The sequence below is a fragment of the Pagrus major genome, chromosome 14, assembly GCF_040436345.1.
Source record: "Pagrus major chromosome 14, Pma_NU_1.0".
Classification (NCBI taxonomy): Eukaryota; Metazoa; Chordata; class Actinopteri; order Spariformes; family Sparidae; genus Pagrus; species Pagrus major.
This window is the reverse complement of record NC_133228.1, coordinates 20020069-20092157: the sequence shown is the minus strand read 5'-3', so window position 1 is coordinate 20092157 and position 72089 is coordinate 20020069. Positions and strand designations below refer to the sequence as shown.

Below are 72089 nucleotides of genomic sequence, written 5' to 3'. Positions count from 1 at the left end.
CTGTGATGACCCAAATCTTTATTAGGGATTTGTTTTCTTACCGCTCCGCTATCATAAACGGTGTAGAGAGTGTCAGGAAATGGGAAACTGCTCACAATCATTTCCTGCTGGAATTGAATTTCGTGTTTTTTATCTTCAAGATTTTGGGAAGTGGGATATTAACTGGAATTGCTCTCTCAGATTACGGCAATCAAAACTTGTAAATTGGATCTCTCCGGTGGCTCCACGGGGGCCGTGGCGGGGCCAGGAGGACCGCGCGCTGACCGTCTCTATGTGGGTCATTTGGCTCAGTTCAGGCCAGAGCCGCCTGTCACCATCGATGTGTCAAATCAGCTGTGGCATGACAAGATGGGCCGCGGGGCTGAAGCCAGGGATCTCGCTGGCGAAGAGACACAGCGACAATACCGAGTTTAGAAACTCTTTCACTCAATGTGATCATCACCTGCATCATGGCGGGCCTTATCTGGTGCATCAAAATCCACTTTAAGGGCACGAGCAAAAAGCCTGGTTTTGTTCTCTCTCTGGGAACAAATTGGCCTCGGGCCTCCCTTCATTTCATCTACTGAAGGGAGGCATGGGTCTCTTTAGGGCTCAGATGGATGTGTTTTCTCTGCCAGTACGACACCCAACGGGCCTCCCTCCATCACGTGATAGCGCACATTAAGAGCTGATGTGGGAGACCAATACCCCCGCCCTCTATTGCTCTATGTTGGGGCAAATGTAAGATATGGATCGCCGGATGTAGCCGCACAATCCCCCAGCTGACCGCAACAGGTTTCAGCGTGTGTTTGTTCCATCCGGGAGTGATAAAAGCGGCAACACATCGAAGGGTGTGTGATGCACATAATTCACGTGATAAATGACCCGATAGCCGTGAAGTGGACATAACAGCAGAATACAGAGCCCACTTTAAAAGATACACGAGATGCGCTTGTGTTATCTTTTTCGAGTCTTTGTGTCCAGGTAGATAAGTCAAACGCACCCAATGCTGGTTCAAACGTTCGCCCTGCTTCTCCTGACAGGCCCTTTTTCTGACCCCAGTGTTAATTACCATTCCCTTGGCAGCACACCTCACAATGATTTGAGCCTGTGACAATTCTGCAAGATTATATTCATATTATTATTTTTTTATCCTAGCTGCAGGGAGGATTTGAATGATATAAATCCCCATTGCCAGAAAAAGGATTGGAGCTTTTCGCCTGACTTAAAGGTGTCGAACAGTCCGCCACGGCAGTAATCCTGTAATCTGGGCAGTCAGCAGCACTGCAAAGGTCCTTACTACGGTATGTACGACACACACAGAGACACACGCAGACTTCTGCAGAAACACTGCCATTAAGACTACAGCTGCCACCAGCAACACCAACACCCACACCTCGTCTGTCATCATATCCCGCCTCGCACTGCTCCGCTTTATTCTTTTGTCCTCGGCCACTGTGAGAGCTCAGCAGCAAAATGTTTGTTGGTGTTCTCTACTGGACACCGTTTCCTTTTCCATTTGTGTTCTCATCTTACATTCTTTCACGTTGGGTTGCGTGCACTAAATACGCAGTGTTTACACAGGTGGCGGACCGTCATTTGCGGGATAATTACGCGATTATCATGATAATAAAACATGTCAGAACAAACGATAAGGCTGGATTACATACATGCTTTGTTTCCTTTGAGTCTCTCATGTGGAGGAGTGCAATATGAATCCAGCACGGGTGCCAAAAATCACTGTACAGAGAGGTACTGTGAATGAACGTGAATACATTGAAACAATGCAGACTATAAATAGTATCAAAAATGAGGTCTGACTTCATGCAAATCTACATGAATTTCATAAAAATACATAATATGTAGTAAAGGTATGTACATTCATCGTATATATCTACATAAAGTATATAACCTCCTAATACTAATTCAACAATACTTCAAGTAGTATTTTAGCGTTCCTCTAAAAGTGTACTTTGTTGTAAGTATATTGTAAATTGTTCACACATATACTTCTAAAAAATACACTATATTGCAAATACTATTCACGACTCGACAAAGACTGAACAACAGATCGGACTTAAACACAAACTAAACTATCGGGGGGGGATGAGGTGCGGCTGCAGCGAGGCGGAGGAACACAGGTGAGGGTAATGAGTGGAAAAACACTTGGAACAAGGGAAGGAGTTGATAGGCTGGAAAAAACAGGACGGGGTTAACAAAGGAGATCCAGTGCAGGTGTGGAGGGAAAATCAGGCTGGTGAGGAGCGACAGAAAGAAAACAGGAAGGAAACGGAGCGAAAAACTCCACAGAAACACAGAAAACACACATTAGATGAAAAAGAAACAACAGGAGCATGACAAATATGTTACACGTTACTTATATGCTACTTTAAAATACATTTAATATGGACTGGACTCTTGGCAGACTATCCTTTGGGCTTTAAAGAGATAAAAAAAATCTACAATTACACCCAAAATGTACGGGATGCTAAAGAAAAGACGCTAAAATATCGTTTACTCAGACCTGAGTTGCATCATCAGTATTAGCTCCGCTGTTAAATGTCAGTGGAGCTCCACGCCGACATATTCTGTGGTCATGACCTGCTAAAAATGACTGAGTTTTTATCAGCGTGCCTCCTTTGAACATCAGCATCTTGTTTGCAGCGGCTGCTGGGCAGAAGTGAACGCACATTCCTCCCGGTAACCAGCCTGTCCCCTCCTACTCCCTTATGTATAGGTTAGAAGAAAAGATTTACAAGCTCGGGAGGGAGAGACACAGACATGTTGCCGGGATACCAGAGGGCTGAATACATTGATCGCATCTTACGCTTAAAGATGTACACTGAATCGGATTACGGAGGCTGTTTGTACCTTATTAGTCTGACATTTCTACAAGAGGAGGACGTGTCCCCAGATGACTCAGAGAATTGGCTGCATTTAAATGTCAGACTACAAGGGCTAATGATTTTTATGTCTTGACATGTTTTAATATGCTTATGACAGCGGAGGGAACAAAAAAAAAAGAAAATCTTAGATTGTTGGACGAGCGGAGGAACTGATAAGAGACCTTTTTTTTTTTTTTATCGCTGCGGTTCCTTTCAAGAAGAGGAGACGCAGCAAACTCTTCAAGTGAAGCCCCGACTGAGTGCATTTGATGATAGCAATTGCATAATGAGACTATCCTGAAGCTTGGCTGAGTTTTGTGACTTTGAAAAAAAAAGACAACAACACAGGTTTAGCGTGGGCGAGTCAGAACAATGCCATGTTTGAAGTCTTTGTTGTGGTCCCCGTGTTTTTTGTTGTTGTTTTTTTTCAAATATTAATAACTTTGCGCTGGCCTAAATCTAATGAATGTCACATCTAGTTGAAGGAGGCTCCTCTGCTCGGAGCCGCTTCCTCGCTCGCATCAGAAAAACACGACTTTCTCTGAACAGCAGCGTTCCTTTTACATCTTACACAGCGGCAATCATTCAGGATTAAGCCTCCACTGCATAAATACGACGGCTATAATGTCTCCTATAATATGGCAACCATCTGTACTGACTCATGCTGCTGCAGGATTGGACTTGGCTTGCGATAAACCACAGCAGGAGCTATAATCAGCCATCGATCCGTGAGCAGAGGAGCTCTTGGTAGCTGTATACAGTCAGGCCTTTTTCGATTTTGATAAAACAATGATGTATGGTGGGTGAACGGTGGGGGAAACGAGCTGAGATAATTGTTTTGTTGGGTGTTCCCTCCCTGACCACGCTGTGCCCTCACTGAAGGTCATGCCTTATTGAGCGTTTGGCAGCACTTGTGACCATAACAGTGCAGTTACGTGGAATAGTGTTATCGATCAGAACCTGTTTGTGGCTTTCAAATTGCATACAGCGTTTTTTGTTTTTTTTACGTTCAGAAACGCTGCATAAATATACAGAGAGAAAGGATCTTTTGAAATCTTAAAGGTGGCGCATCCATCAGGGGGGAATGAATTGTAAGGTCTCATTATCATGATGCAGACAGGCGGACAGGTGGAGTGGAGATTGAATATAAGGTCACAGGAGTGGTAGCTCTGAGAGAGACAGAGACATCATGAGCTTCACAATATTGGATGGAAATAGAAATAGTTTATTTTAATGTGTAACCTTTGAAAGAAGGGATAACCCAAGCCTACTCTTACTGTTTAAAAGTTGAACTCATATTCAACGAGAGTAGAATGGCACTCAGACGAGTGCATACCTCCACCAAGGCCCAACAGTCCCCTTTAATTCAATTCAATATCAATAAAACATATGTTTGTCAGATGGATCCATATTTGTATTGGGATCTACATATAATTGTGCTCACACCTACGTAAATACACCTGATTTTTTTTTTCATCAAAAAAAGTTTACGAAAATGTCAAAAAATCACCACGTTAAAGAAAGTGAGACAAATGTCCTGGATCTGTCCCTTCATCCAGATCCACACCAAAAGTTAAAGGGGTCCATTCTGGGCTGAGACCCATCCTCCATCCAATTTTCGTGGAAATCTGTTCAGTAGTTTTTGTGTAATCCTGGTAACAAACCAACCAACCAAAAGAAAAAATGGACACGGGTGAAAACATAACCTCTGTGGTGGAGGTAATAAAACTTTTCCCACTTCAATACATTCAGGGGTTGTGTTGCTACAACCTTACATAGCCTGGTGTGATCAGCAGTTCATGGTGGCTAATGTTAGCTAATGTAAACTTTAAGACAGATATTGACGCAAAACTGACATTTTTTAAAACTACTTGGTTTGGGATAAAAGAATTATGTTAGTGACCTAAAAGTTACGTTACATACATTATGTTAGTGAAGTCCTGCATCTGTTCGACCCATGTCTTCCGCCCCAGCCTCCTCTAGGTTATCTTACTACGTCACCTGACTTCCTCCTTTGCTCCCGTCATATCTACGACAGCCACTAGAGTTCGCCACCAAACAATAACCGTAAATCGGTCACACAAAGGCTATTTTCCTGTCAATGTTTAGTGGCTGTCCAACTAAAGCTAGAAATACAGATAGAAAATAGATTTGTATTAAAATATTCGACAAAAATCCCAAACAGTCTTTTCACAGTAGTAACAGTCAGTTCTTATAAATTTGGCAGTGGGAGAGAACTTTTTATTTTTTGGCAGGTCTTCTTGTCTTTGTGTCTTTCTCACTTAATCAGAGTCCTGCCATACCCCTCTCCCAATCAAAAGCATATCAAATGTATTTAATTTTAAACCTGAGATCAGTATATTGTTTTGATTGGTGTATAGACATACAGTAAAAGCTGGACAGTGCGATAGAGATTAATTGGGAACTGACTTCCCCCTGATGTCTACCATGCTGACAGCTTCCAGCCTCCTCACTGTGAGTGATATGCATGATCTAGCCAGCGCTTCGGTCAGTTGTTTGCAATCTGTCAGGCTCTTGTGACTGATGGTTATAGGGTGTTAAAGGTCAACAGAGTCTGGCCTTACCTGCTCCGACTGGGGCTATTCTCAACCTCATTAAGTGGAAATCACAGAGCTCCTCTCGGACCAGACGCATTCTCATCTGTATGCAGGGAGACACTAATACAGACATCGATGTGGCTGGCGCTCTGCTCCCGTCTGCTTGGCTAAAATTGACCCAAATAAAACACAAATGAAACACATATCACTGCAGCTGCCTTGCTTGGGTGATTTTCCACATGGTGCCAGTTATAAAATGCAACTCGTGAATGTAAACGAATGCTGCAATCAATGTTTATGCAGCCTGATGCAAGCCAGAATACAGTGAAAGGCTTATTTTTAAAGAAATTTGTTTTAGAGGGGATTCAAAGTGTATAAAAGATGTTGCATGTGTAGTTAAATTTTCAAACCCACTCATCCAATTACAATAATGGAAACAATTTGGGAGGCTGCTTTGTAATGCATCGCATTTACTGCTCGCTAATGAGAACACAGCGTTGGTATACCTTGATGATAGATGAAAACTCATCAGCAAGCATTAAGCAATGCGCTCTGCAATGCAATGGCTAATCCTTCTGCTTTATCTCTGCGAGAATGTCCATTTCCGTCCACGACAAATGGTTCGCCGCCGAAGCACGTGCCCATTGAGGCTGCCGCATGTGACTTCATTAAAAATGGATGTTAATCAAAATGAGCTGAGAGTATTGTGATCAAAGTTAAGTCCCTCTTTAAACAGAGTCTTGGCTGTAATTTGAGCTGGACGTCTGTGTCGCTCTCGCTCTCCCTCTGGCTGCTGTAGCTTCCTCTCAGCATCATGATCGAGTCTTATACGTTGATGAATGTGTCTCTTAATAACATACACGACAGTCAAGTTAATCAAGATTGATTACATTTTTTTTTTTTTTTTTTTTTTTAGCGAAGGGAATAAATTGGAAAACTGCAAATCAAATACTGCAGTTAGACCGGAGCAAATCCACAAGTTTAATTAGAAGACTGATAGCTCGCTACAATTCCCTGCTGTTTTTGTTTTCAATAAAGCTCTTCATGTTATGAGTATGAGAGCTATAGTGTGAGGAGGAACATAAGGACTCTGGGGCTTACAGACAGCTCATTGCAGATGGTCCGAGCCGTGTTGTCAGATGGACTTTTATTTACTTTACCACCTCCCGGATTGACAGTGAGCACCTGCAAAGGGCAGGACCAGCGAACGCTAAGCTGATGTGTGTTTACACGCTTGGCCGACTCGGAGAGAAAACCCACAACTGGAGAAATGAGGCCGAGGGGCCCCGTGCCAATCACAAACACTTTGGCCGTCTTTGCTAAATCCCCCCCGAAGAAGAAAAGAGTAAAAAATCAAGACAAAGCCGTGGCTTGTGCATACGGTCCCTATCACCCAGATGCTGTCTCATTACTAAAAGAATTTCTCAATCTTTTTTTTTTTTTTGGAAAGCCGGAACAGTTCCGGCCGCGGTTGAATTGCAGCTGTGACTCAACCTCTCTCCTCAGCCCTCTGGCGAGGTTGCCGGTCGTAATTTGTTTTCTCATCGATTGGGACTGCAGGCAGCTTCCAAACACTTGACAACTGGTGATCAGCTGGAGCGAGACAGAGGTGTTTTATTGTGAGGATAATGACTTCTATCTAAATCCACTTTAAGTACCACGGGTGGGTCATCTTTACAAAGCACGCCGAGGCGAGGAGCACGTTGCGTCACACAGAATCGGACGCTTGCATCAGTGCGGCGTCGACACAAAAAACAACTCCCATCATCACACGAGGGTCAAGAACACCAGGTATGGATGTCCTCGGGGTCAGTGCTGGCTTCCTTCAGCAGTCCCTCGGAGGAGGAAGGTTCAGCTTCTGGTCACAGAGCTATTTCCCTTCCTTCTTTGTCTCAATCGGCAGATAAAAGGTCTGATCAGTGCCAAGCAAACAGGCCCCAGCCCACTGGCTACAGACTAGATGACAGAGAACAAATCAAACAGAAAGACGAGTGCTCCCTCGGGGGCTCAGGCTCCATCAGTGATAGCAGCGATCCCTGGCAGTTTTTATCCTCCGCTCCCCTGCCTTTTTTTTCCGCTACTCAACTTGGCACTAATCCTATTGTTATAGGTGACTGCCGGGAACACCGAGGCGCTTCGAGAACAAGTACAGAGCTCTGTTTTTTGGGGAAGTTACTTTTACCGAACTGGGCAGATGATATGTCATTTAAGTTTTTCTCACCCTCTCTCACTCGGGCCCTCATTCTGCCTCTAGTTTTGTTCACAGCGATTCCATCACAAATTGGCTTCAAAGCTATTGTGTACCAGGCATAAGAAATCCAATCAAGTGCCCACTTTCTTTCTTTTTGAAGATTCGGTTTGTTTTAAGAACCGAAAGTTGTTGACTCATCTTTGAGACCGCAGATATCAGGAGGAGTGTATTTCATGCTCAAGGTGGAATGAAAAATGGAAGACTGTTTCTTTCACCACAGATCAAATACCCAAAGGGCAGAGAGAGAATCCATAATCCCAACAACAGTTTAGAACAAAATGCCAGAACTACGTGTCTTGTTTTTTGACAAGTTCTTAAAGGCAGACAGATTTCTGGACCACACTTTTTGCAGTGTTGGGGAAGGTACTCTACCTACGCTACCAATTGCTTCACACCGGAAGAAGTTGAACTACAGCAAAGTTGACCTAGGGAGAAATTGCGGTATTATGGATGACACTACTTTTCTTGCAAGACCGGTCCTACTCCACCTCTGATGGATTGCCTTGATACTGTAACTCTGGTAATGTCTGTTTTGCTTGTGGTTCTGATACAGCGCTATATGAGCTTGAATATCCAAAGTAAACACACCGACCTCTTCGACCTCCTTCCCGGTCTGCTGCGGCCCCTTATGTTGGTCAGCTCTGCCAAACTAGCAAGCTAACTAGCCCAGACACACTGCTGCTACGACAGCCAAAGAGGTTGGTGTGTTTACCGGGGGAACTACAGCTCATCATCTGCTGTATCAGCCCCGCCTCTGGCTGTTTGTTTTACAAACACAAACACAACCCATTAACACCAGGCAACCACTGAACATACAACCATAGAGAACAAACAAACACTTTTCATGGTAAATGCAATAACTGTCAGCTTTGGTTTGGTATATAAAGTCCATCAGTCAGACACCTGCCTTCAAGAAACTAGAGTCCAGGTGGGGTTACTGCACCAAGCAGCACTACTCAGTTAGCAACAACTTCAGAATCAGAATGCCTTTTTTGTCATTGTTAGCTAAGCATACAACAAGTGCAACTCTCTTTGGTCTCTGAACATTTGTTAATTAAAAGCAGTAATCAATACTTGAATTACTGTAGAGAGGCAATGGTAAAATAAAAAAATAAATATAATCATTCCTTTCCTTATATGGCTCCAAATTATTTGAAGTTTCATTACTAACTACACAAAAAAGAAAAAAAAAAGAAAAAGTAATGTAACTACTTGAACACCTATGCAAATATAAACCCATGTAGCGTCCATGTAGTTAAACTACTCCCTTTCACTGCCTTTTTGGCATTTTATCGCCTCATGTTGGGCTTTTGAATTTACTCATTTAGCAAATATCAAACCAAAATAGAACCAGCATGGCTCAAATCTGACACACGTTCTGGACATTTTTCATACTTGCAGACCAAGACTCCCCTGCCCTCTACAAACTTAGTTTGCCCTGTGTCTTTCAGTGTCTTTCTCAAGTTCATAATTTCCGTTTGAACTATGACTTGAAGCTTTTATTCATTTTCCTTTTCTGTCATCATCCTTCCTACCCGATCTCATACTCGATTATCTGCAGCGCACACCATCAAATGACTACAAGATGGATCACGTACACTTTCTATTTCCAATCTAATCCTTTTTTTTTTTTCCAAAGAAAAAGACATTTTATAATCTTTCTTCTGCACTATAGAATACGATTGAAAAAGCCATTAATGAGAACATACACAGGCCATAGTGGAAACACAGAATTAAGCCATTAGAGATTAATGAGTTTTTGGGGGGAAGCGTATGGAGGCAGATAAACGCTGGGCGACGGGGCCATGACTGTCGGCTGGGAGACGAATCGGGGCGAGAGCTGTTTTTCGTCGACGCTGTCACGCTCCGATGGCCACGCTGGAGTGTTTTGGCTCTTTCAGATTAATTGTCAGTCATAAATTAAGTTCTGCGGTGTTCAAACAGGACGGCCAGGATGGGCTTTCACTGACACGGTTATACATGAGTACAGCAGAGGACATGTTTGATTTATCTGCGTGAAGCTGCATTCAAATTCAGCTGGAAAACTTCTGAGGCATTGTACACAACAAAAACGAACCCTGTACTGCATCAGATTTCCATTTGTGTGACTGGCAGGAGCTCCCGCAAGTCTGACACCCTGCACCCAAGAGTCACTGAAAACATGACATCCTCTCAGATCCGTGGGGATCACTGGCTTCCAATGCAAGGGAAGCACATTATCATACAAAAGCATCAGGCTAATAAATCAGCATTCAGTCATTTTCAGTCTGATTATCTCGCTAATCAATACATTTCCACCAATACGCTGCTGATACTGGAGGTGTTTGATGACTAATTAGCATCAAATGGATTTTAAATGGAGATTAAATACTGCATTAAGGCCTGAATAACAAATGCAGCCGCAGTCGGAGAGGTATACCTTTTGTTCTTACATTGTGTTTCGATGACAGTGTGAAAAAGTCTCGCCTGAAGTTGCTAGCCGCTCAACAAAAACAGAAAAGGTAAACACGTCGACCGTATCCCGCAGGGACTGTCGAGGACGGTCTTTGGAAAGTAAAAAATCTCTTTACTTTTATTAGCTAGGGCACAGGCATATAAATATTAATATTCATCTGAGAGCTTATGCTTTATTAATGAAACCGAGCTTCTTGCGAAATTAAATGGACATAATGGGATACCGTTCATTACCTCATGCTGAATAGATGAGAGCCATAAACTTCATCAGGTTATAAAGGTTGTGCTTTCATAAAGATTCGTGATGGAATCGACCTGACGGAGGTGTTTGTGTTGTGCTTTTGTTTTGTTAGAGTACGAGTGTGTGCAATTATTTGGTCCGATCGGGTCCAATGAAAGAGGAGCAGGATCAAAAGGGACGTTAAATTTCTACTTCAACCCTAATCAATGTTTTTTTTATGGTAACCATGGATCAAATGCAATTTTAAAAAGTTGTTGTGTGTGCTGACAAACCCACAGGAAACTAGCCTGAGTCTGCTGTTTCCTTCAGCTCTATGTCGTGTTTCAGCCTCCTCTAACTTATTGTTCTGGTTTTCTGGCCCACAGCTTTACTATTACTTTTCAACAACTTGTTTCCACTGGCCCAGTCAGATATTTCTCAACAGTTGGTAGAGACCAAAACAGCCAAAATCGGACTTACAACAGGGAAGATGGCTCAAAATTCACCCAACTTTGAATGTATTTGTACAACATCCCTAAATCACTGAATAGGTTGATTGCCAGTGACTCACAAAATGATGATCACCGTTCCCAAACCCCACTGACTGTTGCAGTGTCCAGAGACAGGCGTATACTGGACCTGTGTTGTGCTGTTACAGTTTGAGTAGGTTTAGGCACTGAAACTACCTGGTAAAGGTAGCTTATCTGACGTCACTTAGCTACGTTAGTAAGTTAAAATAACTCACCGTTGACTTTTCTTTACGCACTGAACGGGGCAGTGGACTCCTGTGTTGATTTCTGTGCATTTTATCCCATCCATCCATTCTCAGCCTCCTCCTACGGGGACGTTTTGTATTTCTTTGTTTGTACTTCTTTGCCCGACTTCCACCTTTGCTACCGTAATAATGACAACGACCACTAGAGGTAGCTGCCAAACAAGAAACTTAAATATGGGTAGTGATAGGCTGCTATCAAATTCAACCTATAGGGTTGTTTTTCTGATGAGGATGGGCTGCATTTAATGTATATAAAGACAGAAGACATTTCCTTAGAAGTGTCAACATCACGCTATTAATCAACATTTAGAAAGTCGATTTTTGACGATTGTGAATAGATTCTGATTCGTAAGAGATAAGAATCCAGATTCTTATGCATCTTTTGTGTGGAGGACGTGTGTGTCAGAATCGAGGGTGTTGTACGCTGTACAGACTGCAAAAAGCCCTCTGAGACAAACTTGTGATTAAGGTCGACATAAATAAACTTGACTTGTTTCATTAGGTGTACCGTTGACAGCTGGATACAGTATTTAGCCGGATGCATATTTCAATGGCGGTCACGGCCCCACAGATGTTCAGTGTGTGTGCGTGCATGTGTGTTTTGTCCTGTGTCTGACATGACTTGTGGCCTAGCGGGGGTACGTCCTGTTAATCACAGTCTAGACATTTTGTTCTTGCATTCTGTCCTCATGCACTTTGTATGATGAATGAAAATAACAGTAACAGAAGTTTATATCTGCCCTTGATACAGGACGATCTTATGATGGGGTTTTTGAGTGTTTTGTATGATTATCTTATATCTGAAGAGTTTTTGAGCGATTTGAGAGGTTGTTCTGAGGCACAGTTATTTCCCTATCCTTCTCCTACAGTCATAAATTCAATCTCCATTTCCTCCGCAGACATGTTGCACAAATTGAATACTACTAAAGGTGTGGAAAAATGACTTTTCTGCCATTTCCTGGCACTCTCATCCGCACAGATACTTTGTGGTGTCTTTTGTCAGGGAACGATGGGGTGGAGAGGCAGAGCCGGCGGAGCTGTGGTTGAAAAAAAAAAAAGGACTGAGAGAAAAAGCCATGGCTGACTTTCAACAGGCTGATTTCATTTGGTTTCATCAGACTCTCACCGCAGACAGGCCCAGTCACTGCCGCCTTCTCAGTGGGCCGCCGGTGGACATGTACTCAACGAGCAGGGTTAGCGGGGCTTAACAGCGACTTCATCCCTGGCTCTGTTCGGGGCTCATAATGACAGCAGCCAGTTTGAAGTGAATAAAAATAACGAGGTAGCCGTTTGATTCAATATAAAGATCATATTCCGCTCAAACCCTTTTATAGCTGTGTAAACCGGTTTTCCGAGGCTCCTTTCGTGATTTCGGCACAACAGAAAAAATCAACTCTTGGAAGAGGCCGTCGCGGATCCTTTGTGCATCATTTCTTCATCCTCCGTCACATCTTATTTAATCAAATGAAAGAAATGATATCATTGGAGAAGCTCCTTGCGGATGGCACTAAAGCATATCACACACTTAGAGGGGGGGGGCTGGCGTGTGGTGCAAATGGATGAAATGTATTATTAATGAGTTGAATATGAGACGGCAGCAGTGGAATGGTATATCCTTATCAGCAGGGGGTATGAGTCATACTAATTACTGGCCATCACTGGGGTCGACGCTGAAATCCCCAACAGTGCAACATGATGCTGAACATGTTGAACTGCAGTGCTCGCTCTGTTGCAGATGCAGATCTACCTAACGACCAAGGGTTGGGAAGCACGAATGAATAAAGGGCTGAAGTGCTGGGTATTTATCAAAGAAAACTTATTAAACTTATGTGAAAAGTGGAGACCGGGGAGACTTACGTTCCTCTGAAAACCTCCTGCTTTTTGATGCCACGTGTGCACTGAAGCGATCCTTCAAATTTCTCCACTCCACAGTGTTCGACTGCTTGTTCTTGTCCGAAAATCAATGCCTATATTTCGAGTTTCTGCCTTAATCTGAGACTTAAGACCAGGACATATCTTTTTTTTCTGAGGCAGATGCACCAAACAGCCTAAAGGCTCCATACTAATGAATCCATTATTTCGCCGCTGGTCTATTGCTCACCATTTCTTTCAACTTACCACCTCTTTGATGACTTTCAAAACAAGAGTTCAGTTGCAATGCTTTTTGAACTTAAAGTCTGAATACCTGTGGCTGAGCTGCAACGTGAGGTCTCGCCCCTCACCTCTTCACCTCTTCACCCCTCAATCATCCTGTTTCCTATCAACCTGGAAGAAGTTGCACAGTGTGATTATACTTGAAAAGCTGATTTTTAGACTTGAGACTTGGACTCAAAAGTCTTCCATCAGAAAAAGTTGGTATTGGTTTGGATTTGACGGATATGAGACTCCCCCAAGACTTGAGGTGAAAGCAAAATCTTGACATGAAAACAAAGAAAACAGCAACAGGCCTTGCTTTGCACAAACATCTTGAACTAAAGGTTAAAACTTTTGTTCAACTGGGACAAATTCATCTTCTTCATTCACGTTGATGTGATGACGGCTTGGTGTGGTGAGATTGGTTTCTCAACTGCTGTTTTCAGTGTTGAGAATGAGGTTGGCACCCCAAATTTTAGGACAAATGGTCAGGATGGTCAGGTCAGGCACACATAGACTTTACTTGGACGGGCCGCCCAAGTATATTACCAGCAGCCAAAGTATATTTGGCGATCCATTTGAGCAATTTTCACTTTTATTCCGTCATTCATCCGAGATAAAGACCCCACTTCCCGTTCGATTACTTAATGGGCAATCTGCTTTCGCTCTACCTCTTCCATTTACAGACATTGGCACTTGCTCTGTGGAAAAACACAGAAAGAGAGTCAGTGAATATAATGAGATATATGTGATATGATCAAAAGCTCCAGAACAGCTACCGAGCTGACCGCAGAAATAATCTTTCCTCAACTTTTGACCCAGCTTTGAAAGGAAAATGTTGAAATTCAGAGTCATTACATCATTCAGAGAGTTAGCCTGACCCCCAGGCAAAATCTGCGAGGTCAAAGTTTCATTTGCTCTGACAGATGCATCTGACCCATGGATGTAATAAAGGGAAATGTGGATACAGCGTCGGAGACAGAAAGTTCAACTTCCTTGGTGTAAAATTAGCTGGTTTTTCTGCATAGCTCCTGTACTGTCTGGCTCATAGACGTACAAATCGATCCAATTCTAGTCATTACTAGATATTTTGCAGGTGCTGTGAAGCTGAAAATTACTACAACGCCAACACAAACAAATCTCAAGCAGTGATTCACACTAATCTTTGTATTAACAGTAGTAGCTAGCTAGCTTTGCTAATCTACGATTAAATGGGAGCTGCTGTACACGTCCTGCTGTCACGTTAACTAGCTCAGCGCTACGTCACACCCTTCGTTGCTCTTTGGTCGATACCCTTTGATACGCCCCTTGCAAAATAAAGTTCTTGTCTCAGAAACTTGCAATTTGCTTATAACTACTTTACTGTTTTCCCTCCAGCAGTTGCAACTTGTTAAAAAAAAAAAAAGCTGAGACTCCGACTTGTCTCAATCGAACCTTACTTACAAACCGCTCTGGTGAGAAGATTTGAGTATGAGCACCGAGCACAAAGTTGACCATTGGGGACCATTAATGCTAATGTTTGTCCCTCTCTTTGAATTCATAATGTTGAGTCTCCATCACACTAATGGTTTTTGAATGTGCTTCTGCCTATAAATGACCATTAAAGTATTGAAATGGTGCATTATAATCACATTGTGAGCGGCTCTGAATAGCACCTTAACAATGGTCCCTGGCACTTAAATGGGTTATCTAATAATTATGAGCTAAAGAGCAGAGTTTTTGGCACCATGAGTATTTTTTGTTGTATAAAGTGAATTTGTGCCAGGCCGAGCCAGCAAAGAACAGCCTTATAAGGTGAAATATACCGCCATTTCTCTGTGTGTGGACTACAGAGAGTTTACAGAGGCGGTCTGACATCAGTATTGTACACAAGGCTTTGTGGACAGAACTAATGGTACACTTTATTGATCCTGTGTGCTGTAATCTGTCAAACCCGACTCGTCCAGCCGCGGCAGAGTGCCAGGCTGCTCTACAGGGTCATCTCCAGCCATCTGCCACTCCAAACACCCTGAGAGTATCCGCAACTTATTACCACACTCCCTCTAAAAGGATATCTGGCCACAAATGAGAGCAAAAATGGATCAAACCAGAAACACGAGAGGAAGAGACAGCCTAACCGGCAGATAGCTGTCCAAATGAGTCTCAGGTTTAATTATTTAAATTCAAGTTTGACGATTAAAAAGGAGCCTGATTTTTTTTAAAAGTTAACGGTTACTGCTGGTTTCTAAAAGTTTTCAGCATGTTGACTTTTTTTCTGCTGACAAATGAGCCACTCAGATTTATAATCAAGGGGGAACTGTGGTGTTTTGTTTGGGGGCTGAAAACGATTGGCCAGGTAATCAATTAGCCGAACAAAAAAATCAGTATCGGGCAAGTTATTTAACAAATGCAATCAATCAATGTAATCACTTAAACTAACGGGGTATTCATTGAAAAAAGTAATTACCAAATAATCATCAGCAGAAGTAATTAGTTACTTTGATTACATAAATAGTTACTCAACACAGTTCAAACAAAGGTGCCTTTGAACAACTCCAGAGCTGATTACTGATTATAGTTCTTTACCAGTGGCTAACATTAGCAAGCCAGCTAGCACATAGCATGGTTGACTTTTCACTATTTTGGAACATTTTTAACTAAATGTTCAATCTAATAACAGATTAATCAACAGTGGAAATAATGGGCAGTTTAGTCCATCATTTTCAGATAAACTCTGTTGGCAGAGCGGAGAGAGGAACTGAGACGAGGCACTCGAGAACGTGCATAAAGTCAAATCTTTTGGACTGTCATGGAAAATCCGACCTTCACAGTCCTTCACACAGAAATCCAACAGACTGGCAGCAGTAAACAACTTAAAGAAAGACGGGGAAGGTCTCAGTTTTTATGTCATGTTACAATCCGCTCACAAATGACCAATAAAAGAGGAAAATACATGTAAATTGCTAAAAAATGATACCTAGTGCCAATTTAAGTTGTCATAGAAAGGGGTTATCTTGGTGATTTGCATGTAGAAACTTAAATCAACAATTAAGAGACCACATCATATGATCAGATGTCATTCACTGCACACAGGAAGCATGTTTTTGCAGTGCTGTCCATGCACAAAGCTGAAAAACAAATCCAGTGCCCAGCTGGTGCGTGTCAATACTCTATCGATTGACTGTGGCCACACTCACTTTTCCATGGATCAACATGGTATTTTATATAACTCTGTGGTGTGACCGGGCTGCTGCTCACTCTGTGGGCTCATCCGAGGCTTCTGCAGCCGCACTTTGTTGTCGTGTTCGCTTGCACCTCCTGAATATCTCCCTCTCTGTTGGCATTTGGATCAGTGTCTCTCACTGTCTCCCTTGTCTTGCTGTTTATATGTATTTGTGCCTCTCCTTTTTTCTCTCTCAGCTCTTTCTCCTCGTCCCCAAGGATCTCCCAGGCACTTTGGCTCTTAACTGCTCTCTCTCTCTCTCTCTGTCTCTCTCATTCTCTTTCTCTCACACTCTTCATCGTCCATCTCACATCTTCTCTCTGGTGTCTCGGTGAGTGCCAGGCAGGGCGTCCCTGGAGTGACCTTGCGGGTAATGAGCTCCTGATCACGAGTCAGGAAACCCGGCATTCAACACCCACCCCACCGCCACCACCACCACCCTCCCCTCACCCCATGCAACACACACCAAAAGGGAAAAAAAAAAAAAAAAGAAACTACACAGCTATCGTATGCTCAGCCCACAAAGAGAAATAGTATTGGAGAGGCAGGGCAGCGGGGCAGAGGTGCAGATGAAAAGTGTCTAGAGAAACTTCTCCGAGCTCTGATATACAACTACCAGACCTCCAAAATAAAGTAAGTGGATTTTTCTTCTTCTTCTTCTGGGTGCACACTTACTGATGCATGGCTTTTCGTGGGGTAGGTGTGATGTGATGGTGAGGTGGTCACTTGAGCAGCCAGGCAGGCAGAAAAGTTTGGAGCCGAGCGCAGAATTGACTCAGATGGTACGAAGGCCATTTTTTGATGTGTTTCTTCGTGTGTGTATCTGAGATCCGGAGCTGCAAGTATCAACCCTTGTTGTGCTGAATATAAGTAAACTTTAAGGTAAAGTTGCAAAAGAAAGAAGAAGTTTTAATCTTTCTTTTTTTTTTTTTTCATTTGTTTTCCTGACAATTTGCCTTTTTCGCTTTACTGTTTCATATTTCACCAAAACACTTCTGTAGACATGGTCCTAATCGCTTCTTTGTTGCTCTTCCCATTTTGAGCAGATTTTCCCCCCGGGGCTGTTGATAGGAGATAATAAACATATGAAAACATAAAAGACTATTAAGCTTAAAAATGCTGAGAATTATGAGCGCAGATGGAAAAGTGGCTTGTAGACATATTGGGTAAACAATTGGAAAGTCACAATAATCCAGCAGCCATGGGCTACGGACTGTGGTGTTAAATCATTAATAGGGCCGTTTCCTCAGTGATTAGACTTCAAACATCCATATGTTTTGTTTATTATAGCTATCAGCCAAATATATGCAAGCCCAATTTAGCATGTCTGTGCATGTGCGCTGGTTGATGTGGGCCACTTTTTGCCCAGGATGTCGTAATTTGGGTCAGGCCTGACTGGAATGACAAACCCCGAGCAGCCGTATTGTATCAGCGCTATGTGGTCCGGCAGACCTTCTTGCTTGCGTTGCCATGGCTTTCTTCAGCACTGGTATAGCAACCCGAGTCAGACCAAACACTGTTCCTCTCTGTCTTATGGGCATTCCTGCTGCGGACAAAAGCCTTCTCCGGCTCATTCTTGCTCGAAATGAGGTGTCCGCTTCATTTCTTTAGAATCAACACATGGTGTGGTCCTAATGAAAGAGCTGGGGGAGATTAAACATGAGGTGGAGATGAGCTTGAGAAACCAGCTTTGGTCCGTAGGAAGTCAGAACACAATGTGGATTAAGCTGGAGGACGGCCAGCAGGGCCAAACTCATAAAACTACTTCATTTCCGAACAGAACCTGGCATTTTCCTTCCAAGATGGCCACTTGGAGGCCTTTAGTGAAGAGACATTTTACACATTCTGCCCTTTTCTCTTGTTAAACGCTTGCCCCACGGACTTCACCACGTGATTCCAGCCTATATGTCAAGACTAAGCACAAAGCCAGTTCATTTCCGTCCATGTCTTCACAAATTCTTTGACGAGACTGTTCTCCATGGAGGAGCCGGAGCAATAAGGCATAGAATTGCGCTGTTAGGGCCCTGAGAAGTCCGCTCCAGGGGGGAGGGAAGAGCTGTGAATGGAACCAATTCTGGTCTATAGGGCACAAGTAAGTGAGAGAGGGAGAGAGAGGGAGAAAGAGGGTTGGGGGGGATGAGGACATACACAAAGATCCTCACATTGAGTGGCTGGTTTATTCTTGTGGGGTACGCACTGACCCCTCACATGTGGGATGAACAGACTGAGCCTTGATGGGGTCCGGAGGGCCTCCAAAGAAAAGGGTGGACAGGATAAAGAGAGGAACAGAAGAAAGGAGGAGGGGAGGGATGCCAGGAGAGAGGCCTGTCAAGGAACCGTCCTTCATTGCATCCACTTGTAGACGTCATAGCGCCGGAGTTGCATTAAGCGGAGCTGATGTGTTGCAACATGGGTCTTGTTTTTTCGCTGTATTGGCCACCATTGCTTTTGGTAGCAGCTTAATTACTGAGATCTGGGAACACGGTGAATGACGCAAGTTTTAACTCACACGTGACAGGTTTCCTAAAATAATTGTCAAAGCAGCAGAAGCTGAGGCACCAAAAACACTGGATCCTACACGTCCCATAATGCAACTCATACGTGTTTTTTTGCTAAACCCTCCCTGCCTGGTAAACTCCTGTGTCAACAAGCGGGTGCAACATATGGATATGCTGACACAAGTTTATGTTCTGATAGTGTTGTACTTACGCTCTGCTTAGGTTTAGGCACTAAAACCACTTGGTTGGGGTCCGGAAAAGATGAAGGAAGATATATTGGCTTACCTGATTGTGTCACCGCAAACACAGTTGGAAATTGTCCCAATATTGGTTAAAAATATCCAGCCACAGTCTGTTCACCCTGCTGCCATCTGGCAAAAGGTACAGAAGCATCCGCTGCCTTACAACGAGGAGCAGCTTCATTCGCCAGGCCGCAAGACTCCTGAACTCATCCTCAACACCTCATTGTTTTTGAACCCTCGTTTAAAAAATGACAGATACATTTACCTTGCACCCTGCAGCTTGTGAGTACAAATGTTGAAACGTCATCCTGAACAGTGGTCACTGGCTTGAATTGTAGAAGACCGTCCATTTCGTATCCACCAGCTGAATGTCCTTATATTCATAATGTTAATAGGAGAAAAAAAGACAGCAGAGGACCTTATACAGCTCTTCTCACAGGTCAAGTAAACTCAATTTGGTGCATAAAATCAGTAGAGTGCCCTCAGGTCACTCAAACTGCAAACATCAATGAAAAATTGAATTTCCTGGTTCAACTTTGACCTTTCTTTCTTGCCACAGTTGTATGCGAACCCATTTTTCCTGTGCGATGAGGGATTGTGACCTCCATCCTGTTGCCTCCAGTTTCAGTTTTACCTCTGATTTAAGTATTTCAGGTATTCTGGTCAAATTATTGGCTTGTTCACAATCTTAACAATCCTTTTTTCGTGCTTTGCTTTAGAAAAGTGATCTCAGGTGAGTGCAGTCTACAAATAATGATAGAGACTTCAAAATAATGGAATTATCCTTTAACTACAGCTCTTCAGGAGACTCATAGTTGCTCTTAATCTCAGCACCTGAGCTCGCCACTGATATCTCACCTAATCTTTTATTCAGTTGTGGAGATGAGCGGGGGACTGCAAGGGGACCGGCACCTGAGGCTGTTGGGTTAATAGTCCTGTGTGGAAATGCAGACGTTCTCATGGAGACGTCAAGCGAGCAGCTATCTCATTATAGGCGAGGGCGAGACAATCAAAGCTGTCTGCAAAACCTCTAAGCCGCTGATGAGAGAATGTTCCTCTTGTGTGGTGTCGGTCCCCATTGTCTGAGCGAGCCCATTGATGGGGCTACTAATGCCTTTTATGGCTGAAGTCGGGGTTTGTGTTCGTGCATAAGTGTTGAGGCACGTTGCGAGTCCCTCAGTCGCTTTTTTGATCAGAATCAAAACTTCCACCCTCTCGCTGGGCGCCGTGAAAAAGGTGCTCATTTCTTTCCTTCCTTAAACTCATAAGGATTTTTCTACATTTCCTGTGGAAAAACAAATATCTAATTGTGGCTCGCATCTCGCTGCCCTGCTGTTGGCTTGATCTGGTGTTTGATCCTCGGCGAGCTAATGATAACCCGAGGCTTCCCACTGTAATCAGTCCGCTCATTAGTGTCCCACTCGGGCACACAGCCGCCCACACAAACTTACAGACGTGCACAAACATACACAGACTGTCCCCAGGCCGGCCGATAGGTGACGGAAAGAAGAGAGGGCAAAGGTCACGGGGCTGGAACACAAGTTCAGTATCTACTGAAGAAGTAGAGTGATCCCAGACTGGACTCTGACATTTAATTGGGAGTGTTCGATTGTATTTCTGTGTTCGTCAGTACATACTAGAGGTTTTGTAAGTAACAAAATGTGATCATTCATAGCTATAACTAATCCCATTTGACATATATTCAATTGAAAACAGTACATAGACAATGTATTTAATATTATATAGTACAATATGTATATGCCAGAGCTGGCCCACTCAGCAGGAGAGAGTCGGGTGCAGATCCAGAGCTCCAGGAGGACTAAACACCCTGAGTCACATCCGATTCTGCTCTGATCTGGAGCCGTTTACCGACGAGAGGAGAGCTCAGGAGTTACTTTTGAACTTTTGGGATTTAAAAGGTGGATTTATCGTCACTCCCATTTATCCACCTGACAGCAGCAGTGGTCCAGGGAGGTGATCTACGCAGTAGGCTGGTTAAGTGCTGTAATGTCGACTGCCTGCCAGACCTGGAGGGGAAAATGTACTTTCATTCATGAATGTAACTTTACAGAGAGGAGAGAGACCCAACTTTTTTAGGTTTGGAGTTGTAACATTGTTTTGAAATGTCGACTTATTTGCTCTCCGATTCCACACGTCAATCGTGAGATGTGAAAATATTGTAGAGGCAACTAATTAATCCCATTGTAACACAGACAAATATTGATGTAGACTTGACATTTACTGGAGGATAAGCAGGGTTTAATGGTCTGCCAACTGATTTTCTTACCACGCAGACATAAATGTAAATCAAATGACTGTTAGAGTTGTACAAATACTGTGCAGCTGTGTTGTATTAATTCTAAAATGTTGTCGGGGGCCACTCGGGGGCAGAACAACAAGCTGAAATCACCACATTGAAACATTACCAGCTTATATAGCAAGCAAATGTGCAAGAATAAATAAAACCGTTATGAAATAAAGCTAGCAAACAGTGGTTTATTCACACGCACCAAGCAGAACAGGAGCAGCATTAGCATTCATTTTGGGTCATGCTTGTGTACACCTGATGTATGACGGTCTAATATTTATTCTCCTTGGGCTCTGTCAAAGACAACAACAACATTTTAACAACCCCCGAGGGAAATATCTGGCTGTTTAGTTGCAATATGCTGCACTATGTGCTGTCGCTTCCAACTTCAGCATCTTACTGATTGCTGTTGGGCAGGGAGGGTGCAGGGTTTTCGTTTGTTTTCAACATGTTATTGCTGCTGAAAAAGTTGACGATGAAGCTGAAACCAAAACAAGAGCTAAAAGAGGCTAAAAAGCTCTGCGTGCCAAGGGATTACACGCAGTCATTTGACCGAGTCTTAACGTGATAATATTGATCAGAACAGCTTTAAGCACGCATGTAAACACAGTGTTAATAAGGAGCTTGCAAATGTGTGTATTAGCTTGTGTGTCATTCTTTTTTTATCCCACAAGCAGCTTAAACAAATCCTGCAGTGTGCAGGATTCTGGACACAGATGCAGTACTTGTGTTTAGCAAACATCATACAGGGAATACAGGTTCTCAGGGTGCTCCCTCGCCCCTGGTTTGTGTGTGCAGGCTTCAGAGTGTGAAGCACGAGGGACTGGGGAGTGTTTGTATTCCTCTAATGAACTGAGGGATGATCTTGCCGCTCTCACGTACCATGGCATGAATGGAAGAGAGAGAAAGCTGGAAACTCAAAGAGGAGACACACAGTGCAGTTTCAGCAGTACATACTGTAAAAAGGAGGCTAACGCTAGCTAGCATACTACTGTTGACAGAAAAGTACAAATCTTACCTGCAGTTTTCACTGAAGGATAGAAAGCCTGTGTTGACTGTGTCTCCCCAATCACCCAGACTTGTTTAACCTTCTGCTTTTGTTTTTATCTCACTGCAACATGTTACTACAGCAGAGTTGTTGCACCACACTAATCTCCATTCTGTTTTCCAGCCCCTGAGGCTAACATTAGCTAGCATACTTCTGTTGACAGAAATTTAAAATCTCCCCTCCAGCTCACGCCGAAAAATAGAAAACCCATTGGCCGTGTCTCCCTACTCATCCATTACTACTCCTTTAACCTTCTGCTTTTGTCGCACCACGCTAATCTCCATTTTGTTTATGTCTGCTTCCCCATTAGATCACATGAGAGGGATCAGGATCAGCCCTGGGCTGAGAATATGCAGGGTGAAAAGCCCTCCAGACAGACACAGATTCTTTGCTTTATTGTTAGATGCAGTATTAGTTAACAGTCTTGTTAAAATCGACCATCTGGTCATTCTTCCATTAGTCCTTCTCTCGGTGAGAACAGGTGCAACAGAAACAAAAGTAAGTCACATTACAGACTTGTAAAACTTTCTCCCTAATGCAGAGCCCTGCTAAATGGCTCAGAGGTAAACTCTGAGGGGACTATTAAATAACACACAGCCAATATGCCGCCAAAGCTTCAACTAAATGTGGAAATCTATTGTCTCAATCAATGCAATCTCATTTTATTTAGAGCCGCTCTTTGGCTGCCTCGTAGCCGGGAGTGGATTGAAGCCGGCCGGTAGAGTTATTAGCGATATTATGATCATTTTCTACAGAGAGATTTTGATTCTTGCAGCCTGTAAAGCTTGTGTAGGTTATAAAAAAAGGGGGGAAATGTGATTCAGAGGCGCGTGGCAGCAGGTCGCTCTTACTCACGGGGATTTGTTGTGATGTGGCCAGTGATGTTGAATGGAAAGTTAAATTGATCGTGAGCCTCGCTGTGGAACACCGTCTACCACTTAGCGTCTCCATTCCAATCCTGCTGCTAATTGGATTGCTAATGGTACCGTTACGCCGAGGTGACAAACTTCTCTGATTAGAGGGGGTTTGCATAGCGTATCACGAAATTAAATCGCAATTTAAGTGCAGTGATCACCTGAAAGAGGAGATCTGATTTCCTTAGCTCTTCAACTGACACGATTAAAATTTATGTTACGGATAAAAAATGTCTGCAGCTCTTTTTATTAGGCCAAACAGTGGTTGCCAGGCTGCTTAAAGGGCCAAATCTTCAATACTTAATACCAAAATAAATTTAAACAGTTTATACAGCCTCCTAATGCCAAAGGGGGTGTCTAATCCTTGGTTGCATCTCAGCAGGTTTTAATCTGGCCCAGTGGAGAGTTTCTGCAAACTCTGGGACGCCTTCCTGTTCCTCCCTCGAGGCACGGCGTTCTGGAAAAAAAGTATGATCTGGAAAGTTAAACACCTCAGATGGATGTGCAGAGGATTAGACAGGCCCACTCTATGGTCACAAACACCAAGGGATGGTCTTATGTCCACCCACCAATAAGTGATTAGAAACCGGGATCAGTCGGGTGGGGGTGTGTTCGACAAAGCCGCGAGGGAGAAAACGTTCTGCCAGACACTCCTCACGTGCATTTAAAAAAGAAAAAGAAAAAAAAAAGGTATTTATGTCACAGCCTTCCTTTGAGTTGTAGCTGAATCCCAGACTCGAGAGTTTCATTCGCATGGAGAAGGAGGGGTGAGAGAAGAGAGTCGAGTAGGAAGGAATCGGCAGAAAGGGAGAAAGGCGAGAGAGAATCATTAGTCATATCCATTAGTATTCCATCCACAGCTTGTGCTGTGAGACAGCCGGTCTGTCCAAACAAACAACCAGCAGAGGGGGGATGCCTCATTATTACTTCCCCTCTTTTCTCTCACCCGGAGTTCACATTCCATCTGACCACAAACACCAGGCCAGGGCTGTGGCCTTGCCCTCTGTCTCCGCTGGAGTTTAGAGATGTTAGCGGGGCTAGTAAAGCAACAATTCACATGCTGTTCAGTACATGACGAGGACAGTACGGTACAAGGCAGCGTCCAGGGAGAGGGGGGGGGGAACAAAAACACAATGTGAATTCATGATGTCTAGTCCTCTGAGCATTTCAGGTTGCCGCCCTCTACAGCCTGATGCATTGTGAGGCGGAGGGGGGCGGCTTTCTACCCTTGAGACGTCCGCTCTTCACACGCCTGCCACCTTCCCCTTCCCAACAGTTTATCACCGGGAGATCCCAGAGCTCCCAGAAGGAGGCATTTGCACTCAGCTGGCAGAGAAACTGAAACTATAGAGGCTCTGGCAGAAGCCACGCTTCCATTATAACGTTGCAAAAATCTAAGTCAGTGCACGTTTGCTTTATGTGAAAATATTCATGAGGACATGACAAGATTATATAATTGCTAGAGCATGAGTAAGGCTGATACATGAGGGCATTTCACTGCTGCTTCCCACCTAAGATGGTGTTTGTGTCTTCATCTCTTCTGACCCAGATGTACGCGCTGGTGTTTCTTTTATCAGCCTTTATGGTTTATAGAGAGCGAGGTGACATGCCGACAAGCCCCCCCTCTGGACTTGAACCGGGGTTTCTTTCCTCTTTTTGGGCTGAGTGGAGGCATATAAAAGTGAGCCGCAGCACGACATTAATGCGGCAGAAAAAGCAGAAGCAAGAACCACAGCGGGAATGTGCGTTTGAAAAATCTCTTGCCGTCAGTCTTTGTTGCATATTCCAACTTTTCCACCTCAGCGAAACACTTTTTTTTGGCAGATTTTTTGGGTCTTTTTCCTTTTAGTCTTTGCCATTTTTCTCACAAATTTGGAAAAATAGGCAGAAATACAGGTAGAAAAAGTACAGCGAGATGTCCTCAGACACCAGCTGACCTCTGTGCTCTTATAAAAACGCACACTGTTTTAGCACAAAAGCATGTCCCTCAGGCAGCACCCTGAACAAGTGAATTAAAATACACTTTTCATGCAAGTCAGATTCTGAACCCCGAGTGACCTTTCAACATAATCATCAGGGAATATAGAGAAAATCAGTGCGCTGCCTTAATTTAAATGGATAATTCACCCTGCACTGCAGTCCTTGATGCCTCCATCCCGAACTCTTGGCTCGTGGGAGGCTGCAGACTGAACAGTGCCGCAACAAGGATTGATCCATCACCAGCTGCCCACCCACCAGCACTGTCAATTGGAGGTCGAGCAGTGCTGCCAGGGAGTTTAATCCCGGTGTATGCTCTCCTGCATCATCACGATGAGACCAGAGGAGGTGGACCCAAATGTAGATGAAGATTTATTCAGGATAAACGGCAACATTAGGACGAGGCAAACGGCAGGATCAGGGAAACTCAACGGCAGGATCAGGGAAGCAACAGATGACCCGAGAAAGACTGGACTCAAATACAAACTAAACTAACGAGGGGATGAGAGGAGAGTAATGAGTGGAAAAACACTAGGAACAGGGAAGGGCTAATGAGACTGATGCAAGACAGGTGTGGAGCCAACGCAGGGTTAAAAAACTCCACAAAAACAGATAAAGACCCAGAAATGAAAGAAGTTCTGAGCGCTGCTTTAACTGGCTTCAATAACATGACTTTTAATAACCTAGTCACTTTTTAATTCAGGTGGAATTCGGCACAAAGTTCTAATCTAAAAGTATTTGAACTACTTTGCCCCTCATGGTCGATCAAAAGGCCCGCGGCTGCTCTCTCGAGAGCCTATTAATTCAAAATCTAATATCTAGGATCAGATTTTTTTCCTCCTGACTCCTGTCATATAAAGGGTTAGAGGATCACAACGGAAATGAAGCTGACTTTTTGTCAACTTTATGGCACTATCCTCGATAATTGGTGCATTAATTTCTCTAATGTCTATTCAAGTTTTTCCTTCGATTTGTCTGCCATCTTTATGATATTTGTAGAAAACCTAACTGACTAACGATCTGCCAATCATGCTACATTTCTACCTTTTAGTGTGAAACGGTGATTCCCAAAGTGTGGCCAGCGTCCTTACTGGTGGACCGTAGTGGTAACGCATTTAAAAAAAAGTCTTGACCATGCTTCAGTGTTCGGTGTTGCAGAGACATCGACTGAAGTTGGGATGCTAACCAGCTAGCCCCTTGCCACCTTGCACCGTACAACAAATTGTTGCACATATGTGGATGGATTGTTAATTTGCTTTGCATTGCCTAAGGCTCACGTTCACATACAACCGTTCTGGTTATGATTTTATTTCTTTAGGGATATACTAGTTGATCAGAGCTGTAATTAAAAGTTCGGGTGGGCCCTGGAAGATTACAAAAAGGCGGCGACATTCTTAAGTTTGGGAATTGTACTTCCTCCTGTCGTTCCTTCGACTGTTTACGCTCTGCAAGGCTCTGCACTTGAGTTACTGAATCGACTGGATGTCAGTTTCGGACACAGGGTGAAGGTGCCTCGACTGCAGTGGCTCGTGTGACACACATTTAAGGAAAAAAAAGAGGGCGCCAGCTGAGGCAGAAGCCCCGCCACGCTCTGCAGTGTTCCTACACGAGGACTCGCTGTCTCCTCTGACTGTTCTAATGCTCAGTGGCAAGTTGAAAGGTCTTGTTTAAAGCCCTGGGCTGTGACTGGAGGCAAGTACCACTTCCCCCGCCACCTTACACCCACCTCCCTCTGCTTACCCCTTAACCCTTCATGCACCCGGCCCCACAGCTGAGCACAGCCCGTGTCGTAAAAGGGGCTACTGGCACTCGCACGGCGGCTCTGAGTTGTGTTTTCATTTTGAACGGGTATGATTGGATGTGTCCACGCGGCAAAATGGGCTCCCCTTATTTATTTGTAAATCGTGCCACGCATAGTGTCGCCACATTTATGGTTTGGCAAATAAAGCCGGAGCGAATAGTGTTTTGTGCAGATGAATGTAGACAATGACAGCAGCGGGGACGCGGGAAATCTGGTGGGTTTGCGTTCCTGATGGATGGAAATAGCTTGCCGCAGAGGCAGGAGCACTGGTGAATAGGATGGATCTGTGAGGTGGACATCAGCATGCACTGTACTGTAAGACTAAATGAGTATGTTCGGGAAATGGGCCGTGTTTTGAAGGGAGTGAATATCAGGGGCCATTCTTGTTCCTTGTTATCACACAGTGCCTACCTATAGAGCAAAAATAGATCTTTCAACACTCTTAAGTGAGTGTGGCTTATTGTAATATTGGATTTTTCAATGTTCAATTATATAACACCACTGCAGCAGGCAACACAGTGAATGAACTGGCCTTTAGAGGGTAATCCTTTATTCTGCTCTTGTTTTAGCTGCTTAACAAATAAGCGAAAAGAGATTTCTCAGAAGCCTCTTTTCGCTGAAGAATCTGCGTTGAACTTCAGTGACGTTCATCGGCCCCAGCCGTCACCGGAGCCGCAGACAAACAAGCTGCAGCCCATTTTATTGTGGAATAAATTAGTCGGTGTGGATGCTGGGTATTGAATTCCCATCAGCCTCTCCGAGCTGACGTCAGAGGACCTCAGGCGGCGGATCTCTGCGGGGATGCACGTGCCATCATCGGTGACTGCTCTCCACTTAAAACTCCAACTCTCTCTCATACACACAGATACACGTCCACACTGTTTGGTTACCTCCCGGGACTCGGATGCCAATTACATGCCAATTACTACCTTTTTTTCCCCTTATTTTTTCGCTTTTCAAGTCAAGGACATCACATATACAAAGTTATTTACATATTTATTAAGTTTGGTGTTAAGCTTTCTTTGGGAAAACAGGTGTTCAATTAACTTCCAGCCAGCTGCTATCAGAGATGTTTAAAAAGCTGATTGCTTAAGTTGTTTCCTGCTTTCTTTTGTTGTGACGCCCATCGGCCTAATGAATGTTAGTCTCAGATCCAAGGCCACACTCTGAAGGACCGTTCAAGCGTTTTCCAAAACTCTACAGGTTACACGCTGGACTTCATCTCTGTCCAGGAAAATCTAGCAGCGGAAGACAGTGCTAGATGGAGGCAATGCGCCACGTTAGCCTCCCAATTCCATCTCCTCGTGCCAAATGGCCCCAAAGACAATGCAATAAAAATGAAGGATTCGCTTCGGCCAAAAGTCGTGTCCTTGACAGATCTGGGATGTCCAATCTTCCTCTGTCCACCGTTCTCAGTAAATAACTTTCCCCCTGCTTCCTCGATGGCTGGAAATAAGACTGTCACTGGGTCCTGGAATATAGTGCGTCGCGAGCTATGTTTGATTCATTGAGGGTCGCACAGAGCCTGGCAGAGCAGGGGCTGAGTGACACTATCATTGCAAACTGGAGTAAACAAGTTAAAAATAGCAGTGTTTTCTTGTCGTAGAAGGGTTTCAACATGACATTTTCTACACATTTTTTTTTATAGAGAAGCAAGATAAACAGCTTAGTTTATTCTAACCACAAGTAATGAACAAAACACTTGGAAAACGTCCCGTTAATGATTTGTATCCCCTTAATTATATCCAATTATTCTCTAACTCGTCTGCCTCTTTACAACTCCTCTTTTGTTATTGCTTCTGGAATTAATAATGGATCATTCGTTTTTTTTTCCTGATCTGTGTAGCAATAATAAAAAAAAGAAGACGAAAGCATAAATAATACAACATAAATTCTATATTATACATGTTAGCTTACAGAGATGATCATAAATATGAAAAGAAGTTGAATTTAAGGCAGTAATGAGATATTTTTTTTCTTGCTTTTAGGGGCAGCAAAACACGCTAGCCTACCTGTTAGCAAACGGTTTACACATCCAGCAAACATAGAGTAACATTTAGATTTGTGTTTCTGTTCACTTGATGGATGTAAGTCCAGTATTCACTCTGGTTTTGTTCTCCACCAGCTCCTGAAGGAAACATCTGGCTCTTAAGATGCTAAACGCTCCATCCTGTTCACCAGCTAGCAGCTAACGTCCTTTGGTGCTGAGCAGCATAGCATTCATAGCAGGTGTCTTGGTTGTACGTTCCTGATAAACATAAGTCCTACATTTGCTCTCATTTTTACACTGTTGTGCGCCACACCAACCCTCTAATTAGCTGCTAAAAGCTCCATTATGTTCACGAGTTAGCTGCTAACTTTTTATGTTTGCAATATCGTGCTAAGCATTAACTTGGTGTCTTGTTTGTATAAACCTGACGAACATAAGTGCTATATTTGCTCTCCTTTTAGCATTGTTTCGCTAAATGCTCCACCACGTTCACCAGCTAGTCACTAACTTTGTCTGTCTGCTGTTTTGGTGCTGGGCAGCCAGTGCAGAGAGGATTTATCTGAAGTTTTTGGCAGATAATAGCTGCCCGCCGGAAACAACGCTGATTAAAGCAACAGAGAACACAAACTGAAACTCAAAAACTCAAGCAATTAGCTTCAAAGATGGTAACTCTCCATCGAACTAGAGGGCAACGACGGAGTGTGGTGATAAATCTGCGTGGGTTTGTCACTTCAAGCAAACCCCTTTCACCTTACAAGTAGTCATTTGACCCATTGTTAAAATTAAAAGTATTGGTTGGAGCAGCTTTAACTTGAGATCTGAATTTTTTAGACAAAAAATAAACAAATCACTTAAAATGACTCATAACTAAATGTCTGTGAGGTGTTTGTTGATAACAGACTTGCAGAGAATATATTTATTGGTTTATGTTTGAGCAGGAGAAGAAGAAGGCTTCGTGTCTTATATGCGAGCATCTCCCTGTTTTGACACCATATTCTCTGCGAGGCAGAAGTGGAGTTTTGACATGTTTGAGAGGCGCTTGCAGTCGGCGGGTATTTCATGCCTGTTTCACTGAATGAATTTTGATGGGCTGCTATGGTCCAGGCGTCTTTAACAGTCCCGACAAGCCTTTGTTCTTTCCCTGTTTTCATGTCTGATCCCCAACAGCCCACAGGGGGAAGCTCTGTCGGCCGTGCGCTCTGAAAAGCCTTTCTGTTTGATCAACTTCTAACATATTTGAACAATTTAGGCAGGGGATGAGTGCAGGTAATTCAAAGCCTGCCAAGAAAGTGTTTTGGGGAGATGAGAAGACGCGCGGGGTTCACAAGGAGTAGCGGAGAAAACTCGGCTCTGCTCATTCCGGCGCCGCTGCATACTCCAAAACTACCCATCAACACGAACACGAACGCCTAATGCGGCTGACATCTTCCATCTACAAAAAAGCTTTTGAAATGATCCTATCTCCCCCCAAAAACCACCTCTATCTACCCTTTCTCCTGCTTCCCCCCCTTCTTCAGGCAATAACTTATCTCACCCAGTAGAGGCCAGTGTGCAGCTTATGAGGTCATTCTCACAATATGACAGCTGCACTGCCAAAAGGAAAAAAAAAACAGGCTTTTGAACACCTTCAGTGGAGGACAGAGTGGAGCCGGGTGGTGGGGGGGCTGGGATATCATTCGGGTCCAGTCTAAACAGCACAAGACTGCGAGGGGGATCAATGAGGCATCGAGCAGCAGGACACAAAGAGACACATGTTTGACTGTGATGTAAGGTAAACGTTGAAGCCATCTCCGCCATTGTTTGAGGTAGAAAACCCGGGAGAAGAGCTCTGTTCGATACTGCCATGAAAGGACATCGACGGTGGGTTGCCATTAAATACAGTTACTGCAGATGAGAGGTCAGGGCCATTGTGGATGGATCATGAGAGCCCTCTGCTGACAGTTAAATCAAAAAGAAACCAATACCTCCGTCAAAACAAAGCCCCCTGCTTCCAATTTCTGCACCCGCATTAAGAAGAAAAATAGACTTTGCTGAATAGGTGTGATTATTCTCCGTGGTTGAGTCATCAGAAATAAGCTGCTTTTTTCTCTCCCCCCCCCCCATGTGGAGAATCGAAGTGGGCCTGGGAAATTGTAATCATCATCATTTAGCACTAAAATCTTATTTCAGACACCCACCTACTGCTGTAAAAGAAATGGAGAAATGATTTAGTGATCAGAGGGGAGGTGTGGAGGAGATGAAGATAACAGTGTGAATATGCTGAAAACTGTTAACAGAGTGACCAGTGATTTATTTTCAGTTTTTTTTCTGATGAAGCTGTGCAGCCTGTTTTTTTTACCGCCGCGAGCCTGCAGTAAAGAAACAAATGATGCTCCTCACAAGGCGTTACACTTTTTACTCAAATTGTCACAGAGTTTCGACTAGAAAGAAATCAAATCACTTATTTCTGACTGTTTCTGAACTATTTCGAAATGTGTCGAAACAAGACGGAGTAGAAAACTTTGGGGAAGTATCTTCAAAAGTGAACTTTTCACCCCGTATTGGCAGTTTCCTTTCACCTCACTAAAGACAAATGAGATTCAGGTATTTAAATTAAGGATTTCAGTTACTTATTCATATTTTTTTCTGCTGAATATCACATGGAGAACCATTTTAATCCATACCTACTGCTGGAAAAGAAATGAAGAAATTGATTAAGCGGTCAAAGGGGAGGCGTGGAGGAGACGGAGTGACCGGTGATTTTTTTTTTTTTTTTTAGCTGAAAAAAAAATTGATGCTCTTTATTCTGCAGAAAATGTCTCCCACATGGCTTTGGACATCATTTTTACTCAAATTGTGACAGAGTTTTGACAAGACTGAAGTAAGATCACATATGATACTCATTTCCATGTTCATAATTTTATGTTGAGTTACTACTAGAATAGGTTTACATGCTTTTATGCTCAAAAAACACATCAGTTTTCTCATGCTGTCCAGTGCTGCAGCCCTGTGCTGCCCCTCTGTCTGAAACGCTCTGTTTTAGCTCCTGTCTCTTTAAGACCCGCCCCTCCTGAATGACCATTCTCCTCTGATTGGTCAGCTCACACACACCTGAGTCAGCACCGCACGTGCCAAACTAGCCACGAGGAATAAATTATGCAAATGTGTGACATGGCGACGTAGTGTGATGTCACAAAGTCACAGGATTAAAGGCGGGACTACTGACGAGGCGTTTGAGGAGTGGTGTTTTCTGTCGGAGAGAAGAGCTTCTGTTGATCTTTTACATGCACAACAAACGAAAAAGCACAATAGGTTTCATTAAAAGTTCACACTGTAATTCACAAATGAGATTCGGATAGTTAAATGAAGGAGAAGTTACTTATTCATGTTTTTTCTGCTTAATTTCCCAACCTGAGCCATTTTATATCAAGGAACAAGAGCTTTACAATGATTAATTATTTCGTCTCATGAGGAAATAAAATCCATTTCACATTTGATATTCCGCCTCAGATTTAGCAAATAATGCGAGGGAGGGCAAAACAAAAACAACAACTTCACTTCTCGCTCGAAGTTCATCTCAACCCTGTCTGGTTATTTTTCAGTTTCAGACAGGCTGCCGGGCGTGTTTGAGTCGGAAAAAGTGCAGGCAGAGAAACAAATCCCCAAACCAAAGCTGCAGAGAAACATCATTATCGAACAGCGCACCTAAAACTCCCGTCTCTCTGCGGGTCATCCACCTGGGAGCGGCATGCGAGTGAATAATAATCAAGCAAATATTTCAAACTGGAGTCTAAACGGGGAGTTTGGATGCGGAGGCACTAATTGACAGGGAGTCCACATAAGTCGGGGGGAACATGTAGTGCAGACTGAAGGGTCACTGACTGATGTCCTTGGGAGAAAATAGTTGAAAACGACCGCTGATGATTGCCTCCCTCAAAATCGCACAGGTTAGTGATTAAAAGGCCCAAACTCGCTCGGTTGCAGTCATCCCTGAAATTGGACGGATATCGAGGTAATGCTGCGACTCACAGAGCTGTAGGGAGCGACTATTATTATTATTTCAAAATCAATAGGCTTTTTTTTTGTGTGAGTGGGGGGGCCCGACTGGTCGGATCGAGGGGCAGCGTGACTTGCGTCTCGGAAGATGTTGAACTGTAACTACTTCTCTCCGGCGCTGCTGCTGCTGCTGCTGCTGGCTGCTGCTGCTGGCTGCTGTGTGATCTGAGGTGAGCCCCAGCCTGGAGGGAAATGTACAACTGTTTGCCTTTGTGAGGCTTTCGTAATCTGTAGTCGAGCTTTGTTCCGCTGCCACACAGGCTACAGGGGCACCAACGGGGCCTCGGTGCTTCAGCTATACAAAGACACCATACTGTATCTTTGTTATTCCACTTTGGAGACCCTATAGACCCGCGCCTTTAATACCTATTTCAAGAAGCAGAAGGAAACGCACATTAAAGTGCCTCTGATTCACAGCATGTGGGCTCAGGAGAGCTGCAGTTTAAAAAGTGATAGGTAAATATATATATATAGCGTATACTGTATATATTCTTCTGTATCCATGCCTGCAGTGTGACACTAATACTGTAAACACAACATCGCATCTCCACAAAATGGTGGGAAGAGCTGTCAAAACTGTCCACCACGATTTGTTTTGCTAAAGTGAGTAAACACGATCCGCCCACGCTCTTTTCTCAGTTTATTGTCTTGCGTCAATGTCAGACAGTCAGAACTTCTCATCTCCAGCGCGTCTCGGCGACAGCGCAGCTTAGCGCACGCCTCGCAAGCTAATGCCGGCGCGCCACTGTCGCCGAGGCTTCCCCCCTTTTCTCGAGATGCAAGATCTGCAAGCAGAGTGCGAGAGGAGGACGAGGAGGAGGAGGAGGAGGGAGAGGAACATTAATGAATCCCTCTCTCACATCTTCTCTCTCAACTTGCATAAAAAAACTCTCTGGATAATAAAACTAATTCAATTAAGTGGATTATTTTGTCTTTGAATCTGCCTCAAACCACAAACATATTGTAGGTAACAGAAAACAACCTCCTGCCTCACATTCTTTAACATTATTGTGCACGAAAATGATGCATAAACCTGTTTTTAATCACCCCGCCTGGCAGAATCTGGTTGTTACCGTGCTGAAATACACTTTGGATAAAAATATCCTCAAATGACGTAGGTTATATTATGTTCTGACTGCAGGGAGCAGCACACGTCCTGCATCCACAGGCTTCTTGGCACTTGTCAATCTCCAACCACTGACCTTGAAGCGCCATGTACTTTAATAAGTGAACAGTGGCGGCTGTTTTTTAATTGACACAGATCTTTAGACCACGTGGGCGTCGCACCGCAGAGCAGCCTTTCCCTTCACGCTGACAGAAACATCTGGCTTCTGAGGATGGTTATGCTTTCCTTAATATACCGCGGCTGTGCATATTTCCAGCTTCTGTCATTAACTACATTTTAATGCGTCTTATTCTCATGCAAGATTTTATATTTTCCTCATTTACTTGGTTGCAAAGTACCGACTGCTGTTATTTTGCACTGCACTACAATATATTTGTACATCTCATTCTTACTTCTAAATGTTACCATAATGTAAGTATCATAACTGTGGTTAGAATAAAGGTCATATAAATTACATGCACTGTATGTGACCTGATTTTCATATCAGGAGACGGAGAGGATGGTGGTGGAGGCTGCCGAGTCAGTGGCCGCTGTTCAAGACTGTGTCTCAACATTTGTGTATAGAGTTTTTGTTTGTGGCAACAAATATCAGATACATCAGGACATCTTCAGCCGTGTATGTGGCAACAGAACCGGGTGTTTTCTAGTGAGATCTGAGGACATCTTAAGCTGTGTTTGTGACCACCACAACAGGTATTTTAAGCCAAGTTTGTGATGTTTTCCAAACCCTTACCAGACCATTGTCACAAGATATAATAGAAAATTGAACCTAAAGAAACGGAAAGTTGCAACATAAATTAATATAAAGCGTCAACATTTCTGTGGTCTGTGGTACAAAGTAATTATCGGTTACATGTTGGAACAAATTCATTTAGCTCTTTATCTCATTATGAGCTCATAAAAGCACATATATGCCACTCCCAACAGCAGATGTCTGTTGCAGTAGTTCTTTAGGTCTGCAGAGCAAATGAAAGTCACCTGCAGGAGCTCAAACTTCAAGAGAAAATGAAGAAGAGAAAAAAAAAAGCATCTGTGAGAAGTGAACAGCTTCTACAACTGTCGTATTCCTACTGTATGTGGCTCTTACAGTACATGCTCTCATTCTGGTGTAAATCCCGGTCATGTGCTCTGCTGTTGGGCGTGTTGCTGTGTGTGAGAAGCTGGTGTGGGATTACAGGTAACTGAAGGCTTTATCTCTCCACCGGCAGCTGCACTCGTGCTCCCTCTCAGCTCCGCCGTGTGACGCCTGGTTTGGGGAAAGTGGGTGGTAAACCTCTGTTGGGAAATGTTGGCGTGTGTGTAGGCGGCGCATGTAGGTTATCTGAGACCGGAATCACGTTTAAATCCAGGGGATGAGCAATATCTTGCTTTGGTGTGAGGTGCACAATATAGAATCCTAAGCTGAATCCGAGGTCGTACAAAATACCGAGCTTTTTCAGCCTGCTGTGATTATTATTCAAATCAGCGCCAGAGTCAGCCAAAGGAAACACGTTGTTTCTTAGTGTCCCACAGCCACCAGTGGGCTCCCATAATCCGATTATCCCTTTGTTCTGTTTTTTGTCATAATTTCAGTTTGCCCAGATTTGCCTTGTTTTGCCGGGCCAGCAAATATTTATTTATTATAATATATAGATTATAACAAATAACTTTAATTTGGGGTGCAGTAGTAGTAACAAACAAGAAAGTTAATGCATGTTTTATACAATTTGGGGGTTTTGCACACAAAAATAAACATTTAGAGACTTCAAAAAAAGAAAAAAGAAAAATGGATGTCACCATACCAAAATTGGGGATTTGGACCACAACATTACAAATTTTGGACCATCGGGGGCCACAAGAGGAACGTGTACGACTGCCATACTAAATGAAAGGTTTGTGGGCACCATAATGACATTTTTGGATTAAAAAATAGAACAAAAAACGTTTTAGGGTCACCTTGACAAATTTTGGAATGTGTCACAAAAACAAATATTTGGGTTGTAACATAATGTTTGGGGACTGTAAAGCAAATTTTAGAAGTTGTGGGAGCTGTGCCAATTTATACCGCCATACTAAATTTTGAGGTTCGGCAGCTTCTCAGAGTCGGCCTGCTCTGGTTGTTTACTCCTCCAGAAAGTCTGACTCTGCACCCAACTCTCTTCTCCAGAGTCACCTTGGATTTTGCTCTGATCCGGAGCCATTTACTGACAGGAGGAGAGCTCAGACATTACTTTTTACGTTGTGGGATTAAAAAGTGGATTTATCTTTACTCCTGTTTATCAACCTGACTGCAGCTGCAATTCGTGGAGGTGACCTCCATCGTCGGGTGTTCATGCTCTGTAATGTTGGGTGACGACTGAAGCTGGGGTGGGAAATGTACTTTACTACATGAAGGACATTACAGAGAGCAGAGGGGAGAATGAAGAGAGAGAACCGGAGTCTCTGGTGAGTGCTGAATTCAGTGAGAGTGGACCACTGCTGACTAGCTTACGGCTAATGTACAGCAAAGTAATTGGGCTGTTTGGGGGTTATAATAGATAGATTAATTACAAAAATCTATCTAAGTGTTGGAAGCATTTGGGATAATGCAAGTACACAACTCCACACATTTATAACAGAAGTCTAGTTGTCTTTAGGCATTTTAATGCAGAATTCTTACATAATATATCCTTAAAGCCTTTCTAGTTACTTTAAATTATAAATGTTTGGGACTCGCTACAGGACATTGATGTATGCGCCAATTAGTGTGCAGTATGACACGGCCGAGATGCTTTATGAACATGTCTACCGAGCTGAAATAAACCTTCAAACATCCCTTTAGGCTATGTAACTTTGTAAATCAAAATAATATTCATATATTTTGTTTTTACTGTCTTATTCAAAGCGTATGACTCATGACTGGCAGGGATATCTGCTCCCGCGTTATTTACCTTAATCCACGGCACATTAAGCACATTCTCACTTTCAAGAAGACTGTGGTTTCTGGGCTCTTTAATAAGCTGTCACTGCCATTCCACTCCAAATATGAAAATCCACAGTCTGTTTACAAGCAAAATTAAATACACAGAGATACGAGCGGCAACGCTGGAGTGGACAGAAATACAAATTCTCTGCGTATCTCTCGGCTAAACACTTCTGAATAAGAAGAGGAGAAAGAAGCAGATGGCGGAGAGAGGCAGACATGATGGTAAAGAGAAAAAGGATGGCTTAATACAAAGGCAGACAAAACTGCCCACGCTCTGTGCAAAGGCTTTCTCATCCAGCATACTTTAATGAACAAGTGACTCAAGGTGCTTTCAGCGGGTTCCTGAGAGGAACACACACACTCACATAAAGATAAATGTTGCCTATTCAATTAGACAGACACCTCTAAATTGGCGCCTTCGGAGAGGGAGGCAGGAGAGCGAGTCTGAGAGGGAGAGAGGAGAGAGGGGAGACGGTGGCCGTTGATGCTAACAGCGTCGGGCTTGAGGGACGGTGCCTCGTTTCTGGCCTGTCAGCGGCTGCCAGCGGGTTTCAGACTGCACGGGTCCAGTGTGTAGACGGCCCGGATCTAAAGGGAACAGCTATTTCTGGCCATCAAAATGCTCCCAAACTGAGGGGGAAGCACGAGGATGAGGGGAGGCGATAAGACGTCCTCTGCAGCCAGGCTGTACACAGGTGATTCAGCTGTAGTTATCTTCAGCGAGAGGAGCGGAGATGAATGGTCGGGATCAAAAGAGGCGACTGTATGAATACAGCGCGCCAGCAATATCTGAAATTGATCAAACTCCTGACTCAACGCTGCACACTGTGAAGCCCTTTTTAGCATGTTCTGTAAACGTGAGGCATCGATCAGTTTTTAGCCTGCAAACCCTTTTAGCTTTGACATTTCATACATAGGGAAGACGGTAACACTTGGGTTTGCACAAGATTGACATGACACCTGTCAGGAAAATGTCTTTGGGTGGGTCATTTGCTCACTATTCAAAGTGGAAATAGTTTGAAATGTCTTCTTTATACCTTTGTTAAGCTTTATGTGTTAGCACCTAACTATAAAGCAAGGAATCTCTGTCAGTCTGTCTGTGATTTGCATATCTCAAGAACCTATAACCCAATCTGTTTCACACTCGGCAGGTTTGTAGATGAGTATTCACTGAAGTGCAGTGTTGAATTTAGTACAATTTGGAGACACAACACATTCAATATTAATAGGCTAAGTTTTGAATAAACAGCGGACTTCACTTCGTGCACATTCGGAGGCGTTGCTCCATGGGGAAGCAGACATAAACAAAATGGAGATTAGCGTGGTGCAACAGCTTGCTGTAGAAACCTCTTGCAGTGAGAAGTGCGGTTTGTTTGGTTTGGTTTAGGAAGACATCATGCTTTGGGTTAGAATAGCTGCGTTCAGTCTGCTAACGTGCAAGTAACATTACTTGATGTAATTCACCTAAACGTCGCTTACGTAAACGTCGCTTACATAACGTAAGTTTCATGCATGTACGTTAACTTACTTACATAACTTCTCTTAAAAAACAAATCACCCCTGACTCTTGGTCACAAACAGGAAATTAATTCCGGTCTCTGGCGGGAAAGTTCACTGTATGACCCATCCAACCACCCACTGACTCATAATATTGCACCAGAGGGGCGCTTCAAGAAGCTGCTGTAGCCTATGTGACTCGTTGTGACTGAGACCAGGCTGTAACTGAACTGAACTGTATTGAGTTCCACTTGTTAAAGCCGAGAAAACTTTAAAAATAACTGCAAACATTGGCAATCTTTCGAACTTTTCTGCCATCGTTCACAGCGTCCTGAAGTCGAACACTCTCTAATATTTGTTTGAAATGTTTACCCCCTGAGCCAGTGCTCACAACATGTTGTTTTTTTAGTATTTATCAACCTGTCTCCACTGAAAAGAAACCCTTAGTGAAAGTTTAATCCACTTGTGTGGCCCCCCTGGCTCTCTTTTTGCAGCCTTCTTTTCATGTGAACACATGGCCAAAAAAATTACAAAGCTGAATACACTCTGATATAAAGAGAGCGAGGGAGCGGAGCAGCGTTTGCAAAGAGAGCTGAATACTTCATTTGTGGCATTGCAGTTTTATAATCCTGAAAAAGGAGGGTAGCTGATAGCTACTGGAGTCTGTCACACCAGCATGGGACCTCGTATGAGTGCTAATAATAAAGAAAAAAGGGGGCACGGAGATGAGCGGGAGGATAAGCGACGGAGTGGGTGTTTTGGAGGCGTAGATATAATATGATCAGGGTAATGGAGGCATTCATGCATAAACTCAAGTCTTCAATTTCAGCCGTTTCAGCTCCGATGCTCTCACTGAGCCGTTGTTTGTCATCGTTATTATTGTGTTTTTATCATTAAACAAGAGCGTCATTCTGCACCGCTGTTCAAACTGAGCTCTGTTTTCAGGACTTGGCCTCAAACTCAACACACACACACACACACACACACACACACACACACACACACTGACACACACAGTGCCACACATGCTGTTTTTGTTCCGGAGCACAGCTCCCTGGGGGCTCCTCTGGGGCTGTTCTCAGAGATAGGAGGGACCCCTCTCCACACACTCTCCCCCCCTACTGCCTGACCTTTACAAAACACAAGTCAGAAAATGTGTGGCATTTCCCTCTAATCATCTGCACCTAAACGCACCAGAAATAGCGGCGCACTTCAATTAAAGGAAATCCGACGGCCCCCGTGAGAGATGATTCACTTTTCTTCAATGGGCGTCGCTATCAGACCCGCAGGTATTATTGCACCGAGCGGCTTCTTCTTATATGACTTACCATATATTTATCTACACCCCTTCTCCTGTAAGCCTTCACTCAAGTGTTTATGCTTTTCTCCCCCTGTAATCTTGTTTTTTCTTGTGGCTGCTATATGGTCGACTTTACATGCTTGTCTGCTTGTCTCTCTCCTCCGAAAGCCCTTCTTTGTCCTGCAGTCAATACACTCCTCATTTCATCTGTGCTGGAAACCTCTCAAAAGCTCAGCTCAAGGAACAAGCGGACCAAGAAACTCCTAAATAAATCCTTTCAATATGCCCTGTGTCTAGGTGAGGCATTCGCTTCTCTTCTGAATCACAGCCGCTGAGATGGGAAAGCCACTCAGAAGTGGATTTTTTCGTCCTGACTTTTCCCAAGGACATACTGCTGTATTCTCTGTCTGCTGCTAAAGATAAACAAACAGTGAACCGGACAGAAAACCTGTCAATAAAAATAAAAATGTGTTTTCTTCTGTTTTCTCTTTTTCTAAACATCCGAGGAACAGAACAGAAATGATCCTCCAAGTAAAGACGTTGCTGTGTGAGATGATTTAAATTCAATTTCTGTATAAATTTGAGCTTTTTTTTTATTCTTAGCAGGTAAGGGTCATCAATTTTGCGAGAAAATGGACCAGCACAGCTCATGTGTGTGAACACACAGTGAGAACTTTCCAAACAGCAACAACAACAACACTGCCCACACCAAAAATAGTTACAAAACTGCAACAAAAGCCGCAAGATCGATGAGAGCATGACACAACAATGTATGCAAAGTCTATTTAAAGTAAACCTGTAACCGGGCCCAGCCGTGATGTCATAGTGCACTGATCACACCCTGAGCACATCACTACAGAAAACTGATAACTCCAAAAATGAGATGTTTAACTGCTGGTTAAACAGATCATTTTTAAAGAGTTTTGAACAAGAGCTCTTAAAAGCAGCATTTATATGATGTTTTTGGCCAATGGCAATGCAGAAGCTGTTAGCAAACAGTTACCTCTTTACGCAGTTACAGGAAAAGCCACATGATTCAATTATTTTAACAACATGGATTCAAGGTAATTTTGTAGCCGGGAGGATTTAGATCCAGATTTAATGTAACGACCTCGGTGCCTCGGTCTTTGGGCTGGGTCAACTTTGGTTGAGTCTTGATTAGGCGATTCAGATACGCCATGCTTGATAACTTGACATCCATCACTGTATTCAGTGTGCCTGCACCGTATATTCACTCACTCTTGGCTTCCACCAAATGTGAGAAAACCGTAAGACTTAAGCTTATAAATGCTCCAAAATGTTTGCTAGCTAGTTGTCGGTTGGTGCTGGACATGGAGGGTAAAGTGGATTTATCCATTGAAATGTGATCGATAGTAGTAGCAGTAAAGATGTTGGCAGTACAATCAATACAATGAACTAAAGGATGCACGATATGGATTTTTCTCAGCTGATTACGTTAATTACCTGCTTTTAATGGCTGATACCGGTAAGATAACTTCTATTTCGTATTTTAAAAAGAAGTTTGGAACCTGAAGTTTATGAACACCTGAGGTTAAGAAAGTGTATCAACGATAGAAACACTTCAGTTGCATCCACACATGTCCTGTAGTGTTGAGAGTACAGCGACAGTGAGCAGCTTTCTTGCCTGTTTTATGGACTGTATCTGTTGTTTGGTGAACTCCTGCCTCAGCAGAGCTTCATTTACATAACTGTTATGTCCTTACCTCAGCTGTGTGTGTTTCTGTTTTCCTTCCGGGCCTGTGCTTCATACTGGGACGAAGACCTGTGAGTCAGATGCTTTCCCTCAAAGAGAAGGGATAGGTGGAGACTTCTTTCTTCTCAAGGTCCATGTTTGCACTTAAAATAGACCTATGTGCCCGGGGTGACTTTTTCCACACGGGACCAGTGTTTACCACTTAAAAAAGAGAGCTGTGGGTGGAAGACTTTAGATACTTTCCTTCCGATTACCTCCAAAATTTAAAGAGGCTATGAAAAGACGGAAAGGCCGGGGGGAGAATTGTGGGGGAAAAGCTTATTGCACAGGACAAAACGTGCTTATTGCAGCATGTTTTGTCTTTAACTTTCTTCTTTGCACAGAGTGCACATGGGGTCGTGTTTTTTTCATGTTGTTCAGCGTTGTGCCATCGATCAGCATTGCGTCATGGAACATGTTTGGCTGCCATCCCTCTCCTCACTTTGCAGATGAGATGGGAGGAAAACGTGTCGACCTGTCCCTGTCCGACCAGGCTGTGCGAAACAGAACATTAGTTATGTATTGTAAGTCTGATCAGTGCTCAACCCATTACATGTTTACCTGCCACTCCATTAGTCACTGAAGATGTAATGAATTCATGCACGCTTTATGATTGGCTGAGCATGTATATATGCAAATGCTGACACTGAGAGGTGAGCGACTAAGCCCTGAGAGCACTTGAGGAGGGCTCCACTTGTAATGGAAATAGAGCAAGAAAAATGTGGCTATTGTCAAACCCAAGATTTGAATATGTGCCATGCTTCAAGAAGTGGAACGTATGTATGGAAGCGTCTCAGTGCTTATCTAAAGAAAACATGTTTACTTAACCGTCTGGAGGTCAGGTTCGTTTTGGCATATTCATTTTTCTTTCAGCACCAATTCAGCTGACTTCTAATTTAAAATGTACAGTACACATCTTCAGGAATAATAACTCACTTTGCACACGATAATTTGCATTTATGAAAAATGTATTTTGTGAAACATTTCTGTGGTGTACAGACATACATGAGTCAGTTTGTGAAAACCCCACAGCAGCACTTGTGACGGGGTTTCTCAGCTTGTACGTGGGATTATGAGAAGTTAGTATAGTACTATAAAGAAAATATGTTCACCAATAAATAGACAGACTCCAAAGGGTTAAAATGATTTAAGATTGATTTAAATTTAGACATGATTTTTTATTTTCCCAGGCCACTTGGGGGCAGCAAAAACATATTACAAATCATATCATCACCTTTTAAGTTTACAGTATATGACAAACTTTCTTGGGAAACAGTTTTGCACATCATTTACATCATCCGGCAGTTATGTGGGGCAACATTATCGTTCATTTGTAGTTGACAATCTGGCAAATGTGAGTCCAATATTCACTCCCTTTTAGCTCCATTTTTGGTCTCCACCGACTCCTGAGAGTGAACCAATAGTAAAGTTGCAGTTTGAGCAGCTAAACAATGAGCTAAAACTTGCTATTAAACTACATGAAACCAAAGCGAGCTGCAGATTCAGGTGATAATTCTCTGTAGGTTCATCCCTACTAGCTCTTACATTGTCACATTTTATAGTTAGAATAAAAATATGGATAAGAGGCGTCTCCTAAATATGCATATTTATGTATTTTAAATAACGTTGGCAGCTTTGTTATATTGCTGGAAGTGTGTGTTAATGCACCGTATGAATTAAGCCAGCTAAAATATATACTTTCATAATCACACAGCTCTATGTATTGCGTGATAAAGTCAGAGAGTCTGGAGAGACTTGCCTTGGGAAACTACATTCTTTGATTTGTTACCCCCAGGGGCAAAGAGTTATTTAAAAAACATGTATAATTCATGTGCGACTAAGTGATATTAAAAGCATACATGTGTGTTATGATAATATTTGTGTTCATCATTAACATGCCACAGAGGGGCTGTTGCATATTTTACATGATCTCCATATGCATTAAGACAAGTTCCCCAATTAAAAACTGGGTTTTGGAAGGTTAATGGTTTAAATGAAAGAAACTCAGTAGTGGAAATCGTTTTCGCTCAGCCAGCACAGCTAATAACCCAAGTAATTCACCTTTTCGCGGACCTTAAAATTGATTCATTAAAGTGCTCTCTCTTTTATTCCTGCACTGTCGACTCCATCGCCTCACTGCCTTTGTATCAGATGCAAACGAAGGGGACCTGATATGTAAACAGATTCTCCTTCATGCACTCGGCAGGGATTACGTCAGCCCTAATGAGACCGAGAAGAGAGAGCATTTGTCTGCGCTCCAGAGTGGTGGAGTGTCTTGTGTTTATTCGCTGGAACACACAAGGAGTCACTGAAGGTCCATCGATTTGTGGCCAGTATTGGCTTTCCTCCTCCATTCCTTTCGCCAGGAACCCGCAGCTCAGTCTGGATCAATGGGGCAAATTGAGGGTTTGATAAGACTAATTCTCACTGGCTCACGAGCCACATTGGCCACTGGATGCTACTGATGTTCCAGCTCAAGTGACCCCCTCCGTGTGAGGTTTGCAAACATTCAGTTCTCCTGTTCCCGTCGACGCTCAGTGGGGAACTCTATTAGATTTCTACATTTGGACTTCTACTGTGGTTCTGACTTTAATTGCAGTTGCTAAATGTGATCTCATTTGGGTCACAGTTGAATCTTTTTTTCCTCTTGTTCTCTCTCTCTCTCCCAGCATGCTTTCATTGCATTTGTTGGCGCCTGTAAAGAGACAGAAAATTAATTTGGCAACTATTTTGATAATCTATGAGTTTGTCCAATCATTTATCAAGCAAACATACCAAACAGTCTCTGGTTTCAGTCTAAAAGTAGTTTTTGAATGTGTGGTGGGCTATTTCTCTTGTAATTGATATGTATGTTCAAAAAAGACCCAACAGCCCCAGGACCAAACCTTTCATCTTCATTTTCACAATGAGTACCGTGTATTTAATAACCAATTTAAGAGCCAGTTATAAAGTTTAAGAAAAAAAAGTCTTTCTACAACTCGTGACACATTTAATGGCTTTCTTTTATTTGAATTTCACTTCACATAGCAATATCCTGCATGAAATATCCGGCTTAGAATCTGGGGACAAGTTGAACAATGATTGATGACTCCTTTTCTCTTGTGTCCAGCTATGTGGGCATCAGCTTTAGCAGAACATCGAAATATGTCCAATAATTTTACAAAATTCATCAGCCATACCGTGTAAGGAAAAATGACATATCCTCGAAAACATGACACCACAGCTGCTTTCCAAATTGCATACTTTTTCTTTTTACTTTTACTGCAGCTACCCTTACAAAGTACATACTGTTGCATGCAGTGAAAGCATACGATTGGGACACTATGACTTCTTTGTCATAACATTGTCTCTTGAATTTTGACCTTCTTGGGTTGTACATCTGTCACAGGCTGTATCATATCCAAACAACAGAATAGGTAGATTGCCAGTGGTTGGTTGGGTCATACAGTGGACTTTCTCTCGGTAGACTGGGCTCACAGTGACCTACATCACTTATGTTACATGACATGAGTTACGTCACTTACATCTGTGACATTAAGAGAACGAATGTAGTTATCTAACCCCAAAGTATGATCTCTTCTTAAACCTAACCAAGTGGATTTGTGCCTAAATCTAACCAAGTAGTTTTTGCGCCTAAACCTAACCAAGTAGTTCTGGAGCCTAAACCTAACCAAGTGTTTTTTGTGCCTAAACCTAACCAAGTAGTTTTATATGCCTAAAACTAACCGAGTGGTTTTTGTGCCTAAAACTAACCGAGTGGTTTTTGTGCCTAAAACTAACCGAGTGGTTTTTGTGCCTAAACCTAACCAAGTAGTTTTTGTGCCTAATCCTAACCAAGTAGTTTTTGTGCCTAAACCTAACCAAGTAGTTTTTGTGCCTAAACCTAACCAAGTAGTTTTGTATGCCTAAACCTAACCAAGTGGTTTTTGTGCCTTAACCCAACCAAGTGGTTTTTGTTCCTAAACCTAATCAACATGTATTTGATGAGTTGGGTGTGAGAATGTGTTGGTAATGGTACAGACTACATGTTTGTCTGGCATTTTAATGGTTTGGTAGTGTGGGTATTACTGTACAACACAGCCCACCTCTTTGAAGTGTGCCGGGGGATGGTGATGAATTGAAGCAATATAAAACCTCCACTTCTTACGTCAAATTATAGGGGTCTGAGTAATGAGAGTAAGTGACAAGTCGCGGTCAGGTTGACAGCGGCCAAGACTTGGAAGGAAAAATTGTCAGTTGGTGAGTTCTTTTATCCTCTCCGCCCTGTCACGAAGTGTCTCGCTGTAAAAGTGGGGAAGAGAATTTATGGAAAAGCAAAAGTAGACATCCTTTAAGTTGGAAATCCCCAGCGCTTCTTATCAAACCCTTACACAGGCAGCACACACGCCTGCCGAATGACAGTCAAATGCTCCGATCCACCCGGCCATCCATCATAGGTGCCGTCATTCTCTGGAAATTGGAGCTACATGGTTGGGAGAGACTTCCATTTAATTTATTGACCTCAGGAGGAGGAGATAGTTGTCGTCTCAGAGGATTCTCCAGCTACACAGGAAATGGTTAATTCAGTTTAATTCCCAGGACTTATTTCTTCCTTTAACCTACTGTATGGAGTGCTCAGTCAAAGTCATCCCACCGTCTCCTTTTAATGCCCGCACTGCACCAAGAGCCCATCACTCTGCGTGTGACTAACTGAGGAAAAGTCTTTCTTATCTTTTAAAAGGCCACAATGCCTTTCTCTTGGAAAAAATGATCTTTATCGGGAAAGCTTTCATTGTTTTTTTTTTTTCTCTGAAACTCTTAGAACCCATTGTATGCACTTCTTACAGTTTGGATTCAATGACTTTTTTTCTTTCTTTTTTGGGTTATGGAGATGAATAGTTTGGAAAAAAAAAAGATTCAACATGAGAAAAAGAAAACTGGGAGACGGGAGTCTGAAGTATTTAATCAAAACGGGGTTTGTCTGCGTGCTGCCACAGTCGGAAATGTATAAAATCAAATCGTGTGAAGGATTCAGACGACTTTTCCTGGCAGGCAGATTACATGCGCTGCCAGTAGGCTCGTTATGAAAGCGAGGAGACATTAAATCCTAGGTGAAATGCACTACAATAACATCCAATAATTAAATATAAAGTTTGAATACCTGATTTAAATTTCAGAGGCTTTCACCGTCCTTGAAATCAGTGATTCCCAACCAGGGCTACTTGTACCCCAGGGGGTATTTCTTCTGTTTTCAAAGGGGGATGTGGAGAGACTGGAGAGCAGCTCAGCTAATATATAAAAAAACTTGAATTTATGATCTGATGGCAATAATACACCCACATATTGAGACAGATATTTTAAAGTGGAAATAGACAACTTTTCAACTTTCCCTGTGGTATTACTGGTGGTCACAGCACGAGCAACATGGCTACCGCTAATGGCCGGGCTACTGTCCTAAGCAAGAAACAACTGATTTGACCTAGAAACCCCCGATCTCAGGGTTTGTTACTTACTGATCTAGTAGAAAGGATGCCGGTTTTGAACATTCCTGGGTCCCGCTGGTAAGGTGGAACACATATCAGCGGGGGAACAGACTTTGACACAACACCTGCGCTCTCCTTTGAGTGAATGTCCGTTCGTTTTCACTCTTAACTCTCCCTCTTCATCCATCGGCATTTTCTTTTGCAGTGTAGAGTTTCCACAGTTGTTTCAGTTCTTCCACCGTAACCTGTGGATAGCGACCAGGGAAAACAATGCCTCTTCCTGTTCTGGTTGCGCAATGGCAGACCTTGCTTCCTTTGGGCCGTAATTGGTCCATCTGGGAAGGTATGTTATTAAAAAAAATACTCGGCAGGTGATCGGACAAACTATCTGTCTAACTCAGGCTAAAAGAGTGATACCAACAGCTGAGCCATCGAGAAAAGTCTTCAGTGCTCTTCTTTCAGTCAAATATACTTTTCAGTTCTGGTAAAACTGATCCTATTACAGCTACGCTAACCATTTTAGGGAGCCGCCATTGTTTTCAATTGACAGTTGCTTCTTTCCCTGGTCATCATTACCAGTCAGCAGTACTTCCTTGTAGGATGCCGATTGGTTCGAACCACTGTGATTCGGTCCCAAGAGCATCGCTCGAAGCGAGATTGTGTGTGAACTCTCAAACCATCTGCTTGCATAGTAATCTATTTGATATGGTTGTCATACAACATCAAGTTTGAAATGAATTCAAATGAACACATGGAACATAATTAGTGGTGCTGAAGAGTTCATCTGAGAGGAACTTACAGAAAAGGTTGGAAACTACTGACTGAGACTTAACTTGTGTGAAGAGTGAAACAAAAGTTGGGAATGTATGTTCATCCCACAACTGGGCGAGGTGCTCGGAGCAAGCTCGTGATTAATTAAAAATGCCAGACTGAATCTTTCAACGGGAATTTGAGTGCAGGAGCTTTTTTTCTTTTTTTTGGCATCAGCGAGGTAATTGCCTTGGACTCATGCTGTCTCTCCTCTCGGAGAGCGCTGAGAAAAGAGGGAGAACGCAGGAAAGTGGAAGAGAGATGGGTTTTCTGCAATAATTTCATCACAGCGCATTAGGCAGGTGATAGTGACAGTGGCAGCTTTCTGCTGTTCGAGAACCAGCTGGAGGATCAAACAATAAAAGGAAGTTCAGATTCTGATAATAAAGAGTACTTCTGTGATTTAAAAAAAAAAGTCACAGCAGCTCTGTGGAAACAAGAGAGGACAAAGAAACAGAAGACCAGTGTTTTTTAATAGAGATCTCCCTGCTCCTTTCTTGCTTTTTTGCAGCAGGTGTAATCTTGAGCAACTGCCTCAGATTAGTACAAGTCTCTTTATCTTCTGGCAGCTTAAAGTGTGTACTGATGTTGGAATAGCCGTTATTTACTTGTGACTTCAGCATCGGTTGTATATACAGCCGAGTATAACTTCCTTAAGAAGAGAATCCCACCAATCCACCTAAATAACTCTTCAAACATTTGTTTTTCCAAAGTTAAAGGTGCCAAGATCCAACGTTTCCTCTCCTGATCCACACAGCATTGATCTAATACCCCATACTCTCTTTTTCCAAATTAAAATCTACTCTAGTGAAGTCATTTTTGTCGAAGGTAACATGAGGCGAGCGATTACTGTGGTATTCAGGCTGCCATTAGTAAATTAATTCAATTCACCATGACAGTTATGTAGAAAATATGACCAATACCCTTAAAAATGCCCTGTTGGATGCACACAAAGCTTGTTGCTGAGTAGCAAATGTGCTGGATAGTTTTCCTTCCTTGTAAATCATTAGAAAAGATGATGTTTTTGAACATTTTAAAACTTTTTTGCACCCATGTTCACTTCAGAGCAGTCTTCTTATTTTCCTTTTCTGGGCCCGTGCTACTTTTCTTGGGTCTGTTACTGCCACCTGTCGATTGGTTGGAAATTGTGAAACCATGTGTCCCTTTCTGTCAATAAAACTATAATTAACACACTTTCTCCTAAATGATTAGGATGATCACAATACTAATTTTGAATCTGTCAGACCTCTTGCTCCAGACCACAGGGGGGCAGAGAGTATTGAGTATTGTCAAGTCAAACCTGTACGGTGGCTGTATCTACCAGTGACAAGCTTTCACAGAGATTGACAGCAAATGCGGCTGTGACTGACAGCGTACTGGCAGCGCAGACAATCAAAATGTTGATATTGGAATCCAGCTCTGTAGAAACGACACCAGATGAGGAATGGGAATTCCCCAGGCTATTCCTTTGTCTCGGAGGACAATTATTGCCTTTTTTCTCTTTTCCTCCAACAAACAGCTCAATGCGTCAAGTTCAGAAAAGTCACGAGTTCTCAAAGAAAACAGCGGATGATGTAAAGAGCGCAGGGTTCTTGTCTCACGTCTCGTCTCTCTTTCAGAATGAATGGACAGAAGCAGTGGACACGAGTGGTCGTGATGGCGCTCCTGATGCTAACGGTGATGGCAGCTGAAGGAGGCAAAGCAGAGAAACAAGGTGAATCTTATAAAGCTCAGGAAAGATTAATCAGCTATAGAAAAATCTATAGCGTTATATAGTTAATCCATCAAGACCCCTATGCTGTTCAGTATGAAATAAAATCCATATTAAATATTAAGTTTAACATGCCAAGAAGACAGAAATGCATACAATGGAGCTGATGCTCCCCTGATGTCAAAGTATGACTTTTCTTTAGTGATGGGGAAGCAATGTGTTTCCCCGATGAAGTGACATACACCGCCATCACGCCCCAAAAGGCTGCGCTGTGAGAAAAATGTCCCCTTTAATAACTTATTTAGTCGGACACAACTCTTAAAAATGGATTAAAAAAAAAAAAATAGCCTTTGGGGCTAATGCAATTTGTATCCTTTGAGAATTAACCACAGACAAACAGCCATATCTTGCAAAAGAGGCAAAATAAGTCAGATAACTCCCACTTGGGTAAAGAAAACAAGATTTATCCTCATTTAAATTCAAGGGGAAAAAGTTCATTTGCATTGGAAATTAGCACAAGCACCTAAACCCATTACATCTGAAATAATTTAAAAAAGCCCAAGAGGGACTAAATACTTTTACACAGTAAACACTGCAAGTTGCAATTCCCACTTCTTGTTTTTCACAAAGACGACAATTTGAAGTCGTTTTATATAATCAGATCTGCTGATGTAAGACGATCGTGTCTTGTCGGACCTCAAACTTGACTCCTGAAACACATAACTCAACACTTTTAGGCAACAAACTTAAAGTCAGAAATTCTGACCTGTTTAAATCCTCGCATGGCCGCAACTCTGTCTCTAACCTCAACTGTGGTGAAAACCTTGGTGTGTTTTTGGTCCTACAGGAAAGAAGGAGCGCAAGTCGGACTGCGGGGAGTGGCAGTGGAGTGTGTGTGTAGCCAACGAAGGCGACTGTGGACTGGGTACCCGGGAGGGAACACGCACCGGCACCGACTGCAAGCAGACCATCAAGACCCAACGCTGCAAGATCCCCTGCAACTGGAAGAAGAAGTTTGGAGGTGAGGGAGAACAGTTAAGAATTCACCACGTATTTCTTATTACCAATCTTAAAGTGATAGTCGAACTCTGTATCACCGGGCGGAAGGAAGCGTGCAATTACTCAGTGACAATGTCTAAGCTAGCTAACACCACGGCATCTCGTGCTGTCATGACTTCAAGCCTCTGGTCCATGAGGAGATGCACACAATAGTTATTACATGAGACTGCTCATAACAAGGTTTATGGATTATCTTGGGTAACTGGGTCATGATTTCTGGAAAGAGACATGTATTTTCTTGGCGCTTTGAGCACCACGAGCTGAGTGCCATCTAGTTCCATTGTATTCGAGAGAGGGCAGACATCTCCAAAACCCAGTAACTCGCATCGAAACACTCTAGATGGATAAATAGCACTACAGGTAAGGTAGTTTTGGGGTGAACCGTCCCTTTAAATATCTACTTATGGAAAGCATGTAAATAATCTATGACCACTGAAAGATCAGGAGAACTTCCCTCTATTTGTACAGTTGCATGGCTCCCAACTCTCTCCACCCCATACCCTCCCCCTCCCCCCTCCCCCATGATGTATGCCGACCTGTCACTCAAATGAACAATGGTCCCATTTTCACAATAGGAATGAGTAAGCAAGCTAATTAGAGGTACAACAGAAATGTCTGCTGCGGACGTGATGCATCGTCATGGAAAACACAGGAATAATCATTCCGCTTTGTCATTTGCTTTTTTGGGATTGAGACTGTGCAGCCCTTCACAGCTGAAATGTCTTACAGTGACAAGCCTCGGGGAGTTGCGCTCCCCCAGTAAGGCCTGTCAGGCAGGAACCTGCTGCTCTGCAATGAGCCTGTCACAAGTGATGAACACACTGCAGGAAATAATGGTGCTGCTAACTGGCTATATAGATTATAGCAGCCAAAGTTTTGGGGACATGGCAATAAGTCACATGCTTCTGGCCTTAAAATTGTAGAAAGATATTTGAGGGAGAAAAGGAAAGGTGTTGCAGAGGCTGCAGACTGAGCCAGTGTCTATTTCATTTTGGGTATTTTTGCAAATGAATAAATAAATGAATACTGTAACATTTGGTGCCTACGCAAAGTGCGTCAGAATTGGTGTGAAAAGACCCTGTAATCTAACCCTGGCAGCCATATCCTGGTACTGCTCATTTAAAATGTCTGCCATTGATGTAAAGACCATTTTGAGCTGTAGGTTAAGTACTGGTACATAACATATTGCATGAAGGAAAAACATTATGTGGCCTTATGTACTATTAGAGGAACCTTGTATAACAGCCTAACCTTGGATTACTGCCAGTCGTTGCAGGAGAAAGAATTGGCATCCCACTTGGCAAAACTGTTACATCTGATCACAATATTAAACTCTCAAAAGATCCTTAAAAATATGAGGGAAAACTAGGTTAACAGTCAGTCTGCGGCACATGGCCCAAATAGGTTTGTAACTCACAGGAGTGCGACGCAACAAAGCGAGGAGAGAATAAATGTTGGAGGATGTGCACAACAGTGTAGAGTCGTGGTTGCCAGAAGCGTGACCCCCAAAAAAAGAGGACAACAGTGTACGGCAGGTGATGTGGGTAACCAGCGCTACAGCTAATGGGCGTCTGTACAATAGACCACAGAAGTATTCCCACAGTGAATGCGTACAAAGCCCGGAACAGAAGTGATGCTGAAAAGGGAACACTATTAAATCTGACAGATTTTATCTGTTTCTTCAACACTTTGAAGTCCAGATCCCTCAGTGAAGGGCCACATCACCTGTTCTACACATCAAAGTCAGTTCACGTGTCATGACTAGTGCTGCTCAGTTTGTCCAAACAGTTTTATGATGTCTTCAGTGGATTTTGGAGGAGCTTTCACAAGTCTGTAAATGTGGTGAAACAGTGTCGTATTAGCTTGGGCTAGGAGACAACACATTTGAAAAGCTATACTCTTATTATGTGTGTCTGGTCCAGGGGCGTAAAGACTGTTTGGTGGAGGTGGAGGTGGGGGGGAGATGCCCCTACTTCCAGCTCCCTTGCTCCGACTACACCCATCTTCAAACTCGGCCTTCATTTCGATCCAAGCGACTCACCTGTAAAGTTTCATGACAGACAGACACACAAGGTGACAACAATACCAGCTGAACTACAGACGACAGGAGGGATCTGATCTGGGTTATAGTGATCTGCCAGGGCTGTGGAGTGGGGGATCAATGGCCTCTTTCCTTCTTCCTGCCCCCACCTTCCAGCACCCTCGCTCTGATGACACCCACCTTCGAATTCTGCCTTCATTTTATTAAACTAAACTACACACCATCAAGTTTTTAAGACAGACACATAACACCTGGCAAAAACACTGGTTCCGTGTTAGTTCTTGCGACAAAAGGTGTCTACCAGTGTCAAATTGTAACGAGTTTTCACTTGGCCCATGCTGCCTTCCACTAACTTTCACGAAAATCAGGCCAGTAGTTTTTCCATAATTCTGCTGAAAAACAGACAAACCCATCTAAAAACATAACCTCCAACCCCATAATCCTTCGGGGAGATCATTATAGTAATAAAGCTGTATCATCTTTGCACAAACTGGCGCTGTTGCAGTCTTGTGGACATCTTTTCCATCCAGAAAATACTGCAAATGATCTCACTAGAATTCCCAATTTTCAGCTTACCCACCACTACACATATTTGCTGCCTGATTTTAAGATTCTTGATCAAATTTCTTCCAATCAATCTGACATCTATTCGCACACATAGGGCTCAGGTTGCATGTAGGGCTACTGATGAGTAGGCGTGCACAACCAGTTTTTTTTTGCCACCTTGAATGTGACACCTTAAAGGAGGACGTGGGCTGCCTGCCAAACTCCCATGAGCCGGCGAGGAAGCCCTCTCTCTCGCTCTCTCTCTCTTTCTCGGAGACAAATTATGGAGGCGCTGGGTTTTAAAGTTGGATGCTCAGAAAGTCCCTGTAGGATTCTTGCAACAATGGCCCTGTCACTCCCCTCTCTCCGCTCTCCGTCCCTCCTCTCCTCACCCCTTCTCTCCCCTCTCCCCTCCTCTGATGAGCACCCTGGGATCTCGGAGGCAGTGACAAGAGGGTCCGACGCTTTCATGTGAGAGGAAGCCGAGGAATGAGTGTCACGGCCTCCAGGGAGCCCGGCTAGAGTGGCAACAAAATAATGGAGGGAGATATGAGAGACATGGACATACAGTACACAAACACACACTCGCGGGCACACACATGGCGCTTCTTCAAACACATTTCTATAATAAACACCGAGCACTGCTGCTATTTTCCTGGAGCAATCTCGCATCCGCTGGGGGTTGAGTTTAAGGTGGGTTAAATTTGATATCAAATGAAAACACGTATGTGAAATTTATTTGAGGTGCTGCTGAGAGTGCTTTCACTTCCACGCTGCTAAGATTGTATCTGTTCGTTATTTCCAGGATGAACAGGAGCCCGGCTGTTTTTGATTACATTCATCTGTCAGCGTGCTTCATCATATAGGAAAATATAAGTTCAGCACTGTGAAGCGCCATCTTAGCAAAGAGGTTAAAGCACCTTCTATTTTGTTGTTAATAAGAGCGTCTGGTGACAAGCTCACTCTGTAATCTTGGACACTTTCTATTGATAGGAAGGAGACAATAGCCAAGTAAATTAAAACCGCTCATCAAACAGCCATTCTCCTCAACCTCAAGGGGCTTGTTTCCATGACTGATTGCGAGCGACTGTCTTTTAAAACAAATATCGGCGCTGCATTGTGTCATTTTTTAACCAGGGTGTCTGCTTGATCGCTCCCATACGAAGCCACCTCGGAGCCACTTCACCAAACAAAGGCATCTAATTAAGTATCTGATTTCTTTGTGTGCGCTGTAGGGGAATGCAAGTACGACTTCCAGGCTTGGGGGGAGTGCGATCTGGCGACGGGCAAGAAGAACAGGACGGGAGTGCTGAAGCGAGCGCTTATGGATGCAACCTGCGCCACCACTGTCACAGCCACCAAGCCCTGTGGGAAAGTCCCCAAGACCAAGCTGCAAGGTAAGCTGAGAGGAATTTATCATCGCTAGATAAAGTGTAACTCTCGCTGGACGTGCCGAGCCTGTGGGCAGCAGCGGGGTACGCTGAAGTCCTGTTGATGAATCACCAGGTGAAGATATATTTTACCGTTCGGTCTCAGAGGCATAGACAATATGTGAATTTTAAACAGATGCTGGCACTTCAAGCACTCAGGGCTTCCTTCGTCTTACTCCTTACTGTATATATACATCATATATGATTAGTTTATAATTTTGTGGCAAGATACTAAGTGAAAAAGTAATTATATTAATTATTATCATCATATAATTTGGCTTTTTTGATAAGAATTTGCAAAAAAACCCCTTTAATGTCAAAGTATTGTCAATTAATTATAAATATATGATGTAAAATAAGGGGTTGTATATTTTTATAGACACTTTAAGCGCTAAATCCTTGGAAATATGTCATTTTCTAAAATTCCTTTAATAATGTGAAGTTTGTCAACACATTTCAGAGCTCTGACCCCATTTATGAGTGCGAGGAAGAGGACCTTTTCTTCTAAACCAGCTAAAATTGTTGAACAAATGAATGAAATATCTATATTTTTAATAAAACCTTGATTCAATTCAGCCAAGACAAAGTCAAGTCTTTTATTGGACTTGTTCAGGGACTTTAGTTTAGACAGGACTGTTGAAACACACCACCCAAGGTGTACTATGGTAGCTTGTTTAAAAGACAAAAATGTTATTTACCTTCCAGAGAAATCACGCGTCATGCGGTCGGCTTGGATCAAAAAGCGAGGCCCGTGCAGAAACAAACTCATGATTTAGGAGAAGTATCGTTCCAGTTCTTTCTCGCACCGTCGAATCACTGTAAACAGTTACGGGGAATGTTAGATCAGTCGGTTTGTTTAATTCATTATAGCTGAAGGGATGTTTACCAGTTCTGTGTCTCTGTTTCTTCAGCCGAACTGCTGATGTTCCTCCTGACAAGCTTGTGTATTTCTGTGCCGTTTTTGGAAGATCGCCGTGTTTCAGCTGCAACACGCAGGTCAAAACCTGAAATAAAGGTTCCTGCGTTTCATTTTAATGATGATAAATTAGCGTCGGTATACATCAAGGTGTATTTTGAACTTCCTCTATCCTCTTTGTGATAATTACCGTGTAAGTTTGATGTATCTTGTCTCGTGGCAGATGTCAGACTGATTGCATCATTGCTAAATGGCAAATGATTTTTTTTCTTTTTTCTCAGGCAAATCCAGCTCTAATTCACAGTCAATCCACCATCAGCGTGATGGAAATCCAACCTACTTAAGTGCTAAGTTGAAGCTGTGAGTGACAGTGTTAAAGCAGGGGTGAATAGGTTAACTCACTATTCAGCTGTAATTACATGCTTTTAAGCTTTTGCTTCACTCACGTCAAAGCCAGGGAGCTCGTTCTGCCCCTACACTTCCCACAATCTATGGAAATGGCCAGTCATCGGGAAAAAAACTCAAGTTGGCACAAGATTCGAAGTCATCGGAGAACATTAATGTGGATGCATGTAGAATATATTATCATCCTCTCGGAGAGATGGGTGTAAAGCTGCCGATAAGAAAGCACCCGATCCGTTCCAAGTGAGTCCGTGCCCTTTTGTTAATTATGTAAACAAGGATGTAACTGACCCACTGTGGATGTCCCATTGTCCAAACAGGATTATAATGAGTGCAGAATCGCTGCCAACGGTCGTAAACTGCGCCCTTATCACGCTCAGCAGATGACATGTGTGCACACAAGGTTTGCACGCGGAGTTTGCTTAACCTTAACGTCACTCCGATCGAACGGCCAGTCAGGTGACGCTTCGTAGTAACATAAGACAACGTGAGCACTTCTGAGACGGTTTACTGCAGCTGTAACACATCTGTCTGCTTTTCTGTTTGGCTTTCAACGGAAGGAATCTGTTAAACTTGTCTCTCGGTAGTGAATCATTAATGCATTGTGACAGGAAGTTTCTTGAGGAGCTACTGTACTTCTTCCATGTTTTCCTGTGAATATATGGTACCGGACGCCACTGTTAAACATACGGGGATGTATGGATTTATAGTAGGAAGGTGTATAGAAGTGTGGGTGATTTTTTTTTTTTTCATTTATTTTGTGAGATGATTCATTTTCACTGTAAATAAGTGACTTTACTTTTAAAAAAATCGAGGAAACCATTACCTCAAAATGACCAAGTAGACTAATAATTTTAAGGTGTTAAAACTTTTTAGCTCTTACAACTTAAATTAAATATACTTTACTTTACTTCCTGACTTTTTTAAAGTAAAGTCAACTTTAAAATTTAGTGTTTCAAGGCAAAACAACAGCAGCCGTCGTTTCAGCAAATGCCCAATAATGACACGGTTATGCAAAAATGATAAAGACCTCTAGAATTATCACTCTTGTCCGTTACAAATGACTTCTCGAGTACCAGAAAATATTCTCAGAACCTGACCTGAACTTGACTCAAGCCTGACACGGGTAATGTAAGCTGAAGTATTGAGTTTGTGCTACGATGTCACACCTACCTGCTGCAGCCAGAGGCATCCGGCATAATCTTTCCATGTATCACTACAAGGCTGAATTCCTACAACAACTTTGTTATCATTGGCAATGACATCTCCCCGTCAGGGTTTTCAGTGGTCGGTCCATCACTTAATATCAGTTCTCACTTGCCAAGGAGATTATGTCTTCACACGTGTCCGTTTGTTTGTTTGTTGGTTGGTTTGTGATCGGGATTACACAAAAACTTCTGAACAGATTTCTACGAAACTTGGATGGACGATGGGTCCCGGCCCAGAATGGACCCCATTAACTTTTCGTGGTGGTCCAGGAGTTTTTTCTCCCATTCTTCAACTTTGCGACATAGGGTGTTTTTGTCATTTTCTTCAATTTCTTATAGGGAATAATGCAGAGATGTTGATGAAAAAAATCATGCATATTTAGGTGGTGGAGTACAAAAGGGGACTGTTGGGGCTTGGCGGTGGTATGCGTTCTACTTGGTGCCATTGTAGTTTACACTATATTTTCACTAAAAGAACTTGAAAGCACCGCGTCAGCTGACATGACTGAGCCTAAACCTTTGCTTTTGCTATCCTGTTATCAAATGTTATTTATGTAAATATAAAGAACCTGACACCGAACTGATGAACTTAATCACTAGATCCTTTCAGGTGCTATTGTACAGCATAGAAATTCAGGAAAAACCTAAATAAAAGTGTAAAATCAAAATGTAAATACCTGTAGAAGATGCATGAATGCATTCACATTACACTTTGATTATTCTGCTTCGCAAATTTAATCCATCACGCTCCATTATGCAAAAGTATCGATGTGAAGATTCATTTTTAACGTTATAAAATGCAAATTAAAATGTATATATTCAGCTGCATTCCTGTGGAAGTGTGTGAATGCAAAGGGGAAAATGTGTTTGGTTTCCAGCCATGTGTACCTGCGTACCTGCGCACATCCATTCTAATGAAGGCCAGATGTGTGGATGTGGAGTGACAGCCTAAGAGGTGTGAGAGCTGTGGGCAACAGAGAAGCGGTGCGAGGTTGACAGTGGCCAAGATGAAGGGAGACAGTCGGGAAGAGAGACCTCGCCATGTGATTGCAGGATGTGCGGTGCGATTTCCCATGTCTGCCAGTTGGAAGATAAGCCCTGGGAAGCAGAGAGGTTACTGGGAAAAAGAAAGAGGGGCTGCTGTGCACAATGAGGTGTGTACGGGAAGGGAAACTGTGGATGCCTTTCTGTGTCAGGGGATGGCAGAGATACAGTCCACAGCAGCGGGATCAGAGGGCTTATGGAAAAAAAAAAAAAAAAAACATAAATGTTTGGCTTCGGAGTGACTGAGATGGAGAGAGGGGAGGCTATCTAACCCCCCCGGCTGGGAGCAGAGATCTGCTCGGCCGAATCTGCAATTCTGAACAGCCACCTTGGGTATGGGAGATAGGTTTCCCCTGACTGTGGCAGGTTCCTGTGACGGAGGTAGCATCTGTCATTTGCAGATTCTGGAGGAGACAATGCTAAGAGGCGCCTTGGGAGCGATCTGAGATTCAGAGTTGCGTGTCTTTGCTGTCTAGCCCAGGTGAAACACAGACCCTGCGGAGCGAAAGAGAGAACAAAGAGTGACAGAAATGAAACATTATGAATGCCTGTAGAAACCTCAAGGTCCCCGCCTTCTCTTTTGAGCAGAACAGGAGTGAGAAGCTGCGTGAGGGAGTGTTTGGACGCCAGAGTTGATTTCAGGCTCAACAAAAGGCTCTGTTGAGATATTTCTGGCATGTCTGAATTTGGTCCGAGCCGTTTTTGTTTGTGCTATTGTTTCCGGACGGACAGGTGGTGTTCTGGGGTTTAAACGAATTTTAATCAAAGACATTCAGTCAGAGACACACTGAATGTAATATTATTACACTCACTCCATATTTCTGCCACACAAAGGCTGACAGTAATTGCAGAAACTGTAAAGTTAAGACAGGGAGGTTGAAAGTTTTTCAGGCTGGCCAGTCAAACTACGTGCCCTCACGCCAGGTTATGTCTTTTTAGGCTGATTTGTCTGACCTAAAATATACCTGACACACCATCAATCTCCGTCTGATGACCTCCTTGAAATTATCCAAAGACATTTTTTGGATTTAATGACAAAGTGGAAGGAAAATGCAGTACTTTTTTTTTTTGTTCCAACTAATTTATTAGTATAATAAATGAGTATATGAATCCTATAATTGAGATTAAAACACCTCTCTTGTATTAAATGTGTAAGTGGCTGTCTCCTTGTGACAGCTTCACTGCTTTTAATGCAGTTTGCTGCAAATATGACTTTTTAAAAAAAAATTACATATTTAAAAAGAAAAAAAAATATTTTGGGGGCATTAATTCCGTAATTAGACAGATGACAGTTGAGAAATGACAGGAAATTAACGTAGAAAGAAAAGGTTAGGACATTCATAGCTGGTGGCTTCACTCTAATTCCAATATAGGGTGACATATTTATAGATATATAGGCCTATATGGTAAATCGACATTATCTTAATAATACCTAAAGTATAAAAAGTAAAAGTACTTAATGGTCAATGGTCATTGCTGTAATATTATATATTATTGGGTTATTAATGTGGTGTGCAGCATTCTGATGTTGCAGCTAATTGAGATGGAGATGTGATTTAGGCTGGGCTGCATCAACAAGAATTTAAAATGAAACCCAAACCGTCACTGATGTTGCATCAAACATTTAAAATGAGCTTAAATTAAGAAAGTTTATATTTAAACCTCACTTTAATGTTTACTCTAAATCTTAATTCAAATTTAATCCTATTGCACCAAAACCAAAACCGTAAACTACGATGCAGCATTTAAACTGACATCTGAGGAAGTGTAATATAAAATGGCTGCTCCTTGGGGATAGATCGAACAAAAATAATTAACTTCCTTGAATAAAGCTAAGAGACGGACTCAGCCCAATTAAGTTTCAATCGAGCTGGAGCTGAAAGCGAAGATTGAACCAACTGTCAAACGTGGCCTTGAAAGAAATGCAGCTGTGCTCCAACTCCTGGTGGCCCTGGATTGTTTGCCACCAGATGTTTCGAGAAGGTGGATGGGGACAAGTTTGGCCCGCACAGCTCCACTGTCTACTGAATTGTTACCAGAGTTAGAAATCAGAGCTTCTGCTGAGCCAATATGTGTAGAGCTAACTTTTTATATAAGGTTCTGTTAAGGAATATCAGCTGTGTGGTTTCTGCCTTCATTTATACTTACTAGCTCCTGACAGGAGGCACGTTCATTCTTAGTTTATTTACTTTTTGACTGTGGGTAAGCAAGCATCTCCATGTTGATTAAACTGGGATTAATTTTGTTTAAGTTTGGTATTAAATTAAATGGAGATTAGTTTTTAAATGTGCAACAGAGCTCTGCTTATTTCTTAAATCTGGATTTACTCACTTTAAACCTGGATATGCCAAATTCTGATTAGAACTAATCTTAGATTAAATTAATCTTTGTTGCTGCAACTCAGTCTTAATATGTTTTTGTGTCGGATATTAGTTACTTTAAGTGTCAAACATATTCAGCACACACTTAATTTTGCCATTAACTCAGTTTTGGCCCAATACGTTCCCCACTGTGGTTTGAGCTCAGGGCAGATTTGAGCTGGAGGAGACAGAAACAGGACTGATTATGAGTCTGTGTCAGAAGCAGAGAGGAGAGCGAGCGAGTGGCGGCATGTAATGTGCAAATGCAGCAGAAAGCACTCCTGGTATGAGAGTCCCCATCTCATATATGGAGCAGATACAACACGGCTAGAGTGAATCCTTTTTCTCCATCTCTCTCCCAGGAGAGCAGAATATGCTGACAAAAACACCAGGAGGGAGGGAGGAAAAAAAGAAGAAGAGAGAAAATATTAAAACAAATGAAAACAGCGAAAAACAAAAGGAATTGGAAGAGCAATATCTGTATTTGCATGGGCGAGAGTGCTTTTCACCTCAAAATCTTTAATGCCCGTGGAAGTTTGCGACTGAGATGACAAGAACAGATTTCTAAGAAGTTTTCCTTTCAGCGCACATGCAGAATGTTAAGAAGGCTGAAACTCAACACCTTTTCACTGTTCAGAGCTACTTGCCGGTAAGTCATTAGAGGATTTGTGAGTTGTGGATGCGTCCTCTCAAGATAATCCATTCACACTAAAAACTAATGCAGGATTTAAGTATTGACAGTCTTTTCATATATTATCACACTTTCATTTCTTTTGAGATACACCAAGATGCTGTTTTTCATTCATTACTTATCTGTTATTGGATTTTTTCAGGCGTGTTAATCGAATCTGCTTTGATAATGCAATTTTAGAGTAGTTTGCCTCTGAAATGGCACCGCTATGAAACTATGTGCTGGTTTTTTATTTCTCATTTGACACAAATCTCCATTTATATAAAGCTGGTCGAGTTGTGAAATCTAAATAAAAGCGACGTGGGAGGATTTATATTTAGTGTGGGAACTTGATTTGGATTAGGTACATGGCCCAAACAAAAGAGGTGTGGATTAGCTCGGGCTGATACCTCTGTTCAACACGTCACAAGCTGAAAAGGTTGCTAGAAAACACTGCTTACAGGGGGAAGATTAGTAGGAATTCAAGTGTTGAGGAATACAAACATCTGCATATATTTAGAAAAAGATGATCAAACACACTGAAAAACACAAAATAGTGGGTATATTCACAATTTTTTGAAACAGAGGCGAAGTTCCTCCCCTTCCGCTGGGCCACCATGAAAAAATATGTGTCAGTTAACGCGAAAGACAATTTTTGATCCTGTTTCAGTTTTTCATAAATCAACCATCAACTTGCGGTTGCTAGTGCTAGCTGTAGGCTAGTAAACACAAGTCAACTGTCACAAAGGCTGCTTTGTCAAAGTTGGAAACACACGCTGATATTTTTGAGGAAGTCAGATGGTCTGACTTCACCACATCCACCACAGATATCAGATTGAAAAGACAATCTTGTGTTGCAGCAGCAGTTTGATGTTTCACTGGTGAAACACTTAAAGAGCTCTGATGCTGAACTAATTAGTACGATGACATGGAAGTTCTTCTCGGCAATGTGATGAAAAAATCATCACAGTCATTATGATTAAAAACACTCGTGAAATAATGACTTACTTATCTCGAAATAATGACTTAGTATTACAAACTAATGACTAAAGCTGGGCTCAGACGAAATCACAACTACTGTGTCATTAGTTCAAGAAAGTTTCTCATGAATACTCCAGAGGTTTTTTCCTTTTTTCCCCCATCACGCTGGCAGAAAGGGCCTCCACACAATGATGCATGTTATTAAATGATTAACTTTACTCGCATCACTCGTGAGAAAAAACAGCTAAAAATTTGGTCTGGACATCGATTTAGAAACATGAATACAAATGTGAGTTATAACCCAACTCTGTAATTTATAATAGCTTATTTTTAATGTAAAAATAATATAAAACCACATCACGGCAAATGTTACAATAACATATGGTGTGATTTCCTATAACAAGTGTGGCAGAGTTTTGATTTGAGCCTCTGCGCAGACAGCTAGTGAAAGACAAAACAACTGAAACGGAGCACGTCCTTATGCTGAGAGCCATAAATTAAACACCAGGACCCTGAAATGGAATCCAACCATAGTTAATTTATACAGCTGTGTTTTCCCTGCTGCGAGATGTTCGAAATGCCTTCCATGAAAAGGGGCCTATTTGGCCGGGAATCATCTCATTTCGCGACGAAAAGGTCTTTCAAAAACGTTGATTTCCATGTAAACCGTATCTATAACAGGCATATGTTCGGAAGAGAAAAAAAAGACACGAAGAGACGGGGCGGGTGAGACGGACACACATGCATACAGACCAGCAAATACACAAAAATAGCTCGGGTGATTGACAGTCCAACAAACAGCTAGCCAGGAGCTAGGTAGCCAAATCGCTGCAGGTTGTGCTCTCTTCCGGTTCACCAGAGCGTAGAGGCCGCAAAGCAGAAAAGGGGAAGCCGTGGACTGTGGCTTCTGTCATGGCTGCCAGGTACCAATCCACTCTTGCGGGAAGTTGATAAAGCTGGTTTTTCATGGGGCACAGACACAGCCACCAAATCAATCCCCAGGAGAGAGCGGGAGGAGGGACTGCATACAGTGTCACGGCACTAAACCTGCACTCTGGCAAATAAAAACTAATTAAAAACTCCTACGGTTGATTATTGCAATCTGAAGCGGAGCATCTGTGCTCTTCATGGACACAATGGGATTTGTTTATTTTTCAAAAACATCACCCCGGGCAGAGAGAAAAATGTCTGAGTAAACACTGAGGGTTGTAACTTTTTTTTGTCCCTGGTGTGCTTTTGCAGATGCAAAGAAGCAGAAGAAGGAAGGCAAGAAGCGAGAGCGCGCCCAAATGGACTGACGAGGTTTGTTTGCACCAAGGAGGGAGGAAGAAGAGGGTGGAAGAGAAGATGTCCACTGCCCTGTTTTCAACACGGTTCCTCTTTATATGTCCTGTAGGTTGACCGTAGGGAGCCTATAGAGCTTTTACAAAAACCAGTGGAAATAAGACTTTTAGAGATGTTTTACTTTTTCTTCTTTCTAGCACCTGATAAGAAACAACTTGTATGTTGCGATAGAAGATATAATACTCAGCCATAGGGGACGAATAATGAATATGGAAGAGATCTGTGTACTAGTGTTCTTACCTAATGATGTTACTTCTAGGATTATTTTCTTAAGAACCAATTGGATAGGATTTGTGATACAGCTGCATAGCCTAACTCTTAATTTGGAAAACTCTTTGGTCCATGCCCCGACTTAATGAAGCTGTTTGTTCTAAACATTCTTAATTAATTTGAGCAAAAATCTAAAGTTATGCATTTTGCGATCTGGGCTCAAGTTAATGGTCAGACTTTACCCCATTTACTCTGTGCTATGATATTTCTCCTTTTTTTTCTTGTAAGAATAAACATAAAGCTTGTTCTTTCTGGGGGGGCTGCATGAATTAGATATCGTCCAAGTGTGCAAACTGGTTACTGTTTTTAGTTTGTTTTTCCTCCTGCTGCTCTGTTGTACCTCAATTTATACCCACTGATTTTTATTCTCCAGCTCTTGGCTGTAAAAAAAAGAAATAAATAAAAAATTAAAGTGCTCAGTATTGTAATCCTCAGTTGGATTTAACATTCCCCTTTGTGTCCTGTTAAATTTCTGAAAATAAAAATGAATAAAAAATACACTTAGAGGCATGTTTCTCTTCTCATCCACTGACATATATGGATTGATGATGCAATTGCCATATTGCGTTTGTGAAATCATTTGGAGACACAGTCTGGGCAGTAGTAATCGGGTGGTGGAGCCACAGTATGGAGTTCCTGCCCATACATCCGCCTGCTCAAGCTGTTGATCATGACATCACACCCCCTCTTATAGCATCAAATAACTAATTAAAATCAAAAGGATTAGAAATATTGGCACTTGACGTACGTAAGTGTGAAATGAACTACCTAAAATACATTTTAATTTGGCTCGTGACCCATTCAACATGAATCATTGTTGAGTAAGTCACATTAGTGTGCCGTCATTTAAGTACTTACTTAAATAACATACATTTCTCCTGATATGTGTCATTTCCTATTCTACAAGTTTTCTTTCCCAACTTGTCAAATACAGTAGCTTGGTCAGTGGCCTTAAATTTCAAACTATGACGCTCTCCACAACCTCCACAACTAGCATTGGTTTTGCACATGGAGGGCTCCGAGGTCGAGCTAGCAACAATACTTCATATACAACATCCAATTAGACAAGAAAACGACTTGGTTAGGTTAAGGCAAGAAGACTAGTTGATTACATTTGGCACCAAAAATGCTTGGTTAGGTGGAAAAGCCCAGTGTGTGACCCATCCAACCACCTCAACCGACCCCTGACTTGGACTTCTGGATGTGAGAGGGGTAACTACAGCGTCAAACGTAGAAGCACTGGACCACTGACCAGGCATGAAGATGGGCTGGTCCCATCTGCTAACATGGAGGGGGCAGGATTTATGACCTGTATCACAGCCAACCACCAGGGGGCGATCGAGGGACGTTGCTGACACGTCATCCATCGACAGTCCCGACAGTCAAAAACTCTCTTAAACCTTTCAAACACATTTTGATATATATTTATTTGAATTTCATTCTGAGAGAATATGGCACAATGTAACCACTTGATGCAGTTCATCTTACAGTGTTGTAGGTGGCCAGTGATAGTAACACTCAGATTTCATTGTCCAGAACAAATAATCAATCAAGAACGCATCAAAAAGGAAAAATCAATACCATTGTTACTGTACAGGAATTATCATAGTGGGGGAAGGGGGGGGAGGAGAATAAATGAGGGACTCTTGGGAGAGGGGGAGGGGGGACATTCAGATAGTAGCTATTAAAGACGTGTATGTACATTGCAAATGTACCACATCCCAATTACATATAATGTATTATATAGATATATACAATGCAAACAATAGACTCTTAAATGTATTTTTCCTATTGCAAGAGAAGCCACAAGCCACAGTGAGTGATACACAATGAACATCTACATACAGAATCAAATGAAAAATGAACACTTGTATGTACATTTAACACTTGCAGCAGGCTACTGAGTTTTTTTGTTCTTTTTTTTTGATTTTTTTTTTTGTTTGCTGATTTCGTTTTAAATCCACACGACCCCACAAGTTCAGATCGGGTCAAACAGCTCAACACTTTGGTTGCTCCACGAAAAAGAAAAAAAGAAAAAGGAAAAAAAAAAAAGAAACATCTTTTTCCTCAGGATGTTAAAATTGCAAAAGTTATAAAGTGTGTCCAGTAATATAGCAGACGGGCCAGCTTCTTTGCCAAGGTGAGTGTGAAGCCTTATGAATTTACAGGTGAAAAATTGAAATGAAGCCCTTCCCTCTGGGCCTCTGGGTCACATTGAAACTAGGTTTAGCTTTTGTCCACCTCCAGGTCTTCCAGGTTTGCTCTTTTATTTTTTTCATATACCTCTCTGGCTGCAAAAAGTCACTCTTGAAATCCCCTGGAACGATGCTCCCGAGTTCAAAAGTTTGGATCCGGTCGCTCATTTTGCAAGGCAGGAATCCATTTCTTCCGTCCATCATGCCCCCAGAAATGCACATATATATTTATACCTTCTACTTTTATAATCATATTCTCTTTGAAACTCTTCCATAAACCAAGCTATTCATATTCTTGTGGATTTTAAACAACATTTTTAATCTCAAACCAAGAAGAAGAAACTCTGTCTGTACACGGATCATATTCTAATTTTGCAATACCACATCTGTACTTTGTACAATGATAAACAGATTTTATAAAATGTGATAGAAAATGTACAATATAATGTATTTATATGTGTTCCAGTACCACGCAAAGCTGTGTCTAAGTGAGTCTTTGGAAGCCTGTTGCTATTGAAAGACTGTTGAAAGAGGAAGGAGTGATGACAGAGAGATAGACAATCACACCGTGTGCATCTTCCCTGATGTGTGCCGTGATATTTTGTCCAATCGGATGTCTTCATGCAGAGAAAAATAAAACACTGCACACATGCAAGCCGCATGCACACGCACACCTACACTCAAATGACAGAGCTGATCTTGATGTAATGGCAGACGAGCAGGGTTTGCACAGGAAAGCACAATTTCCCATATGACAACTGTGAATGCACACACCCGACACGCACACAAACGCATACTGGATGGAAAATCAACCAAAATAGCCCGTTGTGCCTTCAGGATATATTGAAATATGTCACTGCTGTGAGTGTGTACTGTACAGTTTTTGATTATTTCAGAAGGCATTGGGATGATGATTTTAGATTGTTCAGTCCAAACTCTCATCGCCTACTGCAATCATGCAGTGACTGTTAAGATGGAAATTATAGTAATGGGAGCTCAGAGCCGAGAAAAACAACATCCTCACCAGAAAAAAAGCAAAAAAGTTCATTCAGGAGGCTGAATAACATGCTGTTAAAGGAGACCTATTATGCTTTTTTCCGTTTTTTTCCTTGTGTGTTATGGAGGATCCTGTGCATGTAAAATGCCTTGAAACTTAAAAATCCCAAAGTCTGCACCAACAGGAGTTCCTCTCTCCCACAGAAAACACTGCTCCTGAAACGCCTCGTCAGTAGCCCCGCCTATAATCCCATGACTTTGCGACGTCACACTACGTCACCATATCGCACATTTGAATAATCCATGAAGCTGAAAACACGCAACCGAGCGGACCGGAGACAAGGTGAGTGGTGCTGGCTCAGGCATGTTTGAGCTGACCAATCAGAGCAGACTGGGTACTCGGGAGGAGGGGGTCTTAAAGAGACAGGAGCTAAAACAGAGCGTTTCAGACAGAGAGGGCGCTCAAGGTTTCTTTAGCATTAAAGCATGTAAACCTATTTTACACTGTAAAGAAAAATCTGTATAATAATTTACAGTAACATACCCGCAGCTGTGGTTGTACTATTTTGGATTTTCTGGTCTTTTCTGGTTGCTATTTGACAATTTTTTACTGTCATTTTCTATAAACTTTTCTTTTAGCAGTGGTAACCCAAAATAAAATTATAAACCTGAAAATGAGCATAATATGTCTCCTTTAAATGTAGCACCGTACACACCTTCCAGCACACACGCACATATGATACAACAGGTTTTAGGATAAAGGAGCAATTTGTTTATGTCACTCTGGATAAGGCACTTCAAATTGCTCCGTACAATCTGGCGATATATATGTGTTTTCCCGATAAAAATCTTGCAGCGTGCACACGTGCTGCTGCGTTTTTTTCTTTTCTGCATGGCTGCACAAGACTGCAGAGATTATTCTCAGCACGAGTGAAGCCAGAGAAACCTTAGATTTTTGAAGTCGTCTCTGATAAACGTTTCATGTCATATGTACCCCGTAAAAGGAGTTTAGCCCTTTGACATAAGCCGTATGAAGAGGAGCCCAGCTAGCTCTGACGGCACATTATGATCTGTTGACTACAATTGAGACAATGTTTATTCTAGTCATACTAGGATGGATGAACATCAGAATATATGTTCATGAGCACTGATGTGTTACAATGAACTCATGGAGATGGGAAGGTCATAATAACCCTCAAAGCGAGGGAATGGTGGATCGTGTTTGCACAACATGGGAATGAGATGCAATAAAAGCACAGGAGGGATGGTAAACAGCGCCGCATCACACTGTGTTTACACCAGGTGGCAGGTTCGTCTGGGACACTCAAATTCCTGCAGCAGAACCCTTGGCTGACCCGCCCAGAACGGCTGTGACTTCTCCAAACATGGTTCCACATGCAGCGTGATCCTCTAGCTGTGGATTTTGTCGCTGACAACCCTCCCATCCTTCCCCCCTTCCTTCTCCCCCTCTCTCTCAACCTCCTGTAACCATGACTACAAAGGCAAGCTTATCTGTTTCAAACGTACAAAGTGTACACCTTGGGGGCTATCAGTCGCTTTTTCTCCCTCCCATGCGTGACAGCCGTTCTCTTTCACTGTCACCCAACGACGCTTTCACGTTCTATCGCATGCCCACGTTCTCTCACATCATCCACTCTCCCCGCCTCACAAAAGGGCTGATACAAGAAGGTTGTTTTGTTCTCGTCTGCTCAACTACTTGGCAACAGGAGCAAGAGGGGGGGAGTAAAACGGTTTATGAGAACTTTGCTCCTGGTGTTTGAAGTGCCGGGTGCGGTGATAACTGCAGTGAGCAGCACTGTTTTTTTTTTTTTTTAGATGCATCCCGGGCCATCTCCCAGCTCCGGGAGGTGATAAACTGCCATCACCTTCCATCAAACACCCAAGCAGCAGCTCAAACTGGGACCCCTGGACCTCGGCTTGAGCTGCGAGCCACTTACTCTCCCGCTGGTATCACTCAAACGACAGCTTAGCACAGATTAATCAGATATTCCGGACGGCTCTTTACCCACTACTGAGATGTGTGACAGATGTCAGACAGACGTGGCTCGATTTATCACCGTGACGGATGGTTGGATGTTGAACTTGGATGGATGCCTCAGTTCCTGCTTAAACTGCTCGGATAGATCAACACGGACCATCCATGTGTGTGCAGCAGTGGTGGAAAGTACATTCACTTGAATACTTTATAGCTTTACTGCCACATTTAAGAAGAAAGTAAAGTATCTTTTACTTATTTTGACAGCAGCTAGTTGGTTCATAGTATATTTTTCATATTAGGCATTTTATAAGCTCACGACATGATGCACCGTTATCAGCTTAATTATAATCCCTCAGTAATAACAAATCAATGATAAAATCCTGAATATTCAGCATGTACAGAAGAGTACAATTTGCAAATACCTCGGTCTATTTCACTGCCAACACATTTAGGGGGCTGGAACCAAAATATTTCTGCCATATTTTCTTAGACTTTTCTTGAATTATTGTTTTTCCGTTTGGTTTTTTAGCAGTGTCTGTTCTTCAGCAGCCACATTATTAATATGGCTCAGAGTTGTTTCACTCACCCATCTTCTGCACGAGTTAGATGCATAAATACACATTTGCAGCTCATTAAGATAAAGTAAAAGATTCTCTGTACATAGATGAACTGAAATCACAGCACAGCTATGCTGCTGTTCAACATATTACGAGTGATCACAGTTTCCTACATTTTTTAAGTTGTTGTATAACAGAAAATAAATACTGTAGTCTTCGAGCTCGAGCTGAGACTTCGCCGGAGCTACAGACCATGTGAGCGGTAAATTAACATGTCGAGTAAAATTCTGAATGCTGGATTTGTTTTGTTTTTTTACGTTGTGATATTGCAATTTTAATTCAAGTGAAGGATCCTTCCACCACTGACGTACGGCTACATGCTGGAGATGCATCCTGAGGTTTGCTCCTGGCATTTTTAAATAGCATTTCACCGTATTGCTTGAGGTTGCGAGCAAAGAAATGTAAATGTCAGTGTGCTGGCTCAATGCAAAAATTGTGATTTATTTCTGTAACTCTGAAATTTGAAAAGCAAGTGAAAGGATGTTTATCCTGCGGTGTCTCTGCACATAAAGGAGCTGAGATATGGCAGGAAGGAAGGCTATAATAAGCAGAGGAAAGAAATTAATCGTAGAGCAAGTTAATGAATGTATACGTGATATTTACATTACATTCATGACCTCGTATATGAGGTAGAGACTATAACAGGATCAGGGCTGAGTGGAGCACTAAGTGGGGCAATGGGCGCGCAGCAAGTGAGCACAAGCTGAGCGTGTAATGGGCAATCTTTAATCTCAAATGTAGGTGTTCCACATTGTCCCATAATCTGATCAGCCTCATGGTGAGTTTTCATTATAGGATCTGTCCCAGATCTCTCTTTAAGGAGACAGCCTCGAGGAGCTGCTCGGTTTGCAGGCGTAATTCTGCGCCGTGCCCCCCTACCAGCAACCGTGGCAGCCTCTTGATGGCAAATGCTCATGCATATTCATCAACTCCTACAGCAGCATACATTAATGTAACTGAGAATTGTCTAATAGGTTGAAATGATGGATGACATGCATGAGTACACAGAACACGTCTTACAGTAAATTGATATTTTCTCATTTCTATTGTAATTAAAATGAGCACAACTATTTATTACTTTAATGATTTACATAGAATTAAATAACTTGTTAATTTTTTTTTTTTAAATAAAGAAGGAGATGGGTTACAAAATGTGTACGGCGAAGACGCAGAATTAGCCCTTATTTAAATCACGAGGTCGCAACCTGTGATCAGAAGTAAACTCCACTCCTGGAGCGAACACACATGTCAGCACATATACCCACAAGCACCTCATACAAGAGAATCCACACACACTCTCTCACACACACCCAGGTTTTCACATCGTCAGTACAGTACGTACAGTACACACTCATCAATCCACGAATCAGCAAGATCAAGTGACGTCTCCCACTCATCCACACACACCAAAGATCAAATCAAAAAACACACACCACACAATGCCTTCCCACAGCTCTGAGCTCCGGCCACCTGTTTCACTCGAGGAGTAGGACGGATCCTCGCAGTCGTGAATAACTTTAACATCTTCACAGCAACATCTTTGTCATGAAATATACATCAAACACCTTGTCAGCAGTTGTGAAAGCTGACGTGATGTGATGTGATAAGAGCGGCTGGCGAATCAAAGAGAGCGACTGAACAATCACAGGCCACGTTTTCTTTTTGTGTTTAGTCATAACTCTTGTGTGGTCTTCGAGCTATTTGGTTATTCTTTTATGATGATACATTGCAGGTTATATTCATCGAGTTTTCTCTGATAAAAATCAAAAAGATATGGTTTTTACACGGGTTACGTGAGGGACTATTTCTTGGCCGGTTGCAGTGACTTCCACACAGTGACTACAAGACTTCAGGAAATTTTTACTCCCTAACAAAAAATAGTACCACACATAAAAACACTTTTTCAATTTTGACTTTGTATGCAGATGGAGGAAATATAAGATGTTAGATGCTGACAGTATTTCTGCTAAGCTAAGCTAAATGTATCCTGGCCTCACCAAGACAGCGAATAAGCATATTTACGAAGTATTTATGTGGAGCTTTTTGGTTATCCTTTAAAATGACACATGACAGATTTTATTTAGTGAGTTTTCTTTGATAAAAATCCTAAATGTCAAAACAAGTTATGGTTTTTACGG

At 42.6% G+C, this 72089-nt stretch overlaps 1 protein-coding gene across 1 annotated transcript; it reads left to right on the top strand.

Annotated features, from left to right (window-relative positions):
• The first annotated feature begins 17052 nt into the window (after window positions 1-17052).
• On the top strand, window positions 17053-64561 carry ptn (pleiotrophin). The gene is made up of 5 exons (XM_073480879.1): window positions 17053-17090; window positions 49782-49876; window positions 50721-50894; window positions 54755-54916; window positions 63773-64561. The coding sequence occupies exons 2-5, from the start codon at window positions 49783-49785 to the stop codon at window positions 63826-63828; spliced, it is 486 nt and encodes a 161-aa protein (XP_073336980.1). The 5' UTR covers window positions 17053-17090; window position 49782; the 3' UTR covers window positions 63829-64561.
• Window positions 64562-72089: the final 7528 nt, after the last annotated feature.

Excerpts from the sequence above, each read along its gene's own strand:
- ptn (XM_073480879.1), top strand. The coding sequence starts at position 49,783 with ATGAATGGACAGAAGCAGTGGACACGAGTGGTCGTGATGGCGCTCCTG. Across the intron at positions 49,877-50,720 it reads AGGCAAAGCAGAGAAACAAG|GAAAGAAGGAGCGCAAGTCG; the intron begins GTGAATCTTATA and ends TTGGTCCTACAG. Across the intron at positions 54,917-63,772 it reads CCCCAAGACCAAGCTGCAAG|ATGCAAAGAAGCAGAAGAAG; the intron begins GTAAGCTGAGAG and ends GTGCTTTTGCAG.